The following is a 57,777-nucleotide window of genomic DNA, read 5'->3' on the forward strand; positions in this document are numbered from 1 at the left end:
CATTTCACTTTCTTACTCGTCATTCAGAAAGTTATTAGGAGCCAGGACAAGAGAGTTTCTGTAGTGTGAAGGTCAATGGGCGATCGATCGAATAGTAGTAACCAATTGAATATTCGCCGCCGAAATAATCTAAGAATAGGAAACCTTAGCTTTGCGGTGACCGATATTCGGTGAGAAATCAGTTGCAAGAGTGAGAAGGGTTTTGTAGAGAGGAGACCAGAGGTTCAAATGGTGGTGACGGAGATAATTTTTGCTATCGGAATCGGCTTTGGGTAGTATCAGAATGTTAACTTTGGGTATGAAAGTGACATTTTGAAACTTGTTAGGTGGGAAAGTGATTAAGGCAAACCTTGGGTGGGAAAAAGATGTTTGCTTTTATGAATAATTGATAAACTATGGTAGGATATACCAATTTGACTTGATTTGTTGGAGAATCTTGTGGATTGCTTTAGCAGGAAATTAAGAACTGACCAAATTTAAGTTTAGTAAATATAAGGCTATAAGCCTATAATTAGTAGTTAATATTTAAAAACAAATAATTCTTGACCAGACACAATAATACTAATTTACGGGCCATAAATCTGGTTCTAATCTTGTATTCATTCTAGATCATTTTGCCTTATTTTTTTCTAACAAGGATTAACCTTCTATACTTGTACCCAAACAGTAAATCTGGTTCTAGTCTTACTTCCATTAGTTATGCGAAACAAACTCGGCAGATGTATAAACTATTATAAGTAGCACATGCATTGTCTTATAGGACTAGGAAATTTTTGAGTTTAAATTAAATTCAGTTCTCCAATGTTTATATCCTTTATTATCCATCCACCTATTCACTTCAAGCTGCAAATCTATCTTTTTGAAAGCAGTATGATCAGTAGGAATAATGAGCATCTCTCACCTACATGATTTTCACATGCCAGTCAAACTAATGAGAACATATATATGAAGAAGCTATAATTCAATGGCAGACATATATTGATATGAATTAAAATGCAGCTTTACTCATATGGCAGACAAAAAAGTTGAGTTGAAATTGCAATTCCTACTAGGATTTCTTTTTTGAGTATTTGGACTTATAAAATTTCCACTCGAACCCGTTTCTATTGGCGCCAATACATAGGTGTATCACATCATTTGTAAATTATTTTAAAGAGTAAACGACATTTTCCCACCCAAGGTTTGGCGAGTCTGCAAGTTCCCACCCCTAGTTTTATAAATTGCAAATTCCCACCTTTAAATTCCCAACGTTACTTTTCTCTCAAGATAACCCCCACATCTCAAATTTCTCTCAAATAACCCCCCAAAGGAGATCCCGGCCAAGCCAAAAAATCCGGCCTGATTTTGACGCCATTAGACCTTCCCGACACTACCATCAGCATCCCCTTATCCTCCTCACCAAAACCCTTAACTTTTTCACTTGATTGCACCTAGACGAGGTGTCGGAATTTGGCTGGAAAGGCGCAACAAAACGCGAAAACCTAAGGGAGAGGTGGCGGCGATCAGCGGGCAATTGTGATCGGCGATGTTGAGGGTTTTGGTGGGGGGAAGTCGGTGATGCTATGGGTGGTGTTGGGGGTAGTTTCCGGTGCTAGGACCTGCCAGAATTTGGATGAAACACCGATTGACACTAAGAACGGCGACCAGTGATTGGGGATTCAATCAGGCGGGGAGGTTAGGGGTTTTGATGTGGGGGTTGAAAGGATTGTAATGGTGGTGTCGAGAGGGGTCGACTACGTCGGAAACAGGTCGGAATGGCTTGAAATCGTCGATGGTGTGAATTTGAGAAATGAAGGGTTATTCTAAAATTTTTCATCTTTGAAATTACCATTTTACCCTTTTAATTGTTAAATTAAACAGTTTTATGTTAATTTAAGGGTAGGAATCTGCAATTTATGAAACCAGGGGTGGGAACTTGTATATTCGACAAACCTTGGGTGGGAAAATGTCGTTTACTCTATGTAAAAAAATCAAACCTAGCTAATTATTTTTCTTTCCTATGCAGCTTTCTTAATTATTATCATATATGCATACATAACTTTATAAAATGTAGACAAAAATATAAATAGTAGTGAAATATGTTCTTACAAGGCCATCTATAACTTAATATCTTTACGGGTAAACGACATGTACCCACCCAAAGTTTGGTGAATCTACAGTTCCCACCCATGGTTTCATAAATTCCATATTCACACCCTTAAATTAACACTGTTAGCCTTTTTTTGGGTTCTAATACCGTACTGAGAGTGCTATTACAAAAATGCCCTTGAACTTTTTAGGCCACGGAAATAACCCAACATCCTTGCAAGTTTCAAATTTGACAAGCGCACCCCTGCAACAGAAAACCTTAGATCCGCTGCAATCGGCATTCCTCCACCACAGGCGGCTAAAAGCTGCCACAAGGCACCACAGATCCTCCCAAACCACATCAAAAAAACCTACAAACTTGGTAGCAGGATGTACAACTCCCTGATAGCGCATGGCATATGTGCGATCAAGGCTGGCGGCAAAGTCACTGGTGTTGCTGGCTGGCTTGAGACTTAATGAGGCGATGCCACTAGGCAGCAAAAAGCAGGAATGGGTCGCGCGACTATGGGGGCGGGTCGACAACAACGCAAGAAGAGGTTGTTCGAGCGAGCAACAGATTGACGTGATGAGCAACATGACGCAATCTCAACTGGACAGCTCAGTTGGCGACGCTTCTTTTCGTGGCCAAGCGAACAGGAAAGGATAGGCAGCTCACCATTTAGAGAAAGGGTGCTTGTGAAAGAAATTTGAGATGTGGAGGGTTTTTTTGAAATTTTATTTTCATTTCAAATTTAATGCAGTTCAAATGACCATTTTACCTTTTCACCATTTATTTATATGATTTTTTGTTAATTTAAGGATGGAAATATGAAGTTTATGAAACCAACTTGCAAACCTAGGGTGGGTACATGTCTTTTACTCTATCTTTAATTTCCCACCTTTCATTTATGGCTAGAACAAAGAAAAGCGTATTTTTTTATTTTTTTTATTTTAATATCTTCTATTTATTAACACTTCTCTGTAAATTTGAATGATCGATCAATCCCATCTCTGGGTATGCAGGTGGTGAAAAAGATTAAGAAGACAGAGAAGAAAGCAACCATTTTTCCTTCTTTTTTTTTTTTTTTTTTTTTTTTTTTGGGTAAAAGGTAATTTTTCGAATCGTGTATCGCATATTGTATCATATCGTAAGATATGCCTTTTTTTTTGGGTAAGAGGTAATTTTATAAAAAGAATAATGAATAATGGGTAAGAGGCAACCATTATTACCTTTTATTACACATCTATTTTAAAACAGTGCAGTGAGTCTATGATATTGTGTTGGGGATCCTTAAAGAAAACGCTATAGCTTTCACGATGAAGTGGTTCATACATATCCGCAAACAACTGCATGCGTATATGTCACTATGCCAAAACTTCATTTTTACTTAATCTCTAAGATTACCCAGGAAAGTATAAAACGAAAATGATGGTCCACGAGCGGCTACAGCTTTCTTCACGCGTAGGATCACCATTCATATGGACAATATGTAATTTCGTTTTTCAATTTTAACCTTAACCTTATCGTTGATTAGACTTTCAAAGTTCACTTTCAAAAAGACATCAATTATGGAAGTTAGTAATAGGAGACTTTCCACAGATGAGATTCCACGTGTGTGCCTGACTCTTCTCTTTTGTTTTATGGTCCAAGATTCTTCATAGACTTTAATGAGAGAAAATAAGCAGAGCTGCAGGCCAAAACAACAGTCTAATTAATCAGTGGCAAAATTACAAACGAGTCAATTTTTAGATGTTGCTTTTGATTAACGCGTACAATAACATGCTTGTGAAGAAAAAACAGTTAAAAATATCCTGCTGAATCAAAAGGTTTATATGGACCATATCATCTAATTTTGACTCCTATTAGTTGACTTTCTAGAATTTTAACTTGTGAAGTAAGCATGAGGGCATGGAATGATGTAATGTATAATGAAAGGAAAATCCTTTATAGAGGTTCTGGTTCCAAATTTTTCTTGCTTTAATTTTCTTATAAAAGTACACTTTCATTCATTTCTTATTATTGTACAATATGATTATTCCTGAAAATAAATAAAGAAAAATTAAACTCAAGCAAATAAAATAAAAAATAATTTTTGAAGATATTTTAGACAAAATCAAGAAAATTTTTTTTTTTTTTTGCTAATACAGATAACCACTGGAATTTTTACTCGGCCAACAGTTCTAAGATCCCGAGAAATTAGTTGGAGTGTGCCTAAGTTAGCCCAAACACTACCCTTGGTCATTAAAAAAAAAAAAATTTTTTTTTTTTTTTTTCTATACGTGTCAATTATAAGTTTGGATGGTCAAGTTTTATTTCATTCAACTATCAAATATATCTTCTTAATATGCATCTAAAAAATTTAGCATCATTTTTTTTTTAATAATACTTTGGGTACTAATGGATAAGTACTAATCTGTGTACTAACTAAAGCATAGTACCCATATTATGCGCATAGTACGAGTACTATGCTTTAGTTAGTACACATATTAGTACTCATCCATTAGTACCCATACCATCACTCTTTTTTTTTTTTCCACTTTATCGCACAAGTTTCCTCTTCTTGACGTTAAGCCGAACCAAAAAAAAAAAAAAGGCCTTGCCGAGCCGGGTCCATATATCCAATATTACACGTGCACGATATAAAATCTACAAGTGTTTGGTCATTCAGTCAAACGCGATGGCTAAAATTATGAAAGTGTGAATGAGAGTTTGAAAAGGCATCAAAATTCTACAAGTATTTAAAGTTTTAATTGTTTTTTTTTTTCTTGAATATGAAAAAGATTTCCAACAAATATAGCACTTTAATAGGTCGACGTTGCCATTCAATTTATGATTTCAATAATTAATGTCCAAACTATCTCCACCTACAGCCTTCGGGCTTATCTAGAAGGTAGATCCATTATAATCTAAACATTCTTTTCATCTCCTGCTTCCAAATTTTTTTATGATAATACAGTTAGAAAATTTAAGAATTTAAATTAATTACAATGCAGTTTATTCTTGACATAATAAAGCTAGATGGTGCGTACAAATCAAACTATATAGCTAGTTGCTAGTCTTCCTGATAAGTTTAGCATTGTACTCAGCAATCCAAAATTCAATGATTTTGATCTCTTTCTCTCTCTGTGCAATCAACCAGTCCGGATCAGTTGAATTAGGAGTAAGTATGTCCAAGCAGTAGGCTCCTAATGCCAGAGAAATTCGTAGTCAAAATATTGAACAAACGATGAAAAGGAAATTTTTTACACTTTTAAATTTATACCTTCATTTGTATGTACAGCTACAACAGTATCAGATATGTCCTCCAAAACCCTGCAGTTTAAGTAAAGATAAATTAGTTTGATTTAATAGAATGAACAATATTATGAGCTGAGCAGAAGGGTTGAGAGACTTTTGGTTCTTTACCCTCCAGAACTATATGGGTCTCGGAGTCCATTGGAAAATATTTCATGTACCTTCTTTGACTCGGAGGTTTCCATAAATCTGCACAGACCCAATTAGTTTTAAAATTAAGCATTCTACCCCCTACTATTTTTTACCATTAGTCTCAATCTTGAAATGAAAACGTTAACCACCAAATTGACAAAATTGCCCCCACTCTTAAGATTAATGCTACATCCTAAATATGATTGGTGGTTACAATACCACCTCCCATAAAGTTATGTCATTTTTACATATGTTCATTTTCTTTGATTTTACAAGTAATCTGATTGGTGGTACTATAAGGACCAAAAACCTTATTAGGTCTAACGAGGTCCAATAATGAAATAAATATATTAGGCCTAGTACCTTAATCCAATTCTAGTTGGGCCTATGCTTAAATCCACCTTATGGATTGACCACTTCATGAGGTAAGCCTTCCTACATGTTAAGCTAAATCGTGCTCCAACCCATTAGCCTACCTTCGTCCCAAAATAGGAATCAGAATCCTATTTACTTTCCACTTCAGTCAAGATCCAAGATCTTACTCAAATTGGTAGTCCTAATCCAAAAAAGGCAAGTCACACGACTTCTTTCCTAATACGAACTCCTTTACCAACTAAGACTCAAAGTTCTACTAGCTAGGACTCAAGCTCCCTTGAACTCCTATATAAACAGAGGTCAAATGCATGGAGAAATCAATCACCCATAGCTTCAGCTCCTAAATTTTTGCTCCCAAGAATCTTCATTTTCCCGCCGTAAACTTAGTTCCGATTAACTTTACCACCTTTAGTCACCACAAAGCCACTTTACCACTTTCAGTCACTGCAAAGCTGTGCTCCAGCCACTTTGTGTTAGTCTAGCCCTAGCCACATTACGGTAAACCCTTTTCTTGCTCTCAACCTCACTAAAATACATTTAATCGTGCCGACTTGAGCGTCGGAGTGTCTACGGCAGACATCACACTAGTGTCACCCGAGCTTTCACGTTCGTTCTCTCTTATTGTGCAGGTTCATTCGATTGTCAATGACTCACTTCTCATAAGATCCGTCACTTTCAAATCAACTGTAGATTTTACCTTCTACAAGTACTAAACTGAAAAATTACTCGTTATATAAATCGTGATATATCTAATTGAAATAATTTTTAAATAAAATATTAACTATTTAGTAAAATAAATTATTTGGTTTAAAATTGTCGTAAGTCGAGGTGAGACATGCAAAAACCTTGGTTATTATAAGGGATTAGTGATTGGAATATTAGTTATTGACAATGACTAGATTGATGGATAGTTCAATAATTTCCAATTCTAATGAATGCAACAATTCAGTCTAACTTAGTAATATTTAAAGCCACTTTAAAATTTCTTGGTTTCTACATCACATATTGTGATGAAACACTTTTTAGATGGTGGTGATGCTCATCAAGAAACATGGATGGACTATTTTTTAACGTCAATTTAGTTCTGATCGTTTTTTATCAAGCTACAAAATGATTTGAGTAATTTTGTCAATTTCAAAGGTAAGAATCTTCAACTTTCTAGATGAAACTAACGGCCAAAACAACATGGAATGAGAGTGCCTAATTCTCATACCAATGGGGGTCTCATAATTTAAGCAAAGCTCAAGGGGCCTGTGGAATTTTATCATAAATTAAATATTAAATATTTTATGATAAGGATTGGGGAACAAAATTAATATTTATATATATAAGGTGGTAAACTGAAACAAATTATGACCGGCCATTGGCCAAATCTTCAATATCGAACAGAAATTTTCAATAAACTGAACTCAGGATTTTGCGAAGATATTCTAATAGAAATCCATAAACGTATATATTCACCAGCCCGTAATTTATAATACTAGAAAGTTTGAGTTGGCTCTTTATATGTAATCTTCACACTTTGAACCATTAATTTAACTTGTCAGAGACTGAACTTAATTATCTAAGAATAAAATATGAAATACAATGCGTGCATTCTTAGAATATGAACATTGAACAATATAATAGACGAGAAGGATGACTTAGTCATCATGAATGCCAGGCTTTACTTTATAATTTTCAAATAGTTCACGGCATGTCCTGCAGGGAAAGGTGTTTGGCATTGTAGGGCTGGATTGTGAGCTCAAATGGTCCTCGCTAAACAAAGGGAATAATGAAAGGCTAGGTGTGTGAGTTATGAACAAGAACATCATAAAGGTAGTGGAGCACTAAAAAAAAGATTATATATATGTGGATATAATTTCATTACCTCATGAAATCATGGGTTTATATAATGGACGTAATTACCCAATAAACCTATCTAGACTATAAAGTAATCTTAGGTACTCTAATCTAATTTTCAAACCAAAGTTCACCCTTATTATGAATAAGAGTAAACGACTTTTTCCCACCCAAGGTTTGTCTTAATGACACTTTCCCACTCAAAAAGTTTCAAAATATCACTTTTCCATACTTCACTTTCCTAGCTGACGTTTGGCGAGTTACCAGGAGGCAGGTTAAGAGGATTTTTGTAATGTGGAGCCGATGGATCGAATGGTGGTGACCGATTAAATATTCACCCCGAAATCAACCGAAAATCATCTAAGAACTAGAAACCTTAGCTTTGCAGTGGCCGGCAATCGGCAAGAAATCAAGTGCCGGAGTGAGAGGGGTTTTTGTAGAAAGGAGATCATAGATTAAAATGGTGGTGACGGAGAGAATTTTCGCCGTTAGAATCAGCTTTGGGTAGTATCAGAATATTAACTTTGGTTAGGAAAATGGCATTTTGAAACTTACTGGGTGAGAAGTGTTATTAAGGCAAACCTTGGGTGGAAAAAGTCGTTTACTCTATTATGAATAATTGATTAACTATGGTAGGATATGCCAATTTGATTTGATTTGTTGGAGAGTCTTGTGGATTGCTTTAGCAGGAAATTAAGAGCTGACCAAATTTAAGTTTACTAAATATAACGCTATAATTAGTAGTTAGTATTTAGAAACAAATAATTCTTGACCAGACACATTAATACTAATTTACGGGCCCTAAATTTGGTTCTAATCTTGTGTTCATTCTAGATCATTTTGTCTTATTTTTTCTAACAAGGATTAACCTTCTACCCAAACAGTAAATCTGGTTCTAATCTCACTTCCATTAGTTATGCGAAACAAACTCGACAGATGTATAAATTTAAGTAGCACATGCCTGGTCTTATTATAGGACTAGAAATTTTTTGAGTTTAAATTAAATTCAGTTCTCCAATGTTTATATCCTTTATTATCCATCCACCTATTCACTTCAAGCTGCAAATCTATCTTTTTGAAAGCAATATTCAGTGGGAATAGTGAGCATCTCTCACCTACATGATTTTCACAGGTTTTATCATAACTAGCTCAAACATTCCAACTAATGAGAACATATGAAGAAGCTATAATTCAATGGCAGACAAATTTGACATGAATTAAAGTGCAGCTTTACCCTTATGGCAGACAAAAAAGTTGAGTTGAAAGTGCAATTCCTATTAGGATTTCTTATTTGAATATTTGGACTTACACAAAATTTCCACTCGAACCCTTTCTATTGGCCCCAATACGTAGATGTATCACAGCATTTTAAACTTATTTAAAAAAATTAAACCTAGCTAATTATTTTTCTTTCCTATGCAGTTTTCTTAATTATATTCATATATGCATACATAACTTCCCAAGACTTGACCTGAGATAGGAATGATGTTGTTGTATAGTTGTTCTTAGGCTTGTTTAGGTTTTTTTTTTTTTTTTTTTTGATCATTTCCCAGTGCATGTAAAATGTCTGTCTTTATGTACATTTGCTTGCTCCTCTCCTCTTGTTTCATATACTTCGCATGCTTAAGATAGACAAACAAGAGGAGAATAGGTTTTCGATCTATAAGACTTGTGTTTTTGTTCGTATCCCAAGGTCTATCTTGAGGTAGGATGGTTGATTTTTTTATGGTTTCTCTGTACTTTTTTTCTCTCTTTTAATGATATTACTTACTTGAAAAGAAAAAAATATGTTCCTACGACGCCATCCATAACTTAAATATCTTTAATTTCCACCTTTCATTTATTGCTAGAACAAAGAAAGGCTATTTTTATTTTTTTAATATCTTCTATTTGTTAACACTTCTCTGTAAATTGTAATGATTGATCAATCCCATTGTCAGAAACCAAATTGGAAGAGACAAGAGATGCAATCAAGTTGCTAGAGAATAGAGAAGAGAAGAATAATACTTTTTGTATATATCATTATATATTTACAACCATGTATTTATACAATAATCTGTGATTAAATAAAGGGAATGTAATCAAATGTAATTACTACACAATAAGAATGGAAGTCAATCAATTACAGAAAATCAGTCAATCAATTACAGAAAATCAGTAATTAGCCTTATTTATATTTAGGCATGTGTATGATATCTTTGCTTGGGAGCAAATATAGCATTCCATATCACATCACTCCCCCTCAAGCTGGTGATTTTGTAGATGTCAAAAACTCCAAGCTTGTGAAGTAGGTATGAATGTTGCCGACTACATAGTAGTTTCATGAAGATGTCTGCTGGTTGTTCCGCAGTTCGAATTTGCATGGTTTTGATCATTCCTTCTTGTATCTTTTCTCTCACAAAGTGATAGTCAATCTCTATATGTTTTGTCCTTTCATGGAATATAGGATTTGCTGCGATGTCATTGGCGGCTTTGTTGTCACATTATAGGATGACTGGTTTCTCTATCTAGACTTCCAGATCTCTGAGTAATCCAAGAATCCAGACAATTTCACATGTTTTTGCCATGGCTCTATACTCTGCTTTTGCTGAGGAAAGAGACATTGTTTTCTTGGTTTTCTAGGAAATAAGCGACCCTCCAATTTTTATACAGAATCCTGTGAGTGATCTTCTCGTCATTGGACATGTTACCCAATCTGAATCACAATATGATGTGATGTCTAAATTTCCATCTCGAGTTAGAAGAAGTCCTAAGCCAGGACAACTTTCACGTATTTGAGGACTTTTATGGCAACATTCATATGTGATTGTTTTGGGTCGTGCATGAATTGACTTAGGATGTGAACAACATAGCTTATATTTGGTCGTGTCATTATGAGGTAGATAAGTCTTCCCACAAGTCTCTGATAATGAGATGGATCTTGTAACGGAGGATCTTCTACTAAGGGTGAAGTCTTATTATCATATTGTTGAGTTGTGAGTTTGATGTTTTGTTCAACGGGAATGACACTAGGTTTGCATGCTGATAGTCCAGAATCTGATACAAGTTCTAGGACATATTTTCTTTGGCTAAGGGATATTCCTGTTGAAGATCTGGCTATCTTAATCCCTAAGAAGTACTTTGGTTTCACCAAGTCTTTTATGCGAAAATGTATGTTGAGGGGCTTTTTCAAAGTACTAATGGCAATCTCATCATTCCCTGTTATTAGGATGTCATCTACATAAATGATGAGAGCAATGAAGGAAGTACCTTTTCGCCATGAGAAAAGGGAATAGTCATGCTTAGATTGGGTGAAACCTATACTTGTGAGGGCCTTTGTGAATTTTGCATTCCATTGGTGAGATGTTTGTTTTAGACCATAAAGAGAATTGCATAGGCGGCATACATTATTCTCCCATTGGCTGCGAAGTCTGGCAGGTAGTTTCATGTAAATTTCCTCATGAAGGTCACCATGAAGGAAGGCTTGTGGACATCCATTTGATGTAGAGACCAATCCTGGATAGCAGCCACTGATAAGAAAGCTCGAACAGTAACATGTTTTGCCACAGGTGAGAAGGTATCTTGGTAGTCAAAACCTTCACGTTGAGTGAACCCTTTTGCTACAAGGCAAGCCTTGTACCTTTTGATGGAGCCATTAACACGGTGTTTAATCTTGTATACCCATTTACAACTAATAGGTTTTCTATGAGATGGGCGAGGAACTATATCTCAAGTGTGATTCTGAGCAAGGGCATGTAGTTCATCAGCTATGGCCTATTGGTATTGTGGATGTGGGACAGCTTCAGAATAACAAGAAGGTTCTTGACTAGTAGATATCTCATTAACACATATCCTGTGGACAGGAGATAGACGGTCATAACAAACATAAGTTGAAGTGGGGTAAAAGGTACCTGATGTAGTTTGTATGCTGGAGCAAACATAGTCAGCTGTCTAGAAAGGGGTCGAGTAGACCATCTTGGAGCAGGTGCAAGAACCAAAGGTGAATGTTCAAGAGAAATCTCAAGGGGTACAGGAGAAATCTCAAGAGGTTCTAAAGCATTACCAATGGGAGGACTTTCTGTACTGGTGGGAGAGGAGTCAATATCAATAGAGGACTCTTGAGTAGGTACAAGATTGATGGTAAACAAAGGACCAAAGGGATCATCTTCCAAAAATGGCAACTGTGACAGAGGATCAATGTCGGCTGTAGTAGCATTCTTCATGAAAGGAAAGCTATCTTCATGAAATACAACATTACGAGAAACTAGGAATCGGTTCTTAGTTGGATCATATAACCGATACCATTTTTTATGCATAGGATAACCCATGAAGACACATCGAGTTGCCCGAGGGCTAAACTTATCATGAACCCCAATGTTAGCAGAATAACATAAACACCCATATACGCGAAGATGATTAACCTTTGGTGGCTTGCCAAACAGTAGTTCATATGGAGTCTTACCATTTAGGACTCGAGTGGGCATCCAATTGATCAGGTAAGTAACTGTGACCACACATTCACCCCAAAAGGAAATAGGTAAATTGGCTTGATGTTTGAGGGCACAAGTGACTTCTGAAAGGTGTTTGTGTTTGCGTTCAACTAGGCCATTCTATTGAGGGGTATAGACACAAGAACTTTCATGGAAAATACCAAGTGAGGAAAACAATGATGAGCAGTGAGAATTAAAAAATTCACGGGCATTATCAGTCTAAATACGTTGAACTGAGAGATTAAACTGTGTTTGGACCATGGATAAGAAATTCCTAATGTGGGTGAGTGTTTGAGTTTTGGATTGCATGAGAAATACCCAAGTCCCATGGGAAAAATCATCGACGATGGTTAGGAAATATTTAGACCCATCATGGTTGGATGTGTGGTAAGGTCCCTAGATGTCTATGTGATTTAGGGAAAAAATGCGTGTAGTGCTAGTAGTGTGGGTGGGAAATTTTTGTCTTGGTTGTTTTGCGAGAGGACATATGGGAAAAGAAGGTTGAGGAATAGACGCACTATGACCCAATTGTTGATGCTTAATAAAAGAATCTTTATTGAGATTTGTATTACAATGAGATAGCTTATTGTTCGTAATACAAGTTATGGAATTTTGAGGTTTTTCAACAGAATCTCTTATCTAATAATAAAGACCACTATGGATTTTACTCGAGCCCATTTGTTTCCAAGTCAAACAGTCTTGAAATTCACATATGTTAGGGAAGAATTTTAAAAAACAATTGTTATCTTGACAAATTTTGGAAACAGATATAAGGTTAAATCGAAAAGCTGGAACGAACAAAACATTTTTAAGAACTAAATGTTTTGTAAGGTGGATGGTTCCTAACTGTGTGGCTGGGGCGATGGTCCTATTAGGCATACGGAAAAAGGTGGATGATTTTGTGGATGTGTGAGAAAAGTGTTTAGGATTACACACAATGTGGTCACTAGCTCCTAAATCAATTATCCAGATATCATCTTTTATAAAATTAAAGCAATAAGATGTACCTGCATAGGATGCCATATTTGCCCGAAGAATTTTATTGAGGAGCTGGAGTATCTGTTGGTATTGATTCAGGCTGATTATGGGTGCTGAATTTCCATTTCTAGAATTTTGAACCACTTGATTTGCCACCGAATTCCCACTATCTTGATTTTGAGGGCGTTCGTGTAGTCTCCAACAAGTAACACGGGTGTGATTTCTTCTTCGACAATGATCACACCATAATTTGCCCCTCCTTCCTGGATTTAGAGGTTCCTGGCCCATTAAACCCATTAGTGGATCCATTGCTTAAATAATGGCCAGTGGGCTGATGAAAAATAGGCCCATTTGTGTGGTGATTTTGGGCTAAGGATTTTTGGCCGTTAGATTGGATGGACTAATATGAACCATTCAAGCCTTTATATAAAATTTTTCTTTCTCCCTTAGAAAACCCTAGCCTTTCTTCATTGTTGCCCTTACCCATTTCTCTTCTCTCATCAAACGGTAAACTTGTCTACTACTACTGCGGCTGCCATCCTTGTGGAGTGATGGTGAAGGTCGTGGGTGCAACACTATGGTGAGAGTCTTGGGTGGTCAGCCTTTGACTCTCATCTTGAACGGCCAACTGATAAGTTCGCCGGAGAGATGGCGACGGTGATGTTGCTAACATCTATGTTCTAAATGGCAAAAAAACTTTCGTTTAAACCCATTAGGAAATGTATTAAATGGTCTTGATCCTTTAACTTTTAGATCTGTTGAAGAATCAATGTTGGTGCCTCAATCAGTTCTACGACGGCATCCAATTCATTCCAAATCGCCGAAAGGTGATTGAAATAAGTTGTGACAGAGAGATTGTTTTGCTTGATGTCAGCCAAACTTTGCCACAAAGTGAAAAGCTTTACAAGGTCAAGATGGTCGTACATCTCCCTAATATTTTTCCACATCTCTTGAGCATTCTCTATCTGTGAAAGGCCAGTGGCAATCTCCTGGGTCAAGGAGTTGCTAATCCATGCACGAACGAGTGTGTTGCACCGATTCTAGTATTTGAGAAGGGTATTGTCCACTGGTTTGGGAAGGGTGCCGTCGATGAACCCCTCATTGTCCTTTGTGATTAACGCTCGCCGGAAAACTCTGGCCTATGTTGCATAATTGGTGGATCCCGTGAGTGGTTGCTTGACGAGGACAATTTCGGATCCATCGGACACCGACGAGTAAAAAGGATCACCTGGTTCTAGCCGGTTGGTAGTGGTTGGGACAATTTGGAATATCGGGTAGGGGTTTTGACTCGATGGGTTAACATTTTGACCTGTGAACCCGATTGGGTTTGAAACGGTTTGGTTTTTTTGGTGAGCTGGGCCTGAATTTGGGTCTGATCCAATGATTGGATCTTGGCGAGGGGGACTGGTTTGGAGATGGGCCTGGTCTAAGTGTTGTGTTATGGGCTCATTTGTGGTTGTGGTAGCTAGGTTGTTGATACTGTGTTCTGGTGTGGGTGGTGTGTTGGTTGAATCCATTCAATTACAATCTGTAGATTGAGTGGTTTTTTAGAAGAGAGATAAACTAATCCGAGTGTCTTTGTTTTGCAGGTTCTGGAAAACTTAGCTAGAGAGGATTGTTTGGCGGAAGCTGGACTAGGTTGCTTACTCTGATGCCATGCCAGAAACCAAATTGGAAGAGACAAGAGATGCAATCAAGTTGCTAGAGAATGCCAGAGAAGAATAGAGAAGAGAAGAATAATACTTTTTGTATATATCATTATAGTTTTACAACCATGTATTTATGCAATAATCTGTGAGTAAATAAAATGAATGTAATCAAATGTAATTACTACACAATAAGAATGGAAATCAATCAATTACAGAAAATCAGTAATTAGCCTTATTTATATTTAGGCATGTGTATGATATCTTTGATTGGGAGGAAATATAGCATTCCATATCACATCACCCATCTCTGGGTATGCAAGTTACATTGTGAAAACGATAAAGGAAGACAGAGAAGAAAGCAACCATTTTTGCCTTTTATTACACATCTATTTTAAAACAGAGCAGTGAGTCCATGATATTGTGTTGAAGATCCTTAAAGAAAACGCTATAGCTTTCACGATGAAGTGGTGCATACATATCCGCAAACAACTGCATGCGTATATGTCACTATGCCATAAACTTCAGGTTTCCTTATTAAATCTCTAAGATTAACTAGGAAGGTAGAAAACGAAAATGATGGTTCACAAGTGGCTACAGCTTTCTTCACGTGTAGGATCACCATTCATATGGAAAATATGTAATTTCGTTTTTCAGTTGGGAGAACGACATGATCCCACCCAAGATTTGGCGAAACGACACTTGTCCACCTGTCAACTTTCAAAATGACACTTCCCATCCTTCGTCAGATTCTGTTAATGTTTTTAGTTAATATTTGATTGAAAAGATGAAAATACCCTCAAATAGTTTTTTTCTTAATTAATTTATTATAAATTAAAATTTAATTAAGACAAAGTCTTTACTCTCGATTATTTATTAGTTCAAGTGTAAATATATATTTTTTCCTTTGTTTATTTAATTAATTAAGAATATTGATTTTATGTGTTAATTAGTAAAAATGAAAAACATTATATTATGAAAAACATTATAAATTTAGTAGGTTATTAAATAATAGTGATGAGATATTAATGAAATTATAAATAAATAAATATTAAGGTTTTTTAACTTTAAACGATCCCATAGCATTACTCCTAACTTTTTAGATGGGGTTAATTATTATTATTATTATTTACTTTTTAATATTTGACTTTTTGACTAATTAAAAAATAATAAAAAATTTATGAAGTCAAATATGTAAGGGTATTTTTGTCCTTTTAGTAAAATATTAACGGAAAACATAACAGAACCTAACGAAGGGTGGGAAAGTGTCATTTTGAAACTTGAAGGGTGGGAAACTGTCATTTTGTCATACGTTGGGTGGAAAATGTCATTCTCCCTTTTCAATTTCGAAGTTCACTTTATGGAAGTTAGTAACAGGAGATTTTCTATAGATGAGATTCCATGTGTGTGCCGGACTCTTTCTTTTGTTTTATAGTCCAAGATTCTTCATATACTTTACTGAGAGAAAATAAGCAAAGCTACTGGCCAAAAGAGAAGTCTAATTAATCAGTGGCAAAACTAAAAACAAGTGCGTCAATTTTGAGATGTTACTTTTGATTAATGCATAAAATAACATGCTTGTGAAGAAAAAAACAGTTAAAAATATACTGCTGAATCAAAAGGTTTACATGGACCATATCACATAATTTTGATTCCTATTAGTTCACTTTCTAGAATTTTAACTTGTGAAGTAAGGTTGAGGGCATGGAATGATGTAATGTATAATGAAAGCAAAATCCACTATAGAGGTTCTGGTTCCAAATTTTTCTTGCTTTATTTTTCTTATAAAAGTACACTTTCATTCATTTCTTATTATTGTACAACATGATTATTCCTGAAAATAAATAAAGAAAAAACTCAAGGAAAAAAAAAATTTCGAAGATTTTTTGACGAAATCACGAAGATAATGTTTTTTTTTTGCTAATACGGATAGCCACTGGAATTTTTACCTGGTCAACAGTTCTAAGATCCCGAGAGATTAGTTAGGGTGTGCTTAAGCTAACCCAGCACCCTCGGTTATAAAAAAAAAAGAATAATGCTTTTTTTTTTTTTTCTATACGTGTCAATTATAAGTTTGGATGGTCAAGTTTTATTTCATTCAACTATCAAATATAGCTTCTTAATATGCATCTAAAAATTTTAGCATCATTTTTTTTTTCCACTTTATCGCACAAGTTTCCTCTTCTTGACGTTAAGCCGAAAAAAAAAAAAAAAAAAAGAACCTTGCCGAGCCGGGTCCATATATCCAGTATTACACACGTGCAGGACATAAAATCTACAAGTGTTTGGTCATTCAGTCTAACGCGATGGCTAAAAATATGAACGTGTGAATGAGAGTTTGAAAAGGCATCAAAATTCTACAAGTATTTAAAGTTTTAATTTTTTTTTTTTTCTTGAATATGAAAAAGATTTCCAACAAATATAGCACTTTAATAGGTCGACGTTGCCATTCAATTTATGATTTCAATAATTAATGTCCAAACTATCTCCACCTACAGCCTTCGGGCTTATCTAGAAGGTAGATCGATCATAATCTAAACATTCTTTTCATCTCCTGCTTCCAAATTTTTTTATGATAATACGGTTAGAAAATTTAAGAATTTAAATAAATTACAATGCAGTTTATTCATGACATAATTAAGCTAGATGGTGCGTACAAATCAAACTATATAGCTAGTTGCTAGTCTTCCTGATAAGTTTAGCATTGTACTCAGCAATCCAAAATTCAATGATTTTGATCTCTTTCTCTCTCTGTGCAATCAACCAGTCCGGATCAGTTGAATTAGGAGTAAGTATGTCCAAGCAGTGGGCTCCTAATGCCAGAGAAATTCGTAGTCAAAATATTGAACAAACGATGAAAAGGAAATTTTTTACACTTTTAAATTTATACCTTCATTTGTATGTACAGCTACAACAGTATCAGATATGTCCTCCAAAACCCTGCAGTTTAAGTAAAGATAAATTAGTTTGATGTAATAGAATGAACAATATTATGAGCTGAGCAGAAGTGTTGAGAGACTTTTGGTTCTTTACCCTCCAGAACTATATGGGTCTCGGAGTCCATTGGAAAATATGATGTTGCTTGCAAAATTTCCAAGTACAGATTTTATATCCTGCACGTGTAATACTGGATATATGAGTTTCTTGTTTAGATGATTATGTGGTGATTCTAAAAGGAGTGAAAATATAAACCGAATTGAAAATATTATTATTGTTCAAGGTATAGAAAGTTTACATGGCCACCAAATTCTGTAGTAATCCAATGCGGTCTTGGGGCTATGCCAAAAAGAGCTTGACATGTTTTGGTATATTTATCCATGTCAAATGGCGATGGTTGGAACATTGTATTTGTATTATTCACTCCAATCCCAATTGGAATTACCAACTCAGTACATGTCTGAAACACACAACACAAGCCATTGCGCCATGGAAATTGAAATAAGAAATCGTTATGAAAATTAAGATATCTTGTACAAAAAATGATGCAAATGCTATAAAGATTGCAAAGAAAAGGTGCGTAAAGCAAATAATAAACAATAAATTTGATTGACCTCCCCTAACATATAGAAGTTCTAAATGCAAACACACTCATAAATATACGTTGTTGATGGCAGTAATCGTAGGTTTTTGGGCTGTAAAGTAGAGGTCCAAAAAAAAAAAAAGCAGCCCACAATGATAGCTATTTAACAGATATGTCCAAAGCCTGATTGTGCATATGATAGAGAAATATATAATATATATTTTTGGGTAAGTAAGAGAGAAATATTTTAGTCCTTATGGTTTCAATCCACTACGTTGAGGGCACTTTTATTTTTCACTGGCAAAATAGTCCCTAAAAAAGGACAGTGTTAGTTTGAATTTGACAACATAAGGGTATCTTAGACTTTTCGTGCACATGTTTAGACTCCTTCCAATGAAGACCTTTTAGAGCTCCTGAACGATACCATTTGTGATGAATGACAAAACGATAGCCAATCAACGATAGACTTTGGTTCAACACTAATAACATTGTTGGTTGAGACACTACTAATGGTGGAGAGATAGCAAAGACAACGACGGTTGAGGTGACAGAGATGGAAACAAAGGGAATTAGAAAAAAGTAAAGTAATGGCTAGCTTTGATTAGGACCCGACCCAGCCCGACTAGTTTAACTGGTTAGACCAGAACTCGGCGCCTTCACCGGTTTAACTGACAAAGGCAGAAAATCGGCCCTCAAAATTACAAACCCCTTGCTCCTTCTACCCACCCCCTCTCACATTCCGGCACTTTCTCCCTTATTTTGGCGGATTCCAATGCCTAAAATCACCTTGAACCCTCCAGTGGCCTCACCAACATCTCCCCACCGCAAACCCCAACACCCCGGAGCTTGATTGCTCATCGATCGCCGTCAACCACCCTTAGGGTTTCTCGATTTTAATTTTTTCAATCGTTCCCGCTACCAAAAATCACCCCTAACCCCTCCATTTACCTCATCAGCATCTCCCCACCAAAACCACCATCATCCCAAAGTCCAATTGACCATCGATCATCACCTATCTAAAGGGGTGTTTTTGCTGGACTAGCTTGCACAAACCTCAACTAATCCCCAGAATCTATTAAACACCCTACAAGCTCAATGAACCAGGTTGTGGTAGGTAGTCCCAAAATTTGAACCTATGAACTTAAGGAAATGAGCAAACTTCCTTGACCATTAGGTCAATCCCTTATGGGTAATTCTACCTAAGTTTTACCTAAACATATACTGCTATTATTTGTGGTTAATTAAAATAATAAAACTAGGAAATAAATATTAACCAATGATTAGGAACCCAGCCCGGCCTACCCGATTGAACTAGTTTCTACCTAAGCTTTTGAAGAGGAATGACCAGTGAGTGGAATAGTGGCGATGGAGGTGATTTCCGATGAGTAAATCGACCGGAAATCTCAAAAATAAGTTGCCAGAAAAAGCCCGTTGTTGCTGGCGATTGGGAAGGCTAACGGGGGAGGGGTGAGATGGGTTTTGTTTAGGAGGCTGAGGGGAGTGTTTTCGTGGTGATGGGGAGTGTTATTGTTGTCAAAAACAGACCCTATTTGCCTACACCGACAGTGCTGTTTAGGGTGTTTTTGGAAGATTTTAAACCTATGCGGGTCGGGTTTCAGAACATTGATCTTAACCACAAATAGTTAAAAATGTACATGCACCATTAAATCTTTAAAAGACTAGAAGAGGATCATAATTTTCATTTTTTACGTTACGAGATTGAGAAAAAAAAGATAGCATGATTGTTCTGAATACCTGCCAATCCCACCCACTCTTATTATCTCGTTGAAAGTCAAGTATATAATTGCACTGTCTTCCACCGAAAATACTAGAGTTGAGACCAGCAGCAATTTTGGAGAGAATATAAGTTCGTTGCGGTGCTCCATCGATGGCACTGCACACCGTACTCACTGGATAATCAGGTGGATTATCATACTGAGCGGAAACCATGTACATGTTTTCTAACATGTCCTTGAGCTCTTTTGACGAATTTAGAGGGCTTAAAAATGCGTAGAACAAAGAGAAACAAAACAACATCAATCAGTTTTTCATCAAGTGTTATATATATCTTCTGTTTTAGAATTGATTTGGGGTCTAACTGATTACTTGCAAGTAGTGAAAATATTGCTTAGGTTCTGAAGACCATTTGCCTGGGCTGCAACTCTATCAATTTCACACCAGGACTCTTTTATTGTGTTGTAGCAATTCTCGCTAGTATCCTGCATTACCCAACAATTGTCATGTAAACATACATATACCATTTTCTTTTTTTTTTTTTCAAAAGGTTAGAAAAGCTAACTGTTAGTAGTTACATCATTTGAAATTCAGGATAGATAAATTAATGACAAGTAAGTTGTCTTTTGTGTGAAAATTTCTTACCCTGAAATCCTTGGTGACAACAACAGGGTACCCATCTTGAGGTGTAATGTCGACAAAGTAGAGAATTGGTGCTGACGATGCCAGTGCTCCCATAGCAACATGAGGATATTTCAGGCGTAACCAAGATGCAAGCACTGGATTTTTAAGAATAAAATAATTGACTGTCAATTAAATAATCCGTTATGCGATCTCGACAATGCTAGTATGGGCAGTGTTTTGGTAGAAATTAGTTGTTTAACTCACTTCCGCCATAAGATCCCCCAAGAGCAATAACAGGGCAGTTTTCTGCTGACAGATTCTTTTTAATATCAAGGATCAACTGCGCATAATCTGCCAAAGCTTGTGTTGAGCTGAAGAATCCAAGAGTACTGGAATTTCGGAACGCTTCATCTTCGGATCCAAATGGCATTGAGTCACCGTAATATCGATGCTGTATAGTTTTGTAACAAGTCATTATCGTTCATTTTCCGGCAGATTAAGTCTTTAATTAAGATATAAGATAATGGCTTTTTTTTCCAAGTCGTCCTTAAATCCAAGTATAATATTGTTAAAAGCATTTGAGAAACAGAGCAAGTGATGAAGATTTAGAACTCATCTTCGTCAAATTATATGTATAGCATGCATGTCATCATCTACATTGGCACCCATTAGCGGACAACTCTATGTTTATAATCACCATCAATATTAAACGTCTTAAATCGTTTGTTAATTAAACACTTACTCACCTCTATATACAGCAGGAGACCTTTAAAACGCGAAGCAAGATCAATAATGAATCCAACAAAAGGGATGTCCCTGGTAATTGGAGCCTCCTCACCTGTATAGACGAAGATGGGAGAGCTAGTATTTGCGCCACCCCAGTACTTGAAGTTGATAATGTACTTCTGGTTGAAGGTGGCATAACTCTCTGGTTTATAATTAAAATGATCCAGCGTTTGCGTGTAATTATATGCAACAAAGTCTGATGGGAGATCTGAGTAAGAGTTCTCATCAGTTGTCAAAGATTTCCTCATTATATGAGATCTTAATGGCCTCGGATATGTTGCAGTTACATTTACTTGTAATGTTGAGAACACGATAAGTAACAATGGCAGAAGTTGAAATAAGAATTTCAATGCCATTTCGAGCTGTGGACTTCAGGTTCTTCCTACTCTCCTAAATTTGGAGATCATATATATAAGAGCTTCTAGCCGTTTGTAACATATGCCTTATTTAGCCTCTTGGTAACTAAAATCTCTGGAAAACGCTTTTGACGGTTTTTACAAGGAAAGAAGCTGATAATATAAACTATATCATAAAAATAATAAAATTTACATATAGTTAGGTTTACACAAGAGTACAAATTCTAAGAGATTAATTACTATAGTGCATAGCAGGCCATTGCTCTTTGTCTCATATTATTGCAATTTCACCAGTGTATTCATTCATTTAGGGAGATATCTCTCTTGATCATCGAAAGGAGCAAAAAGCCTCGAGCTAAAAAGCCTCTGATATTTTAGAATTATTTGTTCTTCTAGATTGGCTAACAGCTAGCATTAATGACTTTTTAACTATTACGGTTGGCCCAGGCCAAATGACACAATTAAGCATAGCATAGCATATAACAATTATATATATATATCTCCCTGTGTGTGTTACTGTTGGCCAATGCTGGCCAATGCTGGCTCCGCAAGTGAGCACAGAGGTTTATTAGAAGGAGTCAAACAGGATACGTTAAATTCAGTTTTGGAAGCTATTTGTAGAAGAATTTCTTGGATGAGATTCCACATCCTGTAAATTTTCTACTTCGTTAATGTAGGAAAGCTATCTAGATTGACCATTAAAAAAATTGATGAAGAGACATCACATAACCTGAAATTTCGATATTAATTATCGGATTCATCTTTGATGTACTCGCAATAATTAATGAATTGACCTTGTGATATAATGTTTAGGGGTGTAAGTAGATTTTTTTTTTTTTTTTTTTTTTTTATTTATGATCGAGGGTGTTCGGACTAGTTTGCGCTCATCTCAACTAATCTCTAGAAATTTTAGAATAACCAGACGAATAAGAACTCTAGTGGTCATCCCTATTAGCAGCCGTGAGGACTCGAACTCAGGAGACCATATTAGATTTTTCTCTTGCTCTTTTACCATTAAAATGACTCAAATTTAGAAGACCATGTTAAATTCTACTTTTGTTCTTTTACCATTAAGTCACTCAATAGTGATTTTTTGGAGTGTAAGTTTGAGGCCATTGGATAAGGTAATTGTAACTTCTTAATTTGTCAAGTGAAGTTTCCTAGAATAGTAGAATTAATATGTTAACATTAGGCTAATTAAATAATAGCCAGGAACAGTGTTACTGTTGTATAATGTTTTAGGATAAGCTAATAGAGGGATATATATTGACATGTAACATTAGGCTAAACGGATTAAGATTGTTTTGCTTGATAAAATCTTGATTACTTTTCAATACATAAAATTTTTATTTTAAACATTAAAATTTTTCTTTAAAAACCGTTTGAAGAAAAAGAAAGACATATAAAATCATATTTTTATCCTCATTTAATTTGATTATGGAGTTTACTGATAAAAGAGATAGAGTAGAGCATTTGGGCTGATCTTCAAGGTAGGTTTACTATAATCTAAACCATGGTTGTCAAATCGCGTATCGTATCGTATATCGAAAACCTAATTTTTTGAATCATGTATCGCGTATTGTATCGTATCATAAGATATGCCTTTTTAAAAAAAAATTAATAAAATAATCAAAATTTTCTAAAAATTAATATCATCCCCAAGATTAATTAAAGAATTTTATGGTATTATTAGCTTTAAATTATGATATTACATAATCAAAATTAATCACAAAATTAAGAATCTATATCATTTTCTCTCAACTTTTCATATCATTTCCAAGATCAATTTCAATATCTATATCTCTATTTGTATTATTATTATCATATAAAATGGGCAACACATGTTCCTCTTTACTTTCTCCATGTAAAATGGGTAAATTTGAGCAAGTTTTAGTGAACCGGGTTGGGTGACTCGATTCCGACCTGAAATTTTTTTTGAGCCTTTGACTCAAGTTAATAAAGTCGTATCGATTTATATCGATATTTTTAAGGATACATATTAACATATCGAAAGATTTATGATACACTTTCTAATGCGTATTGTTAACGACCTGTATCGAATTGTATCGTATGATACATATCGGATATTATAGGATACTAATAACCATAATCTAAACATTCAAAATATTTATGGTAACACAGTTAGAAATTTAAGCATATATGTAAATCAATTACAAAGCACTTGATTCATCTCATAACATATACGTGGGTACTTATAAATCAATCTAGTTGCTAGTCTTTCTGATAAGTTTAGCATTGTATTCAGCAATCCAAAGTTCAATGATTTTGATCTCTTTCTCTCTCTGCGCAATTAACCAGTCAGGATCACTTGAAGTAGCAGTAAGTAAATCCAAGAAGTGTGCTCCTGATACCAGAAGAGTTCCAAGTCAAAATATTAAATAAAAAAGAAAAATTGTAACACTTCAAATTCGAATATAAATAATATACCTTCATTTGTGTATACAGCTACAACAGTAGCAGATATGTCCTCCAAGACCCTGAAGTGTAAATAAAGATAAATTAGCAGTTTGATGAAAAATAATGAACAATATTATGAGTTGAGCAGGAGGGCTGAGACTTTTTGTTCTTTACCCTGCAGCACTATATGGGTCTCGCAGTCCATTGGAAAATATGATGTTGCTTGCAAAATTTCCAAGTACCGATTTTATATCCTGCACATTGTATATTGAAACAATCATATACTTGATATATGAGTTTCTTTTTTATGGTTATTTATTGATTTTAAAATGAGTCTGAAAATGAAAAAAGAATTGAAAATGTTTACATGGCCACCAAATTCTGTAGTAATCCAATGAAGTCTTGGGGTTACACCAAAAAGGTCTTGACAGGTTTTAGTGTAGTCATCCATGTCAAAAGGCGATGCCTGAAACATCGTATCATTCTTTCCGTTTCCAATCGGCATTACCATCTCAGTGCACCTCTGAAACGCGTACAAGCCATTGCGCCAAAGAAATTAAAGATCATTAGAAAAAAATTATGCGAGCTGCTGGAAGTAATGTCAGCAGAATGCTATAAAGAGTACAAAGAGAAGATCCAAATAAAGAAAATAACAAAAAACAAATTTGATTGACGTCCCTTGATGTAGATCATTACTGTTGATTGATGTAGTTGCAGGATTTTGAGTTTGAAAAAAAAAAAAAAAAAAAGCAGCCCAGCATGATATCTCTTCCACAGAAATTTCCACACCCCATGCATATATGCATTTGAGAGATAATATAGAGGGAGAAGCCATATAACCAGAATATTTAAAAATGAGGTCAACAGAAAAAATAAGACTCGAATGTGTTGATCCAAATCCAATCAATTGTGTCAGAAAACTTAAACTCCAAAATTTCCTGTAGCATTTTTTTTAATAAGATATGTAGAAAGCCAAAATAACATAATCATTCTGAATACCTGCCAATCCCACCCACTCTTATTATCTGGTTTAAGGTCAAATATATCAGTGCATTGTCCTCCGCCAAAACGACTAGCATTGACACCAGCAGAAATTTTGGAGAGAATATAAGTTTCTTGCGGTGCTCCATCGATGCCACTGCACACCTTACTCACTAGATTATCTGGTGGATTATCATACTGAGCCGAGAACGTATACACTGCTCGTAAATAGTCCTTGAGTTCTTCTGATGAATTTAAGGGCCTGTAAAATGCATAGAACCCAGAGAACCACAACAACATCAATCAGTTTTTCATCAATTGCTATACATGTTTTTTGTTGTAAACTTGATTTGGACTCTCATTGATTTACCTGCAAGTATTGAAAATATTGCTTAGGTTCTGAATACCATTTGCTTGGGCTGCAACTCTATCAATTTCAGACCAGGATTGTTTTATAGTGTTGTAACAATTCTCGCTAGTTTCCTGCATCTCCCAACAAGTGTAAATAAAAATACTCCATTTTCACCCAAAAAAAAAAAGAAGCTATTTTCTGTTCTATAAATGAAAAAAAGCCAAAAACTGATCTGAAAAAGCAGAGTGTTAGGTACGTCATTTGAGAACACGGAATTCTAAAGCACAAAGGACTCATAGGGATCTCATATCTTTTTTAAATTAAACTTCAAAGCCTGGATATTTAGCAAGCACAAAAAAATCATTTTTTTCTATCTCTACAATATCAGTTTCATATGCGTTTTCACTGTTTGGTTCTTTTAAAGTTAACAGTTCGATATTTTTGTTTTCAGATCCTACAATACATAAAATTAATTTTATAGAGAGGCTTATATATATATATATATGTAAGTTAACTAGCCAGACTCGCCTATATAAGGACAATGTTGTGTGTGTTAATTTCTTACTCTGAAATCCTTGGAGATAACAACAGCGTATGCATCTTGAGGTGTTATGTCGTCAAAGTAAAGTATTGGTGCTGATGACGCCAAAGCTCCGATAACAACATGTGGATATTTCAGGCGTAACCAAGATGCAAGCACTGAATTTTAAGAATAAAAAAAAAATGAAACAGAGACCATTAACATATAACATAGTGATTGTTAGAATGCCAGTATGCGACATTGTTTTGGTAGAAGTTAGTAGGTTAACTTACTTCCTCCATAAGATCCCCCAACAGCAATAACAGGACAATTTTCTGCTGACAGATTCTTTTTAACATCGATGATCAACTGCGCATAATCTGCCAAAGCTTGAGTTGAGCTGAAGAATCCAAGAGTACTGGAATTTCGGTACGCTTCATCTGTGGATCCAAATGGCATTGAGCCACCGTAATATCTATGCTGTATAGTTTTGTAACAAGTCATTATCGTCAATTTTCCAGCAAGAGTTTTGCCATCTTGTCACCCACTAGCGCAGAAAACTAATGTAGGCTTATGTGGTTCTTTTTCAAATTAATTTCACGATACAATGGTCTATAATATGACACTCAGATCCTTCAAACAAACAGAAAGCTTGTAGCATCCAGCGAGCAGAAAAAAAAAAAAAAAAAAAAAGGAAAGAAGTTTAACTGTATATTTGTCACATCCTTACCTCCATATACATCACCAGACCTTTAAAATGCGACGCAAGATCATTAATGAATCCAGCCAAAAGGACGTCTGAGGTCACTGGAGCCTCCTCACCTGTATAGACGAAGATGGGGGAGCTAGTATTTGCCCCGCCCCAGTACTCGAAGTTGATGAAGTAGTTCTGGTTGAAGGTGGCATAACTCTCTGGTTTATAATTGAAATGATCTAGCGTTTGCGTGTAGTTATATGCGACTATTTCTGATGTGATTTTGTCGGAAGATCTCCCCATTTGATGAGATCTAATCGACCTAGGATATGTTGCAGTTACATGTACATGTAATGTTGTGAACACGAGTAACATTGGCAACAGTTGAAATAAAATTTGCAATGCCATTTTGAGCTGTGGACTTCAGGTCCTGAAGTTCGGAGATCATATAGATGTTAGTTTCAGGGGCTTCTCGCCGTTGTTATATATATGTTCTTGTTTTCTTCGTCATCAATTTAGAATTTCTGGAAAAGAAATTTGGTCTTTACGAGGTAACTATATACTCTTTATCAATTAATAACCATATAAATTCTATTAATTAATAGATAAATCAATAATTTATTGATTTATAGAGTATATTTACAATTCTATGAACATATATTTGATCAACTAAAAATTCATTATATTGTACCAATCTAATCAATTGAATATAAATTAATCCATTAAATATACGTTAAAACATTAATTTAAATTCATTGTACTTATGTATTTAATTAAATAATATTCATGGTCTATAATAAATTCATTATACTTATGTGCTTAATTAAATAATATTCATTGTATATAATTGCATTGATTTAATTAGATATATTTATTCAACAAAAAAATATGCATCTATAATTTTAATTGAATTAAATGTATTCATTGTACTTGATATCTTTATTTGTATTAAATGTATTCAACGAAGCTGAGGATGATACAATAGCTTTGGAACCTGTTACGCGTAAGGAAAGCACTTAAAGCATCAACAACATTTTTTAATTTTTTATTGCAATTCGAGAATTCAACTCCATAACTTTTAGATATAATGAGAAAAATTTTAAGAAAAAACAAATAACAATAAAGTCATATTTTAATAAAATATCATAATCAATTAAAAAATTATTTATTTATGATATGAATGGGACTACATAATCATGTAAAATTTTCTAGAAAAGTACTATTTTATTAATTTAACATACCAACCCAAGTCGGACCGTAAGAAATTATTACATGATACATATTATTAATTTATAGAAGTTATACTATAATTAGTTAATAATGCGTAAGTGCAAATTCTAAGAAAGGATTGATTCCCATGGTATGTAGCCGACCATTTGTTCTTTTGAAATGGCAAACAGCTTTAAATTTTATAATTTATAATGGTTCCAGTTGGGCTACGCCGGAGCATAGTAAATAACAATAACATAGTACAAAACCATAGAGGTTTAATATTTGACGGAGAGAATGAAGATATATGTACGTGACCTTATATGTTTTTACAGCTGTTTATAGAAGAATTTTGGGAAGAGGTTCCACATTCCTCTACATTCTCTTCCTCGTGCAAAGAAATGCAGGAAACAATGTTCATATAAATCTTTAATTAAGATCAAAATCAACTATTAGATGCTTATAGGAGTAGAAGAAACAATGCCAATTTTAATATGTAATTTAGTAATTAGAAATACCTGCCATTCCCAGCCCCTACCGTCCTTGCCATCGTCATCGGTTGGTGCATACTGTTACTGGTGGGTTATTGTTCTGAGCTGCCGTACTGTAAAAATCCTTCAAGGCCTCCTTCAATATATCAGTACTATCAAAAGGGCTATTCGAAGAAAATACAAGACATTAGTACCAATCAAAACCTTAATAATCAAGAAAAATATATATCCAGTCCAGTTTATGCTATGTCCTGCAAGTTTTAAATTTCTTGTTTAGCTTTGAAAGGCCATCGGGCATAGAACCGATTCTATCAATTTCAGACCAGGAATCTTTTATCCTTTGGTAGCATGTTTGACTAGTTTCCTACAAAACCCCATAATATCTTCTTGTCAATATCATATTTGAAGGGAAGAGGAGTTGATAAAACGAAAAAAGAAATTAGTTTTTATATGAATATATTACTCTATAAGCGCCAGAGACAACACCATAATATGTAGTCGGTGTAGTAACGTTATCAAAATCCAGGACAGGAGCAGAGGAGGCCAAAGCTCCAAGCACAATATGCGGGTATTTAAGCCGAAAATATGAGGCCAACAATGGTAAATAAAAAAAAATGGTTAAACAATAGTTATTGAATCCATCATTCTCAAAAATGCAAGGATTTTTAACAACTTACTTCCCCCATATGATCCCCCAAAAACAATCAGTGGACAATGTTAAGCTTGATATTTTCTCTTTATAGTTGAGAGTATTATTGTATAGCCTTCTAAAGCTTGAGCACAACTGAAATATCCCATAGTGCTTGAATTCTTCAGAGATTCTTCTCCATAAGGCATTGATTCCCGTAGTATCGATGCTGATGAAAAATTAACAAGACTTAGACAAAATTTCTGGCATATCCAAAACTAAGGGAACTAATAAACATTCAATTTTAATGTAACAGTAATAAATGGTGTCAACCCTCAATAAATACCAGAAGGGCTTTAAACTGGCAAGCGATATCCTTTACAAATTTGTCAAAGTCTATTTCTTTTTCCAAGGTTTGTTCAGAGCCCATATATGCAAAGATTGGTGCATTAGCTTTTGCTCCGTCCCAGAACTTGAAATTTATCATATATCTTTGTTTAAAAGTAGAGGTGCTTTTCAGGGCCGAAGGTAAAGTGATCAAGTGTTTGTATGAAGTAAATGTCTTGAACTCCTTATCCACGGAATCAGTTGATGATAGGTGTCTTCCAAAAGCTATAAGCCTTGGAACAAACTTGAAACTTGTAGCGGTAGAGGAGAATGACTGTTGTGTGTGGTTTTTCCACCAAGCTCAGGCGACGCGAGGATATAGCTCGACCCAGAATGACCTCGGTGATCAATCGACCCAGCATAAGCTCGTCGAGCCGTAGCTCGACCCAACACAAGCTAGTCGCGGACAACCCGAATGATCATTCAATTGATTCCTAAATAACTTCAGATCCCAGATATTACAGAAACGATCAGATTAACAGCAATCTTTGAGCAATCATAGTGCCCAATCGCGAGAATATCGGAGTTGAAGTTCAAATCAATTGTAATCCCTTTATTTTCGCTCTTTCCTTTATATAAATCTTGTATATATACCCCCTGAAACGATGAGGAGGGGGGATACGAATTCTAGATTAAAACTACATTGTAAGCTCTCACAGTATATAAGCAAAACACAGTAGATGTAGGCAGTTTAACTTCGCCAAACCACTTTAAAAGTCCTCATTGTCACTTATTTTCTAGCATTCCCATTCACTCATCGCTGATTACCTGTAATCACGCACACATCAGTTTCGATCTCGACAAGGTTGATTGGATCTCGCTGGTTGGTGCAGATTTCTGTATCAACATTTTAGCGCTAGAAGGAGAGCTTCAACCTCCGCCACTATTCCAAAGATCCTAGCAAACGTTCACCGCGATTTACCTATCCTAGGACCAAAATGGTGTTCACGAGATCAAGAACTACCACCGAAAATCACGAGAACACAGAAGCCGCCCACCAGAAGGTGCAACAGGAGAATGTTGGATGCCGACCACCTGTGCCGCCGGCTTAGCACACTACAAACAATCAAGGGGCAGGGACATCAAATCCCGAGAATGGTCAGTTGATGGAGATGATCAGAACAATGGTTGCATAGGTGGTGCAACAAAATGTGGCTGAGTTGAGGAACCAACAACCAGTCATCCAGAACCCTGACCAGTTGCGCTTCACAAACGTTACCCCAACAGGTATGAATTATGCAGGTTGACAATCCGTTTCGTCACCGCTAGGGGGCGATCAACACCGCCAACCCCGCAGGCAACTGCTCACGCACGAGCGAGAGTCTCGCGGGCAAACAAACCCTGGGAGGCGGCCAAGGAAACAGCCGTTGAGAGAAAGTGAAGGCGACAGACACCACCGAGAAGCTCGGCGGTATCCCCAACGTCAGCGTGCTGGTTTTAACCCACGCCAAAGGCAAGATCGATCTTCGCAGGCTCGCAAAGCGAGCCATGTGCGTCATTCTGCCAATGACCAACATTTTGGTTATGACTGACGTTGCGAGCAACGCACTGATGAGCATGATAGTACATACCAACCCATCCATCATGACTCGACCTCGCGTATCAACACACGCATCAGAGGAGCTCTGCAAGCAACAGACTTGCGAACCCACTTGCTCGAGGGACAACTTAACAAAGCCAACCAGGGGAACCAAAATGAAGACTTGGATCGCATGCAAAAGATGCTCGCAAGGCTCCGCTCCCACAAGGATTCAAGGCACTAGAAAGCAAGTTCAACAGGAGAAGGGACCCCAGATATCACAACAATAACTTTAATGACCTGATGAAGCTGCATCAGGTTAGTGACTTAGCAAAATGCCGGTGCTTCGCAGTCACAATAGTCGGAGATGCCAAGAGGTGGTACAAGCCGCTCATGGTGAACTCCATCAACTCCTGGCAAGAATTCTCTGTGCTATATCTTTAGTAGTTTCAGGCAAGGAGATAGTTCATAATGCTGCTCAGCTACTTAAGAAATATTCGCCCAGAGCATGATGAATCGCTAACCTCCTATTTAACGAGGTTCTAGAACGAGCAGGCAAAGGTCGTTGATGCCCCTGACGAATCCATTCGGACTCTCCTGATCGTAGGGATCAGACCTAACAAAGAGTTGTGGAAAGAGCTCTAGAGCGAAGACCATGTGAGTCTGGCCAAATTCTACCAAATGGCTGCAAAATACCAACGAGTAGAAAGCTCGTTAGAGGCATTAGCCGGAAGCTCGACATGGGGGGTCTTAGACAAGAGACAAGATCGCCCCTCGGATAAGCGTGGGGGCCAAGACCAAAGCGACAGGGATCGTAATAGATTCCCAAAGAAACAGAGAATAGATAACCGCGGAGACAGACAGTTTTCCCGCGGTACGCAGAGTACACCCCCCTTACTCAAGACATTTTTCACATCTTTGAGGTATCCCAAGAGGCGAAGAGGTTGCCTGCTCTGGAAAGAATAAAGGGGGCTTTAGGGAGAAGAGATCGACAAAAATACTGTCGATATCACAGGGATGTCGGGCACAATACGAATGGATGCGGTGCTCTGAAGGATGCCATCGAGGACCTGATAAGAAGAGGTCATTTGAAAGAATTTATTAAGGTAAAACCACCTCGAGAGAATCCTAGTGAGCAAAGTAACCTTGTCCCAAGCCAGACACAGACCCCGGGTCAACAAGTTCTGCCAAACCCTAATGAGGTCTTTGTGAATATAATCTACGGAGGGCCAGATATAGCGAGAAGCTCGAGGCAAGCCCGCGAGCAATACGCTCGAGAGGCCAGAACAGACTCGGTCCCCAGAATAGTGAGTTGCAAATAGAAGCAGCCCAAGCGACCCAAACAGGAAAGCGAAGTAGTGGGGTTCACAATCGACGAGTGCAAAACATCCCCTTGTCATAATCATGACGCGATCGTAATCGCGGCAAGGATTAGCAACGCAAGAGTATTAAGGGTTATGGTCGACAACGGGAGCGCGGCAAACATTATTTTCTTGGGAACCTTCCGAGGAATGAGATTCACAGAAAGGAATCTACGAGCATGCCTTTCGCCGCTCTATGAGTTCACCGAGGACAGCCTGGTTCCCAAAGGTACTATCGACCTCCCTGTAACTCTGGGGGCCAAACCAAAAGTCAGAACTGTGATGGCCAAATTCATGGAGGTGGACTGCCCGACTACATATAACGTCATCCTCGGAAGGCCAATCCTGGATGATTTAAGTACGGTCACATTAGTGCACTACCAAGATTTCTGACTCCTAGGGGAGTCGCAACAGTCAGGAGCTGCACCAAAGAATCACAAGAATGTTATAATTGGGCCATAAATGCCGCACAGAAATGGTCGCACCCAAAGACCATGATCATCGAAGAGTCCAAGCCAAACCTCAGACCATTAGAAGACTCCATAGATCCTCATAGCCACAAAGAAGAGTCTGATGCGGGACCAATCAAGGAGCTAATAGGAGTAAGTGTTAGCGAGGAGGATCCAACTCGCACATTGAAGATTGAAAGCAGGTGGCCGATATTCTGGTCGAGTTCCTGAAGAAGAACCCCGACGTATTCGCATGGGTATACGCTGATATGGTCAGGATCAACTCCGAGGTGAAATGCCACAGGTTAAACCTCGACCAAGAGGCTCAGCCCATAAGATAGAAAAGAAAGGTCATGGATACAGAGCGCTCTCACACGCTTAAAGATAAAGTCGACAAGCTCCTAGAAATCAACTTCATCAGGGAACTTCGGTACCTGGGCTAGCTCGCCAACCCGGTCCTAGTCAAGAAGCCGAATGGCAAGTGACGGACTTGCGTTGACTTCACAGATCTAAACAAAGCATGTCCGAAAGATAGCTTTTCACTACCACGGATCAACCAACTTGTAGATGCAGCGACGGGAAATGCACTACTTAGCTTTATGGACATATACTCTGGATATAACCAGATCCCGATGTACCGACCTAACAAAGAGCATACTTCTTTTATTACTGACCGTGAACTTTATTGTTATAGGGTTATGCCATTTGGCCTCAAGAATGCTAGTGTGACCTACCAGCGCTTGGTGAACAAGATTTTACCAATCAAATCGGCCATTCCATGGAAGTATATATCGATGATATGTTCGTCAAATCAAAGGTCGTTGAAAGTCATATTGAGCATTTAAGGGAAATGTTCGATATCCTCAAAAAGTATCAAATGAATCTCAATCCATTGAAATGTGCTTTCGAAGTGAGCTCCAGAAAATTCCTAGGCTTCTTCGTAAACCCACAGGGCATAGAAGCTAACCCGAAGAAGATTCAGGCTTTGCACGACATGAAAAGTCTGACTGGCATTAAACAGGTACAGAGTCTGACTAAACGTGTGGTCATGCTCAACAGGTTCATTTTCCAAGCCATGGACAGGTGTTTACCATTTTTTGAGACCTTGAAGGGAAAGAAAGGTTTCAAATGGACCAAGAAGTGTGAGAGAGCCTTCAGGAGCTGAAAGAACACCTCGGGCAGCCCCCTTGTTGTCAAAGCCTATCCAAGGCAAACCGCTACTACTGTATCTATCGGTATCCAAATTCGCTGTCAGCGCGGCGTTGGTACGCGAAAAGGGAGGAATACAATGGTTCGTGTACTATGTAAGCAAGAGACTGCTCGATGCGAAGACAAGATACCCAGAGATGGAAAAGCTTACCTACGCCCTTGTTGTTGTCGCAAGGAAGTTGAGACCATATTTCCAAGCACACTGCATCCATGTACTGACGAACTTCCCTTTGAAGAAAATAATGCAGAAGCCCGAGGAATCGGGTAGATTGATCCAGTGGATAATGGCGATGAGCCAGCACGACATTAAGTACATCCAGAGGACGTCGACCAAAGGCCAAGCCATGGCAGACTTTATATCTGAGTTCTCTTATCAACCAGACATTGAGCCAAGCCTGCCAAAGATAGATACCTCAGAAAAGATTGAGCAATAGCAACCTAAGAGTGACGACTTATGGCTATGAACCCTATATATAGATAGCTCCTCAAATGAGAAGGGGACAGGAGTAGGCCTCTTACTCGAAAGTCTAAAGGGAGATCCAATCAGGGTTGCAGTAAGGTTCGAGTTCAACGCCTCCAATAACAAAGCCGAATATGAGGCATTGCTAGCAGATCTTCGTCTCACCAGAGAACTAGGGAAAGAGTCCATCAAGATCCACAGTGACTCACAGCTCATCATCCATTAAGTTGCCGAGGAATACTAGGCAAAGAAAGATAGGATGGCATCTTACCTCCAGGAAGTAGAGACCGAGTTCGGACAGTTTAGATCCTTTACCATCCACAAGATCCCAAGAGAGAGAAACTCGCAAGCAGATGTATTAGCTCGCCTGGCCTCTATAATGAACAATTAAAAGGCCTATTCAATCCTAGTTAAATTCCCCCCAAAATCAAGCAGCTCCACTTCACAAGATCCGGTGTTAGCCACGAGTCAAAGGCATAGCTAGATAGATGCAATCATCGCCTACCTGAAGGATGGCACATTGCTAGAGGATAGAACCGAAGCTAGAACACTCAGCACAAAAGCAGCTCGGTATACGCTCGTCAATGATAAATTGAACAAGTGAGGCTTCAATGTACCATTGCTGCGATGTATTGACCACGAAGATGCAAACTATGTCCTAAGGGAGACACATAAAGGTATTTGCGAAAACCACGCAGGGGGCAGATCTCTAGCTTACAAGGTGCTCCGCCAAGGATACTATTGACCGACAATTTATGATGATACAGTAGACTATGTCCACAGATGTTACAGATACCAGAGATTCATAGACATTCTGCGAGCTCTCCCACAAGAATTGACCACTCTGACAAGCCCTTGGCCATTCCTGATCTAGGGCATTGACCTTATTGGCCCCTTGCCTCAAGGAAAAAGAGGCGTCAAGTTCGTTGTCGTCGTCGTAGACTACTTTACCAAGTAGGTGGAAGCCTATCCATTGGCGACAATAACGTCAAACAGGCTGAAAGATTTTGTCTATAAGAGCATCATTTGTCGGTTTGAAATTCCCCACACAGTAATAACCAACAATGGGAAAAAGTTCGACAACAAAGACTTCAGGACTTTCTGCGAGTGGCTTGGCATCAAAAAGAATTTCACAGCCGTCTACTGACCTTAGGCCAACGGACAAATAGAAGCTGTGAACAAAGTAATCAAGCATACCATAAAGAAAAAGCTCGACGACCTTAAAGGGAGGTGGGCCGATGAGCAACCAAAAGCACTATGGTCTTATAGAATGACTGCCAGGAGCTCAACGAGTGAGACCCCATTTTCTTTGTCTTATGGATTTGAAGCAATGGTCCCCGTCGAAGTGGGAATCAGTTTGTTCTGAAGAAAAATCTTTGAGGAATAAGCCAACGAAGACTTGCTCTGCCTGAGGTTAGACCTGATCGAAGAACATCGGGCTAAATCTTAGTTAAGGCTCGCCTCTTATCAACAGCAGGCCAAGCGGTATTTCAATACCAAAGTTAGAAACAGGAACTTTGAAGTGGGTGACCTGGTTCTCAGAAAGGTCGTCCAGGGTATCCAAAACCTGAACTTGGGAGCACTAGGACCCAGGTGGGAAGGTCTCTTCAAGATCTCCGAAAAGCTCGCATCATGATCTTTTCACCTGGAACGCCTCAACAGCAAAACAATAATACGAGCCTAAAACGCCGAGCACTTGCAAAGGTATTACCAATAAGCAGCTCGGGTTCTGTTTATCTCTTTTAACTACATTTATTGTAAGGCTATTTACAAATGAAACACTTGATCAATAAGAGAGGTATTATTCAGTACTTGCATTGTTCATAATTTATATTTTTTAGTCTGTTGACAAATTAAATACCGATCAATAAATCGCGACCTACGCGATGAAATTTCAAAAGAAAACTCAGAATCAAGAGTCCTGGAAAGGCAGCTTACTTCGAAAAAGCCACACCAAAATCCAACTTTTTGAGAATAAAATATCATAAATCGACGAAGTTAAACTTGAGTTTTAAATCAAGAAAAAAAAACACATCAAAGGAAATCAACTCTAAGCCGGCAACAAAAGAACTCAAAAGGGCCAATAAAGTCTAAAATTGAAGTTTATCATCACATCAAATTTTTTCGCATAAATCAGGATTAAAAGTCCTAGGTCGACAAAGCAAAACTGAGAAAATATCAAGAAAAAACACGTCGGAAAAAATCGGCCTTAAGCCGGCAATGAAAGCCCAAAAAGGATAACAAGTCCGAAATTGATGCCAAACATCGCATAAAGATTTTTTCAAAAAAAAAAAAATCTGAAAAGCTCCTAAAGAAGCGAACTACGCATAAGTTGGAGCAAAATTCGAAAAGTCCGATTAGGACGAATTAAATGACTCCGCAGAGATGAAACAATCATTGCTCGAAGAAGAAACGTTAAAAAAATGTTCTTTCATTAACTAGAAGCTTAGTTACATTCAGGCAGCTAAAAAAAAAAAAAAAAAAAAAAAACCAACAACAAAACAAACAAAAAAAGACTTTGAGTCTTCAGGCTAATGGGGGAGCAAGGCGTTCATCTTCAACCTCATGTCCGAGAACCTCGCTCGAAAGGACTGTGGTCAGAAGATTCTGGTCCAGCTTGGGACCAACCCCCTTGCCACCTTGTCCGACCTCTTCTTGACCCTCGCCGACATTCTCGGAGTCATCCGAGTACACGTAGGTCATCCCCTGGGCCTCGACCTTTATCCTTTAGACCTCTGTCTGATAAGCTCGCGAAAGGAAGGAAAAGTTGATTAACGAATGAGCCTTCCACAACTTCTGCACGAGGAAGACCGACGTCTCCTAGGATCGGGTAGTGACTGCTTCGTCCAGCTCCTTAATCCTAAGCCTGAGTTGCTCGGCCTTAACTTCGGCATTTTGCCGACCTACCATTTCCTGGGTAAGATCGAGCGAAGCCTACTTGAATTTGACCTCCCAGCTCGCTACTGCTTTTTGGGTCGAGGAAAGCTCATAGTTTAGCTTGTTGTTGGCTCCTCGCTGCTAAGTCAAACTCTGATCGGCTTCCACTGCCTTGGCTTCAGCCTTACCCCGAGCAGCCTCGCTCACCTTGAGTTTGTCAAGGTACTCTCTTTCCTTGACCCCAAAGCCCGAAACTTCCTCATTGAGGCACTCAAGCTCGACTTGCCTAGCCTCTTTCTTCTTCTCCGCTACCTCGGCCCTAGCCAAGGCATCCTCATTTACAATCTCCGTGAGCAACCATCCCTTGTGAGTTCCCTCCAAGGTTTGGCCACATTTTTCGTACAGAAGACAACTCGCCATGGCAGCCTGAAAATGAAAAGGTAAGAAGCGAGCAAGAAACGAGAATAGCATTCAGAAAAAAGGGAAGCAAGTTATCAATACCTTAGCCGCATAGTTGCAAGTTAAAGCCAATATCTGAGAGAGAGCCGAGTGCCTGACGGCCTCGAATGTATGCAGGGTGACACAATCTCTAGCCATCACGACCCCAACACCAATATGATCGGGGAGTTGGTCGATCAGGGCGTCGACTTCAGCCTCGATAGTTTTGCCCGTCCCCCCATCCTTTGGCTTGGACGGGCTAGGTCTACTTCCTCCTAGAGCAACTGCCACACCCGCAGGCATGGACTTTTTCTTGGCTATGCTTTTGGCCGCACTTTTTTTAGGGCCGCCAGAATGCGTGGCGACCTCTTTGCCCAAGCCCCCATAAGGCTCAATCACCTTTTTCTTCCCCGAGCCATCGTGTTGCTCGGGTGCTTTACCTTTTCCCGAGCCTACAATTGGCTCAAGCATCTTCTTCTCTGGCCCTCGGTGGCGCTCTTCTCACCAACTGCCTTAGAGGCGGTCACGGATTTCTTCGCGCTTGAGCCCTCTGCCAGCTCGCCCCCGGCGCACTTGGTGCCGATAACATCTGCAAACTATTTTGTCACCAAGGCAGCCAGTGCCTTCTGGGCAGCCGCCGATGCTGCCATTTTCTTTTTAAGACTCTTGGGCTTTTCAGCCCACATGTCTACAAGGAAAAAGGAAAACGAGTTAGTGATCAATGTGCACGGGAAATCAAACGCAGCAAGCAACAACTTGCCTTTTTCCAAAAGCGCTAAAAATTTGGCCTCGTCCCTACAAAAGTTCTACGCCTTTAGATGAGGAAGCGTAAGAAGCTCGTGGACGTTGCACCAACTATCGGGAAGATTGCTGAAACGCCGCAACCTATGCAAGCTTACCACAGGGAGATAGTTCTGCTCGACGTTAACTACAATAAAAAGAAATTCGATTAAATAATGAAGCAAAGTTCAAAATTTGTCCTCGCATACACGAGTGACCAAAGCCTTACTCGCTTCTGAAGCAAAGACACCGCTCGTCCCAACTTCGTAGAAGAAGAATTGGAAGTCCCACTACAGGACCTTCTTTGGGACATCGATCAGCCTATTGAAACTTACTTTCCTCACCTTGGAAAGGTAGTACGTCTGGCCTTGCCCCTTTTTGAGCCTGTACAGGTGTACAAGCTCTTCAGCGGATGGCTCGCCTAGCTCAGCAATCATGTACGCGATGTATACCCTAGTAATGATCAAGTAGGAGTTACCCGTTAGTTGGAGATGAGCAATGTCGAATCTCCTCAACATGAAAGGGTGCAGGGGAATGGATACCCCACACCTGAGGAGAATCTCAGAAGTTGCTACCTATCCGGTTGGAGGGTTCTTCCGAGAGTGTTCCCCTAGGGCCATCAGGTTGAGCTGCGGCGCATAGGCCGCCCTTATGCGTTCAAGATCCCCGAGGGTGATCAAGGATTGGGGCTCTTTCCATAGCCTGTGAACTAGAGACAGCGAGGATTAAGCTAGTTGGATCGAAGCACGGTCGGACGAGCCCGCAGCATCGGGGTTCGAGCTTTTGGCAACAAACTCTTCAGATATCTCGGGGGACATTTCCCCTAGTACTCTGAAGCCAACCGGTGAATCGAACATTCGATCTAATGTGCGACTGCTAGACGAGGACATGGTTAAAGCTCGACTCTGGGTACTTTAAAAAAGAAGCGAACATGTGTTAGAGCTCGAACAACTTGGCAACCATTCCATATTCGCTTCCGTCTCAGGCACTCAAAGTAGCTCGCACAACACAACGAGGTCATGCGACCTAACCAAGACCCGGCGGCCACTGCGGTTAAACCTCTTTAAAACCCAAGACCACCGGAAACGCACCCCAAAAACCCTACTAAAATCTCAAAACAACCAATGTGGCCACTACAACAACCACCCTTTAGCACAAAAGTCCGAAAAATGAGCAATGAAGAGAAAGAAATCTTACCGGAATAAAGGAGCACGTTGAGAACTCGTAAGAAAGACCACCGCGATGACGAGAGAGCAACGGCAAGGAAAAGCAAGAGGGTGGAAGAACTTTCAGAATGACTGTTTTGAATATTCGCCACCTTTTATAGTGATTTTTGCATGGAAGACGAAAGGGCGAAGTTCATTCTCGACCATCAACTCGCAATCGATCCTAGCCCTTCATTTGTTGAGCGATCTCAGCCCTTGGACGTAACCACGTGTCGACCATCCACGAGGTGCGACGAACCATCGGAAATGATAACCATTGTCGCACGGCATCTCAACTTCGCGCGTGAACAGCTGTCATCGACCACGCGCGACGAAACTTAACTGACAGGCTGCCATATTTAATGCGACACGACCGCGCAAAAATTACATTTATACCCTGACTTTTTATATTATGAGTTTCGACAGGTGGCGCAGGTAATAATGTCCAAGTGTGAAGAACGTCGACTAGACGTGAGGTCGACCATGGAAGCCCGATCGAGCATGCTCTCAGAGACTCACTATTGCAACCGAGCTTGGGGTCACATCGAGCGAGTCTTCGAAGCCCGAAACAAGAATCGAACACTAGGGGGCAGATGTTGTGTGTGGTTTTTCCGCCAAGCTCAAGCGACGCGAGGATATAGTCGACCCAGAATGACCTCAGTGACCATGATTGATCGACCCAGCATAAGCTCGTCGAGCTGTAGCTCGACCCAACACAAGCTAGTCGCGAACAACCCAAATGATCATTCAATCGATTCCCAGATAACTTCATATCCCAGATATTACGGGAACGATCAAATTAACAGCAATCGTTGCGCAATCATAGAATCCAATAGCGAGAATATCAGAGTTGCAGTTCAAATCAATTGTAATCTCTTTATTTTCGCTCTTTCCTTTATGTAAATCTTGTATATATACCCCCTGAAACGATGAGGAGAGAAATACGAATTCTAGATTAAAACTACATTGTAAGCTCTCATAGCATATAAGCAAAACACAATGGACGTAGGCAGTTTAACTTAGCCGAACCACTTTAAAAGTCCTCTTTGTCACTTATTTTCTAGCATTCCCATTCACCCATCGCTGATTATCCGTAATCACGCACACATCAATTCTGATCTCGATAAGATCGATTGGATCTCGCTGGTTGGTGCAGATATCTGTATCAACAATGACAATACTACAAAGAAGAATAGCAGCCATTGAAGTGAAGAAGTTGAAGAGTTCTTCATGTTTACGGCAATGTACATTGCCGCAGAACATGAAGTTAAAAGGTTCATTTTGTTTTTTGAAATGGATGCAAAGCACATCCTTCTATACTATTACATCCAGACTTAGATTTATGTGTCATTCTGTGTCTGCTAAATCAGACCGTACAGCCCGCAAAAGGCGGCATATATTGTCAATTTGAGTCTATATTTGTATAATTGTCTCCTGAGTTGCATAGTTGAATATATATTCTTTTTTTTCCATTTCTTTTTATGGTTGGTTATATTTTTTAGGGTGGCCGTAGGTTGGTTTTCTTAAAATCTCCAAATAAATAATGTATTATGTTTTTTCTGATCAATACACGGAGGAAACACATATTCTTCATCTTCTTCTAAATTTATCAAGGGGTGTCAAAAGTTTATACTGAACCCTCCCTTAGCTCGTCTTGGCCACTTGGCCGTCTTTGCTGCGAAAGCTCCCTATTCATTCTACTTGGGCATTAATTGTTTATTCAATTTTCTTTCCTCTCATGCCTTCAATGTCAAGCTGCTTAATTTTGAACAAATATAGTAATAATGATTTCGATTACTTTTTGTTAATGCTTGATTTTGACACCAACTAATTGCACGCGGGAAATGCTGAGCTAACTCAGAAGACACATGTGTATATGGGGATGATGGGTTGAATAAGAGATGAAGAACAATGTTTAAAGTAGTTCAGATGCTTAAATAAGTGAATCCTACGTCCACTGGTATTGTATTAAAATATGAGATCAGGTCACGTTCAACGAGCTGACTTATAGCTTAGAGAATACAAGTGACTACACAGAGAGAGAGAGGAGAGACGAGGAGAGAGAGGAGAGAAGAGATGTATGCTATTTCAGAGAGAAAATAACTAATCTCACAAACGGGAGAGGAGCCCATCATTTATAGTGGGATGAATTGAGGGTAATGATTACTAAATCTATGGTGAGTGGGTCAGATTGTCAGTGCAAATCTATTGTGTCCCATTGCTCACTGCTCGAGTGATTTCCTCGATTGTGCAGGACTGGACACGTAGAAAGTCTCCAGCTTTTGTCAATCTGGCGCATACCCACTGCACTGCGCAGGAGAAATGCCGCTCACGTCAGCATGCGACGTGACTGCGTCTGAATGGCGCAGAACCACCTAAGCTCTGACTGCCCAGCCTGACAAGGCTTGGCGTCAACCTTACTTTTCAGGTATAACACTGTTTAAGATATATTAATAGGGAGAAGACATTTTCCCACCAAGGTTTGGCAAAACAACACGTTTCCCATCCATCAAATTTCAAAATGCAATTTTCACCCTTCGTTAGGTTTTATTATGTTTTCTATTAATATTTTACTGAAAAAGACGAAAATACCCTTAAATATTTACTTTATTAATTTTTAATTAGCCAAAAAGTCAATATAAAAAAGTCAAAAAAGAAAAAAAGTTAATCTCACCTAAAAAGTTAGGTAATGCTATAAAATTATTTAAAGTTAAATAATCTAAATATTTATTTATAATGTAATCAATATCTCATCACTATTAGTTTATATGTTTTTCATTTTTACTAATTAACATAAAAACAAATTCCTAATTAATTAAATAAATAATATACTTTACACTTGGACTAATGAAATAATTGAATAAAGACTTTGACTTAGAATAGACTAACTAAATTAAAATTATAAAACTATTTAATGGTAAGTTTATCTTTCAGTCAAATATTAACAGAAAACACTAACGGAACCTGACAAATGGTGGAAAAGTGTTCTTTTGATACTTGACGGGTGGGAAAAATGTTGTTCCTCAAAACCTGGGTGGGAAATGTTATTATCCCAATTAATATAAAAATAAACCTCAAGAGGAGCCCTAATAATCACCACAGTAGTATAAAACGGTATAATATATATATATAATTACGGTATATATATTATATATATATATATATATATAATATATATCCAAAATATACATGATTCCGATTTCCATCTCCATAAGTAAGTATATTCAGGTTATCTCGCTACTGTGAACATTTATCATAAAATTAATATTAGATTACATCCTAGGCCCCAACAGCTTCGTTGTCAACTTCACAGCATCCTAGACAACACATGAACACACTATACATAATGATCTCTGATATTATAGAATCACCGACAAATTCAACTCAACAAAACTGAAACTGTCAAGAACTTGCTGTTTTAAGACAATGACACTAAGTTATAAATGCTTCTTCCTTATATTGATATAAACTATGATACAAAATTAATAACAAATAACTCACAACAGTGAAAAAGAATGATAAATATCCGATAAGGGCATATACAACCAAGAGAAAAAAAAAAAGAGAACGCCGGAATAAAATAAAAAGAAAGACGGCAAACCCATCACCCACAGACTCACGCACAGGCACACATCATTAACTCAACTAGCAGCAGTAGTACATAAAGAACAACGCATGCGAGGAGCCCCTGATTGGGTATCTCATCCTCAACACCATTATCAAACTCATATTCTGAAAATGGTTCCGTAAGTTGTCCAGCATTCTCGTCCCAGTAACAGTATGCATGGAATCCATTAGACAATCCATGTGATAAGCATGAACAAATAGAACACAATGCAGAACACATTCTGAATAGAGAAGGGATCAAAACACATGCAACATCTAGCACCGCCCTAGTTTTTGACTTAACCTCCATGGTTCTAACACTCGATGTTTTTTCAATAGCCTGAGAAGCCTATTGCCGTCTTTTTTGACCGTGCATCATCTTCTTCATTGGTCAAACAGATTGCGCGTCTTGCCTCTTGTAGTATTTAACTAAGAGATTTACAATATCAGCCTGTACGTTTTGACATAACACCAAAATTCAAAAAGCATTGTGTTAACCACTAACACCAAACTTGAGCTTAAAAGAGACCAAAATTGTTAAACTCTAACAGCCACTCATGTAGATGGCTGAATTTAGTTATTGGAAATATGTTATTTCTTTTTTAGGAAACAAAAGATTTGTAGTACTCGAGGAGATAAAAAGTTACCAAGTGGATTCCAGCACGTGGATTCAAACACACACACTTGAGATTAAATGCAAAACATAATATTTAATTCATAGAACAAAGGGATTGAACACAATACTCTATGGTCAGCCCCCTGACATTGATAGAATACCATATTAAGTAAATAACCTCTGAAAAACTTAAACGGATAAGAAAATATTCAACATAATAATTAGACTAACATTTTAAGTGCAAGTTAATCAAATGAAAATTCATCAGAATACCTTAGAATATCATTGCACCATGTCTAAGAGATGTTTCAGTCCTGTAATCGTGACAATTTTAACTAGACGGTCCCTAGCCTGTAATTAACATACACATAGAGAGAAATTATATATATAGAAAGTATCAAGGTTCTGACATGTTGCAGCAAAAGGTATGTTGAGAGTTGACTATTAGGGAATTGATATCAAAAGTTTGAGTACCACAAAAACAGTGGGTGAGCATGATATCAAGGTTCGTTTTATTTTATTTAATTTCTTTATGAGAATTAATTTTAGTTGGTGCTCATGAAGTAACTCGTAAAAGTTTAGAAACTGTAAGAATTAAATATAGTTTTTTTTTTTTTTTTTTTTTTTTTTTTTTTTTTCACTTGCTGGATTTCAGTTCCCACTTAAACATTGCAACCTGTAAGAAACCTGTTCCAAGCTCAGGTATGTCAGACCACCAATTGACTGGAGGAAATTTCTAGATATGGATACCTTATAACTAAATTCAATCTATCAATTGGGAGAATTAGGTATATTCATCCAAATTCTCACAACAATAACATCATTGGACTCCAAAGACAGTATCAGATAGAATATGCAGAAATATAAATAGAACTAATAACGCAATATATAATATAACTAACCGAGGTATCTCCAAACCATTGGGCACCATATTTACTATATAGAGCGGATCAAGATTGCCAACCGTGTGTCTAACAACACACCAACCTGCCAAATGAAAGAAGCATTATAAAACTTGAAAAATGACTCATAAAACTATTGACTAAAATATGGATAATGTACGTCATTTTGCACATAAGAATTTTAGTAGTATACCATTTCAGGTTTATGAAGGCATTGCTAATCAGTTCTTCCCAAGTTCATCGTCAGCTGCATGTTCACAAATTCTACAGCCTGCACAAAAACAAGCACTTGTAGTCATCGCAATCATATAAATTACCACACAAAGAGCAACCCCAAAGCAACCACTGAAAGTATCTGTTAAATGGAAACCCCTCTCAACAAAAAATAAAAATACCTCTTCTATGTCCCCTAATTTATTATGATGACAGAAGGGCTTGTTTTGAATTTCCCATTCTTCCAAGAATGAACACTGCTCCTTAAAAGATCTTTTCTGACGCAAATATCATATGCCTGATATAAAATATACAGGTTAATTTATAGAAAAGAAAAATCACTAAATTGGTAATTCATTGACCATTCTGACCTTCTCGAGTGTGTAATGCTGACTACTACGGAGAAAGGGAAGTAGCATCTTTGGATCATATCTGCATAAAGTTCTACCTATCATAGTGATAAAAAACAATGCAATCATTAGTAATACACACAACAAAAAACACACGAGAGTCTACGATAACACCTCTTCACACATTAAACATAACTCAGCTTTACAAGTAACTATTGTTTTGTTTATAGTAAATATCAATTCCCAAGGCAATTCTTATCATAAAATATGGCAAATTAAATGCAACCAAAGAAGGAATAATTCTGAGTTCTTATGAACTATTTAAAGAGGTAAAAAAAAAAAAACCAAGGGGTAGTTCTATCCAAGGTTGAAGTATCGCCTTCCAGCAAAATAATTATTACTCATAATTTCCTATAACAACTTCCACACTTCAGAAAGAAAAATTTAGTTAAAGAGGGATATACTCCAGTTGCCTAAAAATATAGGCTGCCATCTTTTTATTTCAGAATGCATTTGAATGTGGAATTGGATAAATTACTTTGGATTAAATTTAACACTTGGGATTGGATAGGATTATAAATAGTAACATTCATGGAATGATGTACTAGAAGATTAGGTAGGATGACACATGATATATAAGCTCGAATTTCAGTCTTAGATTAGTAATACCGAACCCTGAGCTTATATATCCCACTGATAAGAATGCAAGTACGTTTGTTTATTCACCTCATAACTGGCCCTGGCTTGATAAGGTACAATAGATTTGACATTCTTGTCAACTAATAGTGGGGCAACTAAAAAAAAAAAAATAATGAAAACTAAATAATGACATCACAGATACGTATCTAAAAGATATTGAGAGTTCAACATGGAGTAAATCTATAAAAAATCACAAGATAATAAAAAAAGATCAAGTGCAGCCCCTCAGTACCTGCATATCATGAAAATCCTTTCCTGCATGTGGATTTACTTCAAACAAAGAATGCAAATATAAATGCAAGAAATATCTTGAATCACACTTGTTGCTGACATCCAGAAGCTGTGCAACAACTTCAGATGGAGCAATTAAGTCCTTGTTTTGGATCAATAAAGGAACTGCACGCTTGCAATCTAACAGCATCAATTGCACAACCTGAAAACAAATAAAACGAATGCATCAGATGGTAAGTGATAGACAAGAATGAAAAATGCAACAACCCAATACTACCAGCTCAAAAAGTAAATCAATTCCCTCGATTAGTTGTCACAGATATTTGCCAACAAAGATACTTCCATATAACAAGTCCGGAGTGATTGTTTTTGAATTTCAAAACTGGTTTCTTAAGACATCAACATATAGTGAAGAATTTCCAAAAGTAACTTCATTTTTCAAACACATGTAAGAGCCTTCTCAAGATCAAACACAGCTAAACACAAGGAACTTTGAGAAGCAAAGTAATTTTTCACAACCTAGCATCACCATACCTTTTCATGGAGGGCATCATGTAAGTTATGCTTTTCAATGAAGTCAAAAACGTCTGGCTTCATAAGCTGAAAAATCACAATCAGCAAAATTAATCAAACAGAAGCAATTTATGTCAAAGTGCAAAACAGAAGCAGCATCTGGGTTTCCCGAAGCATTACATAAATCATACAATAACACAAAGGTTGCTTGAGTAATTAAGACCATTTTATTTCCAACCAAGAGGCCTAGGAACCCTCTTGGACCAATCTCACGAGTTTCTAACTACAAAGGTTGTAGAATTCGGTAGGAGTCCCCAATTTAGAACCCCATGAACTCAAAAGAGAGGTTTGGAAATTTTGGGGTATCAAAGAAAGAAAAAAAGACATAAATCTTAAAATAACATTTCCCACAGGTGGCTGCATTTGTGCACAGTGAATGTGCATCAGAAAACTTACATCAGTTTTGAGTGAAAAAGCCTTTTCATATTGCCCATTAATCACGTACAACTCTGCCAACGCCTGAACAAAACAGGACAATATGTTTTAAGAATGCAGCAATTTATAAGTTCAAAGTACATATGAGAGAAACATATACATGGACTCCTGACTAACCTCTTTGAGTTCATCAGTCATAGATGAAGTATTTAGCTGAGGTTCTATGGCAGATATAACAGGCAGTGCTGAGTAAATCACAGGTGGCCAAGTTTTAACAGTTGACAGAAGATCCCTATGAAAAGATGGATTTGTCGCCAGAGCTACAAGGGCAACCTGTAGCATAGAAGACATAAAGAAGCCTTGATCCCAATCTGGCACAAGAGAAGAAGTATGTATTATATCTTCATGAATTTTTGTCATACAAACCTCATAAGCAGTATCACGCAATCTTGGATTTTCTGTTGGCATGTATGGAACCAACACAGGGAGCTGACGGAGATGCGCAAAATGGAAAACCCATCTGAAAAAGCAGCCAACTCCTAGTATTAGCAAAGAATATACAGAAGAGTTATACAAAAACTGCCTACTAATACCTTTCCCAAGCTGAAGCAGATCCACGCAATAATTTGGGACACAAGGATGCAGCTTCAGCATATTTCCGCTCCACAATCAAATGATCAAGATATGTAGATCCCACCTACAAATATAACAACTAAAATTGTACGACTACGCTATGAAATATACAATATTAATATGAAAAGTAACAAGGGAATCACCTAGAGGGAGAAGGAACTAAAACTTTAACAACTATGCTATAAAAAATACTTAAATTGTTTAATGTTCATAACCGAAGTAAATTGAAATGAAAATAAATAAAGAGTACCTCATCAAGGAGTTCACTTCGTCCCTGACCTGCTTCAACTGCAGCTAAAGCTTTTTCATGCCACCCGTGCTGAAGAAGCCAAGCAATATGATCTTCAGCATCCCTGAAAATAGTACATGCATAAGGTTCTCACGTACAACACACTATCACAATCAATCTAGACTGTATTAAGAGAAAAATCATAATGCAAAACATTTTTGCATTAAATAATTCAAGACTTTCAAACTTCTGAAAATTCATACCAGAAAGGATCAAATGATTCCACCTTTTGTTGTGGGGAGGGGGGAGAGAGAGCATTTACAGATTACGACCTCAATCAAAACAACAACCATCAATAGCCATGATATTTTACAATGGCCCACAATAATTTATATTAAGAAGTACTAACAAAATTATTAATCAAAATATTTGTTGTTACTTTCTACAACTGAAAATTAATTTCTTAGTGTTAAATTCGATTTTACATATCCATTAATATATATCTAGATTGGACATGAGATGCAAGTGATCAATTCAGAGAGAAACATGATCATCCTCGAAGGCTGAGGAAACTTTTTACTTCAAGAATATATATAGTAAATTTGCCTTGGATTATGTTGAACTGATTGATAACAACAATAGTAAAAGATGGCAAGAACCATCATGATATTGACAAGCTTAACAACAATAATCTCCCTTATAACTCAGGACCTGAGAGTTGATTTGTTATGAGGAGTCAGTTTGATTGGGTGCTGATTCATCAGTGAATGTAATAAGACACCTAAACAGATATTACACTACAGAAGTAAGAGGAACAGTTTTGTTACAGGTCAAAAATATTACAAAGAAGACACAACATTCTAAAATAATATAGTTTATTGCTGTTAAATCATTGAGAGAATTGTAAAACAGAAGCACCACAACTACACTCAAGCCACGTATCATACATACTCCAAACATGATTTTTTAATCAAAACACCATCTTTCTCTGTATGAACCCAAAAAATAAATAATAATAGATACTAACCTGGGTTTTGCAATGACTACATCCTTTGGGGATACAACATAGTATAAAGGTTCATCACCAGCAGCCCACTGACCACCAGCATAACTGCTACCTAATTCATGTCAAAAACTATCATTGCCACTTGATGTAAATTTTCTGCTATATAAACATTATAAACATCAAAAATGAAATTAACCTGAGAAAGGAGCATGAGCAAGGGAATAGTCCTTTGCCTTGTAATGCTCAAAACCATGTACTGGAAGAGCATCTGTTGCAAGTTCATCGTTACTCCATTTTACTATGCGCACTTCTGGTCTCTGTGCATTTCCCTGCTCAAAATGAACTGACAAATCTTAGCAAGAGAACTGCATGCACAGTCAAAAAAGCAAATAAAAAACCATCAACCATACCATTTTGGTAAGCAAAAGAAATGGTCAACAAGGCTGTCAATAATTCCCACCATCAAGAAAAAACAGTGAACAACAGAACAGAATGGTACAGAAACATGGGTAATCAAACCATATACAGAACAACGAGTCATATGACTAAACATAAAAGCAAATTCCTCCTTCATGAATTATTAAAAATAAAATCAAGCCTTCTCTTAGCAACAAGTTAACAGAATAGTTAAAGGAAAAATGCTGAAGTTCTTAGTCTACTGGATACTGTAAGAAAAACTGAAAAAGATGTCTTAGATTGCTGTTTTGGAAAGAAAACAATAGAATTTTGAGTATGTATTTATGCATTTCCTATTCAGACAGAGGAAAGAAAAGAAAAATTGGAACTAGATATTACCTGGGCCTACATAAACTATCACTAGATATGTCTTCATAAGCAACATGAACTTCTTCAGAATCATGTGTGCTTCTGAAGAAATTTCCTCACATTAAAATTGTTCATAGTTTGAAAATAATAATAATAATAATAATAATAATAGAAAAACCACTATTACAAACACATGTAGCAAGAACTTCAGTTATTAAAACCACCACAAGCCAAAAATTCAATCAAGTTTCATATCGATAAAAAATTAACTTCAGATCTACAAGCTCAATGTCGAACAGGAACTAAATGCATCTTATAGCATGTGATGTGAAAATACCTGCCGTGAAGGAATGGTGCTACTAAATTCCTTCTCTCCATCTTCCTCCCCGTGAATATAAGCTAAAACAACCAATGAATCGCCAAATGGAGCAATTCCTGAAATATAATAGCTTGTTTGAAACGATGCCACTATATCAACCTGGTTCATGCTAGACACTGGAACATGCCTATAGGTCCCATTGGCTCCCTTATTCTGATTTGTTCTTATTGATGCAATTTTGACAGATGTGCCCCAGCCAATGACCAAGAGACTATCATCCTGATGTGATTCAAAGATAATAAGCAATGGGATAATTTCTTTTAAAAAGAAGGTAACAAAAAAAAAAAAAAAACACTATGCTCGGCTGCTTCCACTGATTTGGGAGAGGGTTACAAAACTTTTAGACCACAAGAATAAATTTAAAAAGGGATTTGTCACAGCTGTTCAGATAAAGATAACTGCTAGCACATGCAAGATCTAGTGTTTAATTAAAAGAAAAAGAGTTAGCAAAATGATTATTGCAGCTTTCCAGAAAACCAAAGATGGTCCACTAAACCTTGAAAAACTGACCTGCCAAACTAAATGAGGAAGCAAGATTTCTGGACGTGGGCTTCCTCGCGGCCTTTCAATAAATGTGATACGCTGATCGTTGGCAACATCATAAACTTTTACGCCTGCATCATTAGCCCAAGCAATGAGGCTTGCTCTCCACTTCACTGCATGTATTGGACCTTCACCAGAATGCAGAACCTAGAAACAAAATATTTTGCAGCACTCAAGGACCCAAAATTTAATTGAAAATTTTTTAATAAACTATAGGTGGATAGAAACGTACAAACCTGGTCCCGGTAGCCTAGCCATTTTTTTGAATTAAAATATAAATGACCTGCTAAACCCCCAGCTACAAATCTTCTAGATGTTTTTCTCGCATAATCTGGGTCCAATGAAATAGCCTTCATTGGACGATGATACTCAAACCTCATTTTTTCATCAGTGAAAAGGCTGTTTATTACAACAGACCCATCATCTGAACAGCTTCCTATATATTCACCTTCTAAATCAAAGCTAAGATCATTGACCACAGCAGTATGAGCAGAAAATTCTTTAACCTGTAGAGAAGAAATTCAAGTACATATAACAAAATGAAAGCCAGTGATTTGTATGTAAAAGATCAGTCACCAAAGACAACCATCTATAAGCCTTGATATAGCTAAAATAAAAAATAGAAATAAAACTTCCTGCATGCCAAAGTTATTTGAAGACCTAAAACCAGACTTTGGAGCTTTACCCAGCCACAAAAAAGTATGATTGACACAACCCAATAATTCAAGTTTAAGCCATAAAACTAAAATCAACTTCAGATTATGAACAGACAACACAATTTCAGAGACGATAAGAATACTGATTTTAAAATAAAATATATATTAGACAGTAAAATCAGCATCGAAGTGAGTGGTCAGCCAATTGGTAAAGGAATTAAAAGATTAACATTTTCAAGGCTCTCTCAAATTGACTATTGGAAAACAAATAATCACATGCTAACTCGCACTACGGACTTATTTGGATACGTGGGAACAGTCAGTTTTTAATTTTGTCAAGACAAATGCGCCTAGAATGAAAACACAAACTTGACTTGGAAATCATTGTTTCTTATCTTCTTTCCCATGATTCAGTAAGTTAAAATCGCAAATAGAAGTGACACAATTATGAAACCACCATTTACTGCATTTGCTCCTTTGCATTAACCAAATGAAATTGACCTTTTCTCATTCAGATACTAAAACTTCCAGTAATTGATTAATGTCAGCAAGAGATTCCACTAAGGTTCAAGACTAAACATTAACAACAACTTTGAAAGCAAAAACAACTTAGATAAGTACGAAATATTCTTCGGTGTATAACCTCTAATCTAATATACCATCTGATACTAGACATGTCAACTTTTAAGCTAAAAGCAAACAACATCAAATCACTAAGCTCAAATCAATAAGTTCATACAAGCAATTAAATTTCAAGAGAACTCGAATTGACAAGTAACAGAACCAACGGACTACAATAAAATTCAGACGCCATTAAGGAGCTCAAACAAAATTTATAATTTTTTTTTTTTTTTTTTTTTTTTATTGACTAACCTGATTCCCCAAAAAATCGAGAATATGAACCGTGCCGGCATGAGTACCGAGCGCGATCATCCGCTCAGCAATGGCAATACACGAAGCGGCATCGTTTTGTATAAGCGAAGGGACGCTACCTCCCATCCTCTGATACTTGAGCCTCGGCTCTTCTTCCTCCTCTTCCTCCTCATCTTCGTCCTCCTCTTCTTCTTGTTCCTCTTCTTCTTCTCTCTCGTCGTCCCCTTCGACGCCGTTCTCCGACGGAATCGGAGCCATTTGAACAATTATGTTTGTCAGGTTTGTGCCGTTTGGATTTGAGAAAGGAAAGTGAGAGAATTATTTAGAAGGAAGAGAAGATCCTAGTCTTTCTTTTTTTTTCTTTTTTTCAATTTCGTTAGAATTAGCAACAGTTGTTTAATTATTAATTTGCTAGACAACAAAAGAGTTGTGACGATTGATGGTCGCCCCCTGTTACTGATTTTTACTTTTCCTTTTTTATTTCCTCCTGTTTGGGACCTTCGCTCTGCTTCGCTCGCTTTGTATTGTAATAGAACCTGATACGATGTCGACGTGTGCGAAAGATGATCATAAATCACTTTGGTTCATTGGATTTCTTTTTTCCTTTTCTCTATTTGATGATATATGAAAATTAATTTGATATCAAATTGTTCTTCCAGCGACAAAGAAACGAAAATATTTCAGAAGATAAGTTTTGCATGTTTGGCTTAATATTTTTATCCCTATTCTGGATCCTGTTCTCCAAATAATGTTTGGCACATTATTCTAGAAATATTACCTTATTTTTTTAATTACTTTAAACCCCATAAGGTTATTAATTTCACTAAATACCCCCTGAAAAAAAGTTTAAAAATTAATAAAAACACCTCCATCAACTCAACTTGTCAGATTCCGGCAACCACCGTCGGTGATAGCCGGAATCTATACAACGGCCTAACTTCCGACCAGAAATGGCTGGAAGTTCACCACTGTGGCCTTTTCCGGCCAGATCCACCATGGATCTGGCCGGAAAAGGCCAGATCTGGCCGTCAACGACGGCCAAAGAAATGGTCGTCGTTGACGGTCAACGACTGCCAAATCTTGGCCGTCGTTGACCGAAAACGACGGCCACATCTTTGGCCGTCACTGACGGCCAAAGATGGCCCTCGTTTGGCCTTTTCCGGCCGTCGATGGCCATAACAGACCGTAGATCTGGCCTTTTCCGGCCAGATCCACCATGTATCTGGCCGGAAAAGGCCATAACGACGTGTTACGGTACAGATCCGACCGGTCTGTGCCGTAACGAAATTTTTCGGCCAAATTCCGGCGGTGGTGGTCGGAATCTGACACTGCAGGTGGTGGGGGTGTTTTTGTCATTTTACATGTTAGGGTCTTTAGTTAAATTAGTAAACCTAAGAGCTTTTTCACAAATTTTTAAAATTTACCTCGTAATACTCCCATATCCAATAACCCAATACTATCCTTAAAATCCTATCCAAAATACTAAACCAAACACACTTTATTGCTTTTTGGCTGAAAGGCATGTTCCCACTCGAAGTTTGCCCTAACGATAATTTACTATCCAAAAAGTTTGAAAACAATAATTATCCATCAACTATTAATATATGTACAACAATTAGCCATCCTTCCTTAAGATTTGTTATTCGGTCAGTCATAATTGCACTAGCTAGATGCGATTTGGCCAGAATCGCACCTAGCTAAGCGTGCTTTGGCCGGAATTACACTACAACGTGCGCACAAACAAGAGTTGTGGCGCACAAGGAGATCATTGGGTTGGCTGAGGCCTTTTCAAGAATGGTTGGTGGGCAGGTTGGGCTGGGAGGATGATTGATGGTGAATGGTTGGGTTTTTCGGCCAAATTCAATCACAAAAACACTTTAATTAATCCCTCAAACGAACCTCGAACTTCAACTTCATCAAACAACAATCTTTAACAATCAATTTCAAAAAAATGCAACAAACCCTACATTGCATTAAGCGGCGGACAGCGAACGGTGGGTTGTTGGGACCGAGAGCTTAAGGGTTTTGTAGAGGAGAATTTGGTGAGCCGAAGGGTAGTGGTGGTTGGGGTTGTCGACGTCGGGACCGGCTATGAATCCAACCAATTTTGGCCAAAAAAAAAAAAGAGTCAAATAGGGCTTGGGAAGGTTTAGATCAAGATTGGGGCCTTTTTATTTGTTGCAATTGGTGCGAATTCCGGCAAAAGGCAGTCAAAAGGCCGACAATTGTCAGCAATGGGTGGTTTTGCCATTTTCAAACTTTTTGGGCATGACATGTCTCTAGGGCAAACATCGGAGGGAGGATGTTATTTGGCCTTGCTTGTTACTTTTAATTTTAACTTCGGTTCATAACCGTTGCAGAAGACAAAGTCCTAATTCTTTTTAAATTATTATTATCGACCTTTTACTTGTTATTTAGTATATTACACTCAAATAATTTATATTTTCTTAAATGTCCATAAACTATTCCATATATTTGTTTGTTTGTATTATACATCCAGCTAAAATAAATAAAATTTACTTTTTTGGATAAAATTCTTAAAGTCTATTTGACTGCTCTTATCTAATGGCCAAAATATATTATTTAAAGTTATAAACAATTTTGAAGTTCTTTTAAGTTGTTTGGTAATGTTTGAAAAGCATTTATAAGATTTAAAATAAGTTATTTTAGGGTTTGTGAGATTTGAGTTTTTCTCATAAGCTTTTTTTAGGTGATTTAAAGTCTTCCAATTTAAAAAAAATCCTTATTTTATGCTATATATTTAACTTTATTTATTCTTGCATATTAAAACTATTTTTTGGTAATTTAACACTAGAAAACTCTTTTGTATTTTTCTAACCAAACAATTAAAAACTTTTTTTTATAAAAACCAGATTTTTATAAATTTTTCTTCTATAAATTGTATTTTAACAAGTTATACCAAACAGACAGTTAAACAATATTAGAAGAAATAACCTAATAGATATCATAGACATAATTAAAATACTCTTGTAAATATAAATTATTTGTTATAAAATTATTCTCAATCACTTTTTTAAATACGTTTTAATAATATATACAAATTATAACAAATTATACAAATTATATTAAATATATAATTTATTGATATTTACTAATTTCCATGTTATCAAAACATAACTAATATATATGGTCATATATTATGAGAATTACATTATAAATTATAATGTTACCAATAGGATCCTTCTAAGTTATTTATGGGATGAGTCAAAGTATGACAATGACACACTCATACTTTGGTGGGCTAGCAGACAAAGAAAATAAATGTGATCTGGCTAACCAAGAAAAATAAAATTTATAAGCAACAGGACTCTTTCAGCGTTGGCAAGGGCCAGCTTATATGTTGCTTTAAGTATGGAAAAATATAGGCCATGGTCTACCTTACCTGAATGTCAAGTACTCAAGTATCGACGGCTCGACGCCTCAATAATTTGGACTTGATATGAACTGTTTACTTTTAAAAAAACTGAAAATTATCCTGGATCCAGTCCAAATTCATAGAAAATCTTAACTTTACTACATTTTATTTTTTATTTTGAGTTTTATGTGTTAAGTTTGGTATATTTTATATCAAACAATTAGCAAAATAATAATAATAATAATACATACCCTAAAAATTATTCCAAAATTTTTATCCCAAATTACCTGAAATCATATATAATGTGAGATATAAATGAAATGGTGATTTGATAGATGATATGACAATATTAAATAATATAATGCATTTTACTAGGATATGAATTTTGAGATTTGTTTTGAAATATGTGTTGTGCGGTAAAAATCTCCAACTTGGGATCAGTAGACGAGCCCGTTATATGCGTTTGTTTGGAGCGAACGTCAAGCTCAGGAGCGAAGATGAACAACGAAGAGCACAAACAATCAGCACATATGTGCGAGGACAACATATGACAAGACAAGAAAGAGGCCTACCACATGAAGATATCTTTTCACTTAGAGAGTTCACCTTACCACGAATAAGCTACCTACCTTGATTGACGACACATGGTTATGCAAACTTCTCATGCTCTCCATGGAGCCAAGTTGAGAGAAGATTTGTAAATGGCACATACCGTCAGAGGAAACACTGTCATTCTCTATGGCATAAAGGCACGTGAGCCTCCATCGTCGCGCGACATAGAATAATCCGACTGACGCATTTATCATTATGACATTCCCAAGTCCTTATATAAATAGAGTCAACAGAGAAAAACAGAGAAAAAGAAAAGAGTAATAGTACATTTACACTACCTTTTACACAATTATCATTACACCAAGATCATTTTACTAATAATAATTTTATTATAATGTTAAAAATTCAAAATAATAAAAAATTTGTGTGATTGTAATATATACCATATCATGATGTAATGAAAATTGTGTAAAGGGTGGCGTAAATATAACATTACTCAAAGGGAAAGGGTCTAATATGATATTTTCCTAGTCTAGACTCTAATTCCAAGAGTAGAAGAAGGAAATACCTCCCTTACCCACCGGGGGAAATCCATTCTTTATAACCAAAAATCATACACTCGAATAACATATCAACGGATGTAGGCCTTATTCTTTCCCTGACCGAACCACTTTAAAAGCGCTCAATTCTTACACTGTTTTTTGGGAGGCATGCCATTGCCTTGATCACCACAATGCATGGATCGAGTCACCTTTGCTGATTCCCTGGAATTATGCACTCATCTTACTCAATTCCTTCAGAGGTCCACTGAGTATCTCTAACTGGTGTGAAATTTTACCTCGACATTCTAGTTGGTGCGAAATGTAGAATGTGCCAAATCTCTCATCAACAATATGTAACATTTTAAGGAAGTTAATGACACTATTAAAAAGGATTACTCCATTATTGTTTTATGTATTGGGTTTGGATATATACTATACAGGCACCTATTTAAAATATTTACACAAAGAGATGATATATTGTGTCTAATGACACAAAAACAGGTCATTTCATCTAGATATTTTAGATTACACATTATTATCTTATGAAATTATGATATCATTTACAAATTTTGACGCTATGTATAAAACTGTGTTTTTTAGTAATGGGAATTTTTTTCCTCCACAAATTCAGTGTTATAAAGAGATTTTCATGAATTCTAAAATATTGATAGCATAGTTCAATCCAATTAGGTAATTAACCATAAGAAAGTACTTTATATAAATTATTTATTAACAAATAAAACGATATATTTGATGTAACAAAATTGGCTGGGATATTATTTTTTATTATAAAATAAGAAAAACTGGTTTATATAATTTCGACATGAAAGTATACTGAAAATTGACCATTTTATCC

The 57,777-nt window shown here is 37.0% G+C and overlaps 2 protein-coding genes and 1 pseudogene across 2 annotated transcripts; all 3 read right to left on the reverse strand.

Annotated features, from left to right (window-relative positions):
• Nucleotides 1–17,364: 17,364 nt before the first annotated feature.
• On the reverse strand, nucleotides 17,365–21,824 carry LOC116126322 (lysosomal Pro-X carboxypeptidase-like). The gene is made up of 9 exons (XM_031412035.1): nucleotides 21,429–21,824; nucleotides 20,947–21,133; nucleotides 20,704–20,837; nucleotides 20,431–20,543; nucleotides 20,080–20,323; nucleotides 18,040–18,201; nucleotides 17,838–17,917; nucleotides 17,695–17,744; nucleotides 17,365–17,617 (listed from the first exon to the last, which is right to left on the reverse strand). Exons 1-9 carry the CDS (start codon nucleotides 21,822–21,824, stop codon nucleotides 17,478–17,480), a joined length of 1,506 nt encoding a protein of 501 aa, XP_031267895.1. The 3' UTR covers nucleotides 17,365–17,477.
• A 2,225-nt stretch (nucleotides 21,825–24,049) lies between these two features.
• On the reverse strand, nucleotides 24,050–27,207 carry LOC116126406 (lysosomal Pro-X carboxypeptidase-like). Its single transcript, XM_031412134.1, has 9 exons — nucleotides 26,826–27,207; nucleotides 26,389–26,575; nucleotides 26,141–26,274; nucleotides 25,594–25,706; nucleotides 25,242–25,485; nucleotides 24,610–24,765; nucleotides 24,417–24,496; nucleotides 24,273–24,322; nucleotides 24,050–24,189 (listed from the first exon to the last, which is right to left on the reverse strand). Exons 1-9 carry the CDS (start codon nucleotides 27,195–27,197, stop codon nucleotides 24,050–24,052), a joined length of 1,476 nt encoding a protein of 491 aa, XP_031267994.1. The 5' UTR covers nucleotides 27,198–27,207.
• A 16,236-nt stretch (nucleotides 27,208–43,443) lies between these two features.
• Nucleotides 43,444–52,934, reverse strand: LOC116125014 (annotated as a pseudogene).
• Nucleotides 52,935–57,777: the final 4,843 nt, after the last annotated feature.

The sequence above is a fragment of the Pistacia vera genome, unplaced genomic scaffold, assembly GCF_008641045.1.
Source record: "Pistacia vera cultivar Batoury unplaced genomic scaffold, PisVer_v2 Contig100, whole genome shotgun sequence".
In the NCBI taxonomy this organism is placed as follows: domain Eukaryota; kingdom Viridiplantae; phylum Streptophyta; class Magnoliopsida; order Sapindales; family Anacardiaceae; genus Pistacia; species Pistacia vera.

Bases quoted from the DNA above. Each gene is read 5' to 3' on its own strand.
- LOC116126322 (XM_031412035.1), bottom strand. From the start codon at position 21,824: ATGGCATTGAAATTCTTATTTCAACTTCTGCCATTGTTACTTATCGTG. The intron at 20,544-20,703 runs GTAAGAAATTTT...TGGGTAATGCAG, and splicing joins TTGTCACCAAGGATTTCAGG to GATACTAGCGAGAATTGCTA. The intron at 17,745-17,837 runs GTAAAGAACCAA...CTTAAACTGCAG, and splicing joins GACCCATATAGTTCTGGAGG to GGTTTTGGAGGACATATCTG.
- LOC116126406 (XM_031412134.1), bottom strand. From the start codon at position 27,197: ATGGCATTGCAAATTTTATTTCAACTGTTGCCAATGTTACTCGTGTTC. The intron at 26,576-26,825 runs GTAAGGATGTGA...AAAACTATACAG, and splicing joins GTCTGGTGATGTATATGGAG to CATAGATATTACGGTGGCTC. The intron at 24,766-25,241 runs GTATTCAGAATG...TACGCGTTTCAG, and splicing joins AGAGTGGGTGGGATTGGCAG to AGGTGCACTGAGATGGTAAT.